We start from the raw sequence: 72,089 nt of genomic DNA, 5'->3' as shown, positions 1-72,089 counted from the left end.
TTGGGAAGATTAAACCGAACAGAGATTCCATCAAATTCAATGAAAACATCATCAACAACAATGTGAATGCAGCATCAGGTGTGCCTCCTATTTCTAAATTTTTCAGGAAAGAAAGAAAGTATACTCCTTTGAATGAATCATTGCATGATATTATGAATAAGTTATTGGGACAAAATGTGCTTACTCTTCCTCCTGTACGACAAATTGATCCTGCAAAGATTACTTCACCTTATTTTGATCACAAAGCTTTTTGTCATTTTCATCGTCATCCTGGTCATGATACTGAAAAATGTTTTTCTTTAAAGGGTAAAATTCAGGATTTGATTGATAATAATACTATTTCTGTTTCTGGAGTGAATGATAAAGGCAACACATCTGTAGCTCCTCCTAACCAAAATCTTCAGATTTTCACTGATCCATTGCCTTCTCATACCTCTAATGCAATTGAGGCTAATGATTCCTCTCTTTCATCTGATGGTCTTGTGTCTATGACTCCGAATGTGATTAACTTTGTAGAGCAGCAAGAAATCCCTAAAGAACCTTCCATCACATTTGATTCTAGTGAAACCATTAGAGCACCTGATGGTCCTTTATACATAGTTGCAAAAGTCAAAAATACACCTTGCCATGGAGTGCTTATTGATCCTTCGTGCATGATTAATGTTATTACTGAAGAATTTCTTTTTACTTTGCAATTGAATCAAGTGATCTATGACAAAACAGATGTGATTGTGAAACTATTTGATGCATTTTCTTCTCCTGCAATTGGTTCTATTACATTTCCTATGGAGGTCCATAATAAATCTCTTGATGTGAACTTTTCTATTATTCCTTCTTCCGAACAATTTCATGTGAAGCTTGGCTATCCTTGGCTATCTTCCATGAAGGCTATTGCTTCTCCTATACATAAGTGTTTGAAATTTCCCCATAATGGTGAAGTTGTTACTGTCAATCATAGTCTCTTTAAACCAGCTGAAAGAACCTCTAGTGTTCCTATTGATTACTTTTGGCCTAAACAATTCCAATCTCTTCCCCCGTGAAGTGATCATATTTTCAAATCTTATCAAAAGTGGAAAATAGATATGATCCTATCCTTAAGTGAACCTAGAACACCTAAACTTGACATTCCTATCATTCTTGAGAAGGAAATTCTTCCTTTGAAAGATAAAACTAATGTCTTTCCTCAAGAAGATTCCCAACCCGTCCCCATGGATGTGACTATGTCTATGCCTGATAAATCTTCTACGAGTAGATCTATACCTCCTCGTCATGATGGACTTGGTCTTCTCCCTAAACCAAAAATTCCTCCTTTATATGGAGCAGTTCCTCCTCCTGCCTTTTATAGAGAAAAGAGACCTTCTTCTTGTCCTATTATCCAGCCTAAGAGACCACAACCTAAACACCCAAGTGCTAAGGATGAGAACATTCCTCCTCCTCTATCTTCTACACTTCCTACTAAGACTAGACGTAATCGTTCTGCACGCGAACGCCGACGAAAACGTCGTCTTAGGGCTCAAGCAGCCGCTTCTCAAAATTTACAATCTCCAAAAACACCTTCAACAAGCATTATTCCATTTTCGCCTCAGCCGGATATTGAGCCTAAATCTCCTAAACATAAGATGCATGATGGTCTTGATCCTGTGCGAGTTAAAGATCCTATTTTTATAAATCTTGATGATGATATAGATGAAAATGTTATTCATGATGAAAATGTTACTCCTCTTGCTTCTGATAGTGAATATGAACTTGTTGATGTTGATAACCATTTATCTAATGAATTTTCTAAAGCACTTATCCTAGCTCCTAGACAAGAACAACGTGGCTTGGAACATGAACATAGCCCTTGTTTGGACCTTGTGATAGCTCCATCTGCTGTGTTCGATGTTCCTCCTCTAGCGTGTTCCCTGCCTTCCCGAAACATTGATCAGCAAGATCGGGGGGTAGATGACATGCTAGACTAGTTACATTAGCATGGCAGATTCTCTCCCCCTCCCTTTTGTTACTTCTTCTATATGTTATTCTCATTCTTCTATTTGTCATCCTTAGTGTTGTTTACTTGAGGATGATGCAAAGCATTGAGATCTCTTTGGTCTCTCTCATGTTGACTCAAAAGACACATGTGTTCCCTTCTTCTAGGTGACCTTCCTTGATTGGGGAATGAAGAACAATTATGCATACATACATATGATATATACATGACTTATCATACAGCATACTGACCCCGAGGAAAGTGAAGTCACCTCATGCTTTGTGTTTTGTGTCTATTATCCTTGGGTTTATCTCACACTTGGGGGCTAAATCCTTGCGATAACGCGCTCCTTTCCTTTCTCATTTCTTATGTGTATCACTACGTTAAAACAATCACCCCCGTTGAGGCGCGTGCGATCGCTTTAACGTAGGGGGGCATACACCCTGACTATCCCTTCACGATACTTGAAAATTTCTTGGAGAACTTAGCTTTGCCTTGAAAATTTCCGGTATTTCTCTTACATGACTCATAGTGAGGGAACCTTACTACTGACAGTCATGGTTCTCCCTCGTGATCTTCCCTTTTACTTTGTCAATCGAAGTCGTAAGATCCTTAGTCCACTGGGGGCTTGGTGTATCTTGCCTCCTTGACGTGGTGAAAATCTTTTAATGTTGTTTCCTTGTACTTTACCGGAAGTATGAGCATACATATTCCCGCTAAAGTGGGGGCTAAATGTAGCATCCTAAAATTGCGACACTTGCAATTTCGACTGCATTTCGGTCTTCACGATGGCGACGCAACACGCAACCTAAATGGAGACCCCAAAACTTGCTCACGACACCAAAAACTGCATTTTTCAAGCACCTTGGCCTGAACCTCCTTGCACCCCGCTGTCCCGAAGGTGGGACCAGAGCGCCCAGCGCCTTGGTCCCTCAGGACCAGAGCGCCCAGCGCCTTGGTCCCTCAGGACCAGAGCGCCCAGCGCCTTGGTCCCTCAGGACCAGAGCGCCCAGCGCCCTGGTCCCTGGGTCCTATTTTGGGCCCGGTTTCCTAAGTGATATCGGGTCTTTTTGATTGCAATTTGGAAATATACTTCCCTGGTCAGCCTAAGGTCGAGAAAATCAGTCTATCAGCCCTAATTGACAAGTATATAAACTACATTTTCCTCTCTCATTTGGGAAAGTAGATGGAAAAAAGGCAGGAAGCAAGATTCAAACATTCAAGCATTCAAGCATTCAAGCATTCAAGCATTCAAGCATTCCTTCTAAGTCTCCATTCAAGGCTAAGTGTTGCATTCAAGACAAGGATTCAACCATTGAAGAGGAGATCACTTACTACATGCTACATACAACATACTACATACTACAACATATAACATCTAAACCTTCGCACATAAGGATACCAACATCCTTAGAACAAGGTATTAGTACTTGTTTACATTACAGTCATTTACATTTACAGCTCTTTCTCATTTCTTGGTTAATTCCAAAACCGGGGTTTGACCTAAAGGCAAACCCCTAATCCCTAACCCCCCAATCGTCTTCGCTTTTCTGTGTGTAGGTTGCAGGTACACGGCTAAGATTGAAGATCTGGAATCCTTGTGCAGAGACGAACCGATCCCCCTTCGTTTGACGGATTTTTCGGAGGACCGTGGCGCCGGGCGCCATCGTCCCGACAACTTTTGTTCAAATTTGCAGGACAGTGCCGTATCGACATTTTACTGCTAATTCCAGGTCCGCAGCTTCATCCTATAACCTAAACTCAGTTTATAAGTGAATCTTTGTCACTTTCTATGCATGCTTAGCTTAATTCTTCTATGCACATTCTTTACAAAAGAGGGTAGCCTTGCTTTCCTAACCCTTGAAATTCATTTAGCATCCAATCTTACATTGTGTAGGATTGAATCTTATGAGTTTCAACCCCTCTTTTGAATGTAAAGTCTTCCCCCTAAGTGAAAACCCATCGAATCCTAGCGAACCTCCCTTCTCTCTCCTCGGAGTCAAAAGAGGGGAGAACAACTAGGGTTCGACCGCGATTTTCCGCTTTACAAAAATATGAATGTTGTGAAAACAAAAAGTGCTAATCAAACTAATTATGTGATTTTTAGCCTTACATTGTGATTTTTTAATGTTTTTAATTGATAAAAAAATAGAATAATACATAAAATAAGCATGAACTAAGAATAGGAAGAGGTGTTGATTGAGTTACATGTAGACATTGATCTGTGAATTTACAAGAAACGATCAGTGAGAAAATTTAAATTTTGAATGAACATGTCATTCTATCCCAACACAAATGCCAAAACCATCTATAGAGATGCCAAAGTGTAGCCTCAGGTGCTGATCTACTAACCTGCAAGAAAAATGCTTTAAAACACCAAAAAAGGATAGCTAAAAGGGATGTGGGTCCCACCGACTGTGACAAAATGGAGACAAGGAAAAGTGTTAAATGGTTCGAATACATGTAATTAGCATAAAAACACAAAATAATCAAATAAAGCATGCAAATGAAATGTTTATATCTTCTCTTCTCCTTCGGATGGAACCTTTGGTGAAGAAAGGAATGTGCCTCTTCCTTACTTGATTGAATTGGTTCTTAGGATTGGATGTGGATTGCTCTCCACTACACAACAATAAAGGATCTTGATGGGTTGATGGAATGATGGATGAAATTGGCTAGGTGTGGGACGATTTTGGTAGCATAAGGGTAATATTTATTATTTTTTAGGCCTATTTGGACAACATAAACTTGCATAAAGATAAGATTATTTGCAGAGGGAGAAGACTCCAATTTATAGATTGGAGAAGGTTTGAATGAAGGGACAAGATTGATTTGAAATGGAGGGCTAGGATTCAAAGAAAGTGGGAGAGGATTGAGAGGACAAGGTGTGGGGATCAAGAGATTTCTCATAAAGGCATTTTTTGTCTCCACATCCCACAAGGTACATGAGGAAGAGATCCCCAAGTACATTGGGAAGGGAAAAGGAATATAAAATTCTTTCGGGAATGAGGAGAGGAATTTAAAAGTCCAAGAATAAGGGATGTGTGGGAAGAAAAAAGGAATAAAGGAATTAAAAATTCTTTGGGAAGAGAGGGCATGGGGATGTGCAAAGGATTTGACATGACCAAAGTGGTTGCATTTAAGGTTTGGAAGTTAAGAGGGGAAAGCCATTTATGGAAAAGAGTTGACTTGCTCCTAATCTTGGGGATTAGGAATCTGCAAATGATTAAGAAAGGTGATTAGCTGGATTTATGAGGGATTAAAGTGCAAGTGGGAAAGTTAGGAGTGTTGGCAATTTGGAGGAATTAATTGTGTTGCATTGATGTTTTTTCATTGATGGCAACACCGGTTATTTTAGTTGTTTACTAGTTTCTGGTTGGTTTCGATAGAGTGGTTGGATTCTGATATTGATCTGTATAATCTGGTATGATTTGGTTTGTGGAATTGGTTTGTATCTGTCATTCATGCTATTTAGATATGTATCATGATTAGTTGGTTTGGGATTTGATGACTCAGGAGCTATCATTTGTTCTAGTAAGCCTTTTGGTCACCGGTAAGGGTTTTACTGGCAGAGCTTTGTTGAAGATATTTTGATGCATGTGATAATTGGTGTTGGTGCGGCTTCTAGATGGCTTTCGGGATTTTGTTGGTTATCTTGTTTGTGTTCCAGTTCATCGGTGTTGTTGGATTTGGTTTATGACGACCTATTTTGGGTCTGGTGTTATCTAGGTTATGGACCGATTTCTGTAACATGTTGGAGGATGTTCCTGATACGTTACCGATAGGATTTAAGGATTGGTTTACATTGTTTTTGACCTATACCAACTTGGTTGATCATTGGATTGTAGATTTATCTTATTAACTTATTGTATTATCTTTTTGGTGGTTGACCTAATTGTTTAGGTCTCGGGTTGGTATAAATATGTTGTAAGATCTCTTTGTAGATCATAGGTCAAGGTTATGGGATGATCTGTGTGTGAATAGTGTTGTAATCATATGCAGAATGTTTGGTCAATCATAGGTGATAAAATTGGGTTTGTAAGAGAGGTTTAAGGCCTCTAGTATTGAGCTTAACTGGAAGTGTACTTAGGCATAGGAGATGAAATAATTGCAGTTCACTCTTCTTTCCAAATTGTAGTCCAATGTTTATGTAGCTAGTGGGGCTCCTTTTTGTGATGAGCAGTGCACTCTAGGTTGTTGGCCTTCCTGCATGTGCAGAACCCTCATGTTGTAATCACATACTTACTACAGAAGTATTATCTGACTGTGGGTAGGCTTCCCACCATGGTTTTTCGCTTTACTAGGTTTTCCACGTATAAATCTTGGTGTCATGTGTTATGGATGGATGGTAACGGTTATGTGATTTATGATTATGCTTAATTACTATATCTATTATTTTGGTATTTATTTTATGCATTTTGATATTGAGTATATGTGTTTCGGTGATAAGGTTTTGAATGCTTAAAGTTTTGTAATCCAGTGACAACTGATTCACCCCCCCCCCCTCTCAGTTGTCCTTTGGTTATTTGAGTTGTCTAGGAATTGGTATCAGAGCTTGGTCCTCTCTACAAAATATTAATTTCTTGAGGAAGATCCTATGGCATCTAGCAGTTCAAGTTCATCAAATACATTTGCAACTGTTTTCTGGAGAGAAATTCCTAGGCTTGATGGAACAAATTACAGGGTATGGAAGATTCAGATGGAGACTCATCTGAGATGTCTTGGAAAGGAGGTTTGGGAGATCACTAAGAATGGTGTTACATCATTTAATAGGGCATCTGGCAATCCTCCTCTGACAGGTCTAGGGATAAAGATATTGAGAATGATTGTAGAGATAGAGAAGCCCTTTTGTGTGCACTTTCTAATCAACAAATAATGGGAGTAACTAACAAATCAACTGCAAAGGCTATATGGGACAAATTGGAGACTCTGAATGAAGGTGACCCTACTCTTAAAATTGCTAAACTTGATGGTTACTGGGTGAGGTATGAAAACCTGAATATGGAAGAAGGTGAAAGGATTACTACTTTTATGGAGAGAGTTAATGAGATTTTTTTGGGAATTCAAGTTGTGGTGGATCTTTGAGTGAAGATGAAATAATTTCTAAAGTAGTGAGATTTTTGCCATCAACTTATAAGATGAAGGCTACTACAATTAATGAGTTGAGAACTATGGAAAACACCTCTATTAATAGGGATACCTTGGTTGGGAAGTTATCTACTTTTGAGCCTGGGGAATTTGGACCTTCTGGTGGTGTGAAATATGAACCTTCTTTTCATGCATCTGCATCATCTATCAACAAGAGTGATTATAAAGCTTTATATGCGAAGGAAATAGAGGATATGGAGAAATAAGATGAAGAGTTTGAGCAACATGTAGCCTTATTTTCTAGAAGAGTACCTAAAGGACCGACAAGAAGTAAGTATGAAGAAAAATCACCTTTTAAATGCTTTGCATGTAATAAGATAGGTCATTTTGCATCTAGATGTTCTAAAAGGAATTCAAGATTTGAAGAAAGAGATAGAAGATCTTTTAAGCCTAACCATGATTACCAGAACAAGCATAAAAATAGGAAAAACAAAAACAAATCATGCTACTATGCAGATGAGGAAGGTGTGATTGATTTTGATGATGAACTGGCACAAAATTCAGCTATTGGATTCGCCAATGGAAAGGAATGGGTATTTTTGGCTATCAAGGAAGATGATCTGGTACCTAAAGACAAGGATGAATGGGTATTTGATAGTCACATCATATTACCAGAGATAAAAGGAAGTTCTTATCTATGCAAGAATTTGATGGTGGTCTGGTTAGATTTGGATATGGAAAAGCATGTATGGTCAAGGGAAGAGGAACAATATCATTGGATGGTAAGCATAATAGTGATATGTTTATTATGTTAAATGTTTAAGACATAATCTTTTGAGTGTAGGACAGTTGGTGGATAAGGGATTTTAGTTACAGTTCAAGAATAGAAAATGCAAGATTATCAATAGATCTGGATTGAAAATTACAACTGGTACACAAACTAAAGGTAATATATTTCATTTGAACTCCAGTGAGAAGACATGTTTGATTGCATAAATTTATGAGAGTTGGCTATGGCATAAGAGGTTGTGTCATGTGCATTTTTATTGCATTATGAAGATTAGTTCTACTAAGGCAGTTATAGATATACCTAAGATTGTAAAGCCCTATAATCTGGTATGTAAGGAATGTCAAATGGGAAACCAAGTCAGAAGTTCTTTTAAGATTATACAAGACAAATCTAATGATGTTCTTGATCTTATTCATACTAATTTGTGTGGTCTTGCTAGAATCAAAAGTTCTCAGGGTGATAGATATTTCATACTAATCATTGATGATTATTCTAGAATGATGTGGGTTACTTTTTTAAGGGAGAAGTCTGAAGCATTTGCAAAGTTTAAAATATTTAAAGCTAAAGTTGAGACAAAGAAAGGATTGAAGATTAAATTTTTAAGGTCAGATCAGGGTGGAGAATTCACATTCGGTTAATTTAACAACTATTGTGAGAAGAATGGGATAAGGAGATAGTTGTCTACACCCTGGACACCTCAGTAGAATGGAGCTGTAGAAAGGAATAACATAACTATCTTGCATGCAAGTAGAACTATGATTCAATGGAAGCTAATCTTCCTCATATCTATGGGAGAGAAGTTGTAAGCATGACAGTACACACATTCAACAGAACTCATATCAAAGGAGATACCGGTAAGACACCTTATGAGTTACGGTTTGGTCATACACCGATAGTTAAGTATTTCAGAATCTTTGGTAGTAAATTCTACATCAAAAGAGATGATTCCATTAGAAATTTTGATCCTAGATGTGATGAAGGAATATTTCTTGGTTATTCTAATGAAAGAAAAGCATATAGATGTTATAACAAAATATTGTAGAGAATTATGGAGAGCACAAATGTCAAAGTGGGTGAGCAGAACGGAAGTCAAAACATAACCTATCAAAGAGAACCAGCAATGGAAATTGTTGGATTTTGCCAAGATCAAGGGCACAATGAAAAGCATAAAAGAGACAATAGAATGACAAGAACAAACTGTATTCTCATCAATATAAAAATGATCAACTGGATTAACCAATACAATGAATAGAGGCCTGCTTATATAGGCAAGGCCATATGGATGTATGAGCACACAAATATGACAAGTGGCTCAATGAGAAACAAGGGTAGGTAGGAAATAGGTGTGGGTAGGTAGGAGAAATAATATAATATTCCACATGAGGTGGATCGCCCACCGAAGGTGGAATTATCACTCCACAATAAGTGGATATGATAGTGTAATAACAAGATCAACACCATAAGAGGTGGAATTTCTCCTACACACACTATCCCAATGAGGCACAAACACCCAAGTGTCTCATATCCAAACTACTATGTAATGCATTATCCTAAGTAAACTTAAGTAAGTGTAATAATATCCATGATGAATAATTATTTACACCAACACCCCCCCTTAAGTGCAACTTAGGGGAATGCACTTAAGTCAACAATGCAACTAAGCAAGATGGGTCCCGGCTACAAGGCCATGATAGGTACCCATGTACAACATGCAAATGCAAGCAAACCAATGCAATGCAATCTCTCACAACCGGAGAAAAGGAGAAAACCCAGTGGGAAAAAAACTCCCCCCCAAAAGAGAGATGAATGTACAAAAGAATCTCAAGGAGGAAGGACAAAACCTCAAAGAGGAAAAAGTCCCCCCCAGAAGATAGGAAGGAGAAGTCAGCTGACCCCCCCTAATGACACATCCCGCACCCCCAAGAGAGCTCGCAACTGCTGGAACTTACTCTCGGTGAAAGGTTTGGTGAATATGTCAGCAACCTGCTCTGCTGTAGAACAATACTGCAAATCAATGACCTGCTCCTGGATGAGCTCTCGGATATAGTGCATATGAATCTCGATGTGTTTGGTCCGCTGGTGCTGGACCAGGTTCTTCGAGATGGCAATGGCACTCTGATTGTCGCAATATAGGACTGTCGGCCGTGGAGTAGTGAACCCAAACTCTGTGAGAATCTGCTGGAGCCAAATGGTCTCAGTCGCTGCGTTAACAGCGCCTCGATACTCAGCCTCAGTCGAAGAGAGAGCAATAGCATGTTGCTTCTTGCTCTGCCAACAAATGGGGCCCGAACCAAGGTGAAAACTGTAACCAGAAGTAGACTTACGATCAACTAGATCGCCAGCCCAATCGGAGTCTGTGTAACCAACCAAGCGAAGTCCTGTGCCTGCTGCATAGTGAATCCCATAGTGATGTGTACCCTGGATGTAATGTAGAATGCGTTTGGCGGCTTTCCAATGAAGCTCATGTGGTTCCTGCATGAAGCGGGAAACCATGCCAACTGCAAATGAAATATCAGGGCGTGTATGAGTCAAGTAGATGAGACTACCCACAAGCTGACGATACAAAGTGGCATCAACTAGTGGAGAAGAACACTGAGCCTCAAGCTTGACTCCTGAAAGAAAGGGAGTCGGGGCAGGCTTACAATCAGCCATATGAAAGCGTGCAAGTAGATCAAGAGCATACTTGGGCTGCGATAGAGTAATCCCGGAAGATGACTGTGAAATCTCAATCCCGAGAAAGTAGTGCAAAAGACCCAAGTCAGTCATAGAAAATTTGTCATGCAAAGCAGATTTGACCCTGCTAATGATGGATGCAGTACTCCCTGTAATGATCAAGTCATCAACATAGAGTACTAGTATCAAGTGAGAGTCATCCTGTCGCAGAATGTAGACATTCGGATCGGAATGACACCTGGTGAAACCTGCAGAGAGTAGAAAGGAATCCATCTTGGCATACCAAGCCCTGGGGGCCTGCTTAAGGCCATAGATAGATTTCCTCAATCTGCAAACCAAAGAAGTATCCTGGATGAAACCCTGTGGCTGCTCCATATAAATCTCCTCATCTAGATCACCATGAAGAAAGGCACTCTTCACATCCATCTGATGTACAGCCCAACCATGAGCTGCAGCTATAGCAAGTGTCAAACGAATGGAGTTCATCTTAGCTACGGGTGCAAAGGTCTCAGTATAGTCAATACCTGCAACCTGCGAGAAACCTTTGGCAACAAGCCGAGCCTTATACTTATCCACACTACCATCCGCTGCAAACTTGGTCCGATAGATCCACTTACATCGAACCATCTTTCTCCCCTTAGGGAGATGTACTAGATCCCATGTGTTGTTCCTCATCAAGGAACTATACTCTTCCTCCATAGCTTGGTCCCACTCAGGAACCCCTGATGCTTCCCTGAATGTCTGTGGATCGGAAGCGGTAGCTATAAATGCATGTGGATGATCCTGATGTTGTGATCGTGTTCTCCGTGTATCCAAAGGATCCCCAACAAGAGAACCCGCGGACTCAAGTGTCTGTCGAGCCCAACGAGGTCTAGGTGGAGGTGGAGAATGAGGCACCTCAACTACAAATGGACCCTGCGGAGGTGTAACCCTGCGAGTCGGAGTTGAGGGAGTCTCATCATCTGAATCACTAACATCTCCATCCACAATGGAGGAAGGTGGAGGAGGTAGAGAGGCTAAGCTAGGAGAGCTTTCCTCAAAGTGAACACTCCTCTCAATGAATACCTCATGTGTCTCTGGATCCATCAATCTGTATGCCTTAACACCCTCAGGATATCCAACAAATATGCAAGGCCGACTCTGTGGTTCCAATGCCTTGCGTTTCTGTGGCGGAATGCGAGCCCATGCTGGACACCCAAAGACTCTGAAATGTCTCACAATCGGTTTCCTACCAACCCAAGCTTCAAAAGGAGTAATACCTTGTAAAGCTTTGTGAGGAACCCGATTCTGGATGTGTGTGGCACAACTGATAGCCTCTGCCCAAAAGGCGGGATCAAGAGAACGTGCATGGATCATACAGCTAGCCATTTCTTTGAGAGTTCGATTCTTGCGTTCTGCAACCCCATTCTGCTGTGGAGTGTATGCAACAGAATGCTGAAGATCAATCCCCTCAAATGTACAAAAGTCCTCAAGTCTCTTGTTCACATATTCCCTGCCATTATCTGTACGAAGAATCTTGATCACTTTCCCTGATTGCTTTTCCACACGAGCCTTGAAGTCCTGAAATCTGTCAAATACTTCACTCTTATGAATGAGAAAGTAGACCCAAGTGAAGCGGGAGTAGTCATCAATGAAGGTAAGAACATAGCGGGCCTTACTAAATGAAGGTGCTGGAAATGGGCCTGCTACATCACTGTGAACAAGTTGAAGAACTTCCAAAGCTCTCCAAGTTTTCTCTTTATCAAATTTCTCTTCGGGATGCTTGCCCATGGAACAACCTGAACATACACCCTCTGAAAAGCTGATTCGAGGAAGACCTGTGACCATGTCTTTAGTGCTGAGCTGCTGTAGATAGCGGTAGTTGAGGTGACCAAACCGCTCATGCCATAGCTTACTTTCTGAATTTGAATGAGTAAGCAAGGCCCTAGAAGGTGAACGTGGCACAAAGTGGGAAAATGAGTAAAGCCTTGAGTTGTCATTGACTTGTCCCACTGCTACCAAGGCATCATCATCAAGTTCTTTTACCACAACTGAATCTGGTGTAAACTCAACCTTTTTCCCATTCCCATAGTGAGTGATTTGGTAGATGGAGAGAAGGTTGGTAGACAAGTTAGGAACATAGAGAACATTCTCAAATGTTCCATCATCCATGTCAACTGAACCTTTCCCTTCAACCTCTACTTGTGTATCATCACCTATGTAAATGTGAGGTACCTTTGATGGCTCTAATGAAGAAAACTGCTCCTTTGTAGAACCCATGTGATAGGAGGCACCCGAGTCAAGTATCCATTGCTGTGAAGAACCTGTTTTAGCCACAAATGCTTGCCCTTTTCCTTTTGACTGAGAGGAGGAAGAAGATGAATCCTTCTTTGTGTAGGCGGATGGCAAGTTGATGTTGTTTTTCTTGAGAAGATTGGTTAACTCATCAACTTGCTTTGCGTGGCATCGATGCTCATCATGACCATACTTTTTGCAATATGCACAAGTTGGTTTATCCTTCTTAGGTGTTGTCCCCTTCTTGGAAGAGGATTGTTGATTGCCTTGTGATGGAGAGGATGATTGTCCCTTTTCTTGTTGTGGTTGAGACTTAGATTGCTTCTTCTTCTTGTTGGAATTTTTGCCTTGACTTCCTTGATTTGCTACCAAAGCTTTGGACTTTGAAGACTTGAGAAGCCCCATGTTCAACAACTTGGATTGTTCCAATATCAACATTTCTGTGAAAGCTTCAAAAGAAGGCATAACATAAGAACTCCCCACTGTCAAACGATGAGTTTGGAAGCTTGATACAAATGCTGCATACTCTGGTGCAAGCTTGTCCAACAAGTTGAATATCAATTGAGCATCCTTTTTGTCTATTCCACAATCCTTTAGCTTTGCTCTTAGCTCATTTGCTTTGGTTACATAATCTTGGATTGTATCAAAATTCTTGGGATCTAAGTTGGTGAGCTCATTATCAATCTGGTAGCCTCTGATTTCATCAACTTGTCCATACAATTTCTGAAACATATCCCAAGCCTCTTTAATTGTTTTACACTTCTCAATGTGGAAAATGAGGTCATCTGATACATACTTGCGTAAGGTTCCAAGAGCCATGCAATTCTTAGTGAGCCATTCTAAGTGAGCATTTGGATCAGCCTTAGGATCAGGTGGTGCTGTTATTGTTCCATCTATGTAGTGTGTGAGACCCTTTTCCATTAGTTTACTCCATACTTTAATTTTCCATGATGCATAATTATGTGGAGTTAATGGTGGAAACTTATTAGGACTCATTGCAACAAGAATGGAAAGAGCACAAAAGAGGCACAATCACCTAAGACACCCCCCCAAATTCACTCAATCAAAGAACCCCCCCAAATGTGATGATTTTGGCACTTTATAAGTAGTGCGTATACAATGGGCCACTTGCAAAAAATGGCAAAGTGGACTTCTGATTTACAATTTTACAACTGCCTCAAGAAGGCCAAAAGAGACTCAACTGAAAATGCAAGAGATCTAGCTAAGATCCAAGCAATTTACAAGTACCTAATAGGCCAAATAAGACCAATATCTGAAAGTACAATTTTCACTCAAAATCTCTGAAATCTGATCATAGATTCTGAAAGTAGACGAAAAAATAAGCACTTTCAAAAAAAACGGCACCTGAAAAGGAGGTCGTATGAGCTCAAACGAGGCCTTTGAAGTTGCAGAATTGAGGATTGGACAGGTACAGCTGAGAGAATCCGAAAATTCCGAAAAACCTGTGCATCAAAATCAGAAAATAACTACACCACTGCGAAGATCACGAAATTTTAGCCCATTTCAAAAAAAATTGCACCAAAAAAGGAGCAAAAATGAGCAAGATATGGCCTTCCAAAGTTGGACTGCAAAACTGAAAAGCCCAATGGAGAGGGGTTTAAAAATTTTCAAAAAATGCTTATGTGGCGCTGACATCAGCAAAACACTGTGTTAAATTTGACGGCCGTATGACCGTCACGAAAACTTCGCTGCCTGGCTGACTGGGCGTCCGTACTGTACGGACGGATGACTCGGCCTGCTGACTGTGCAGTCCGTACTGTACGGAAATGATGACTGTGCAAGCTGATGTGTGCGTCCGTACTGCTGACTGTGCGTACGGTTGCCTGCGTGTCCGGATGTGTTTATCCACGGGCCACTGGCCGCCTGCCACGTGGCGGGCGTGGTCCTCCGGTCTTTGGGACTGGTGTCCGCGTGGCTGCGCAGAGCAGGGGAGCGGCGTGAGGAATGAAGCCGAGGCCGGAGCGGACGCGGGCTCGGAGCGGCGCCGAAGGAAGACCCGGGAGGCGGGCTGGGGGCGCCGCTGGTGACGCCGGAGCAGAGGGTGGCGGAGCAACTGGACGAGCCGGGAGCTGCACGGGAGGCGGCGCCGTAGGCCGGGAGGGGGCGCCGAGGAGGCGCTGCAGCAGAGCCGGGACGGGAGGCAGCGCCGCAGGCCGGGAGGCGGTCGGTGGCGCAGGAGCCGGAGCGGCGGCCGAGGGCGGTAGCGCGTGCTGCGGGAGGTGTCTGGTACAGTCGGCCAGCGTCGCAGAACGGGCGGAGGGCACTGCCGGGAGGAGGGGACAGACGGCGCACGGCACGGTCGACGGCGTGTACGGGCGCTGTCAGGCACGGAGCACGGCGTCTGCGGCACAGGTACGGTTTCTGCGCACCTGCAGGGACACGCTGCACGGGGGGGGGGGTCTGCGGACCCCCCAAAATGTATTTTTTTTTTTGATTTTTTTTTGCTTTTCAATTTTTTGCTCGAATTTTTCAATTTTTCAATTTTTTTTTTTGATTTTTTTTTTTTTTGAAACAATTTTCAGAATAAAGAAATTTTTTTTGAAAAATATAATGAATATTCGAAAAATCCGTACGATAAGCAAAATTGGGGAAAAAATTTTTCCTCACCAAAATAGGTCGACTTTATAGTCAAAATTTATGGAAATGGCCTCCCGGATTCAACGGTGATGTCCAAATCGCTGTAAGATGCCTCCAAAAAATGAAGATCCCCAAATCCGAAAATAGAAGCCTTCCACGATGTCTCCAAAAACTGATCAACGAAGCCCCAATAGCTCTGATACCATGTTGGATTTTGCCAAGATCAAGGGCACAATGAAAAGCATAAAAGAGACAATAGAATGACAAGAACAAACTGTATTCTCATCAATATAAAAATGATCAACTGGATTAACCAATACAATGAATAGAGGCCTGCTTATATAGGCAAGGCCATATGGATGTATGAGCACACAAATATGACAAGTGGCTCAATGAGAAACAAGGGTAGGTAGGAAATAGGTGTGGGTAGGTAGGAGAAATAATATAATATTCCACATGAGGTGGATCGCCCACCGAAGGTGGAATTATCACTCCACAATAAGTGGATATGATAGTGTAATAACAAGATCAACACCATAAGAGGTGGAATTTCTCCTACACACACTATCCCAATGAGGCACAAACACCCAAGTGTCTCATATCCAAACTACTATGTAATGCATTATCCTAAGTAAACTTAAGTAAGTGTAATAATATCCATGATGAATAATTATTTACACCAACAGAAATGAACATAACTAAACTGGCAGCACCTACATCAGATAAAAATGTTGAACCAGTTACTCCAACAGTATCAAAAAATTCAACAGCGACTGAAGATCAGAACAGAGGAACAGAAAATCGGAAGAATCCTAGGTATGTAAGGTTTAATCATTATGAAGATCATATCATTGGAGACAAAAGCAAAGGAGTGATGGCAAGAAGAAGGTTGGCAACTAATGAGGTATGTTTTATTTCTCAAGTTAAACCGGCAACAATAATTAAAGCTTGTAAAGATGAAAGTTGGATGAAAGGTATGGAAGAAGAATTGGATCAGATAGAAAAGAGTAACACATGGACTTTCATTCCCCGACCTAAAAATAAGAATGTTATTGGAACTAAATGGGTTTTTTAGGAATAAATTGAATGAGGATGGAAAATTTGTGAGGAATAAATCTAGATTGGTTTCTAAAGGATATTCTCATAAGGAAGGAATTGATTATGGTGAAACCTTTGCACCGGTAGCTAGGATTGAAGCTATGAGATTATTTCTTGCTTATGTTGCACATAAGAACTACAAGGTTTATCAGATGGATGTTAAGTGTGCATTTCTGAATGGATATCTTGAAGAGGAAGTTTATATTCAGCAACCTGATGGAATTTCACTTTTAGATGACAAAAATATGGTTTGCAGGTTAAACAAGGCTTTATATGGATTGAAACAAGCCCCTAGAGCTTGGTATGCAAGATTGGATAAATATATTTTGAAGCTTGATTTCACTAAAGGTAATGCTTATAGTAATTTATATTATAAGATCATTGATGATGACATATTGATTATTGAGGTCTTTGTTGATGATACCATTTTTGGAGGTGAAGATAAGTTGTGTATGGAATTCTCTAACAATATGAAGAATGAATTTGAGATGTTTATGATTGGGGAGATGATATTTTTCTTAGTTATGTAGTTTACTCAAACTGATAAAGGTATTTTCATCTGTCAAACTAAGTATGCTAGAGATTTGTTGAAGAAATTTAGTATGGAAAATTTTAAACTGATTAGTACTTCAATGGTTACAAGTGATAAATTGACAAAGAAAGATGCATCTACACCGGTAAATCCTACTAGGTACAATTCTATGATTGGAGGTTTGTTATATCTGACTCAGACTAGACTGGATATAATGAATGCAGTTTGTATTATATCAAGACATCATAGTGATCCTACAGAAAATCATGAGAGTGCAGTGAAAGGGATTTTTAGGTATTTGTAGGGAACAACTAAGTATGGTTTGTGGTATCCTAAAAATGAGGACTTTACATTATGTGCATATATAGATGTAGATTGGGTTGGAGATGTTGATGACCGGAAGAGGACATCTAGTGGAGTTTTCTTTCTTGGAAAGAAACTTTTTTCATGTATCAATAAGAAGCAATCATGCACTTCTTTATCTACTGCTAAAGATGAGTATGTTGTTGCTACTACTAAATGTACACAAGTTCTATGGATGAAGAAAATGTTGAAGGATATAAAGGTCAATTGTAATGAACTGGTAGTTATTCACTATGATAACTCTACTGCTATTGATATATCAAAGAATCCAGTATTTCATTCTAAGACAAAGCACATATCTATCAAGCATAACTTTTTGAAGGAGAAGGTGGAAGCAAATGAAGTCAGGTTGGTTTATGTGAACACTAAAGAGAAGATTGCAGATATTTTCACTACACCTTTGCCTAAATAATCATGAGTACTTTAGAGATAGATTGGGGGTTTCTGCCCCTTCGATAGAGACCTGAGTGATGTTGATTGGCATCAGTTCAATATGCATTATCAGAGCTATTACTCATTATGGATTGATGTGGTGGTGCTAGTACTCAGGGGGAGTAGTCAGCTATAAGAATCAGAGGATTTATAACTTTTCTTTGATGTTTATGTCAGATTTATGGCATTGATGTCAAAGAGGGAGAGATATTTGTGAAAAATAGATCTTAACGGAATATCAGTCAAAGGGGAGTCTGATTCAGAGCTTCATTTCTATATCATTTTGTGGGAGATTCTTGGATGTCTTCTATTGGGGGAGACTATTTTGGCATTTCTTGGTACTTGGATATTTTTCACATCTAGTGTTTCCATCAATGCCAAAGGGGGAGATTGTTGGCAATTTGGAGGAATTGATTGCGTTGCATTGATGTTTTGTCATTAATGGCAACACTGGTTGTTTTGGTTGTTTTCCAATTTCTGGTTGGTTCTGGTAGAGTGGTTGGACTATGATATTGATCCAGTATGATCTGGTATTCTTTGGTTTATGGAATTGGTTTGGATCTATCATTCATACTATTTAGATGTGTATCATGATCAGTTGGTTCAGGATTTGATGACTCAGGAGCTATCATTTGTTCTAGTAAGACTTTTGGTCACTGGTAGGGGTTTTACCGACAGATTTTTCTTGAAGATCTTTTGATGCACATGATAAGTGGTGTCGGTGCGGCTTCTAGATGGCTTTTAGGATGTTGTTGGTGTGTCAACTTGAATTTCATCATCTGAATACTACCTACAACATGTAAGTTTCATAAAATACAAAGGAAATGCTATAGGAAATCCAAACTCAACCAATGAAACTACATGAAATTGATATTAAAATAAAAAATACTATTTTTATCTTCATGATTTAAGTCTCATTGTGTCCTAACTTCACTGTTCCTGGTTGCAGATGGTGTGATCTCAGACAAGCACTAGTAGCTTACAAGATGGCATATGGAGAATGGACTGGTAACTGATAGTTAACTGATACTATGATATGCAATACTAAATGATTATGCTAAATGATTATTCAAAATGAGAAATGCTAAATGAGAAATTCTAAATGATTATACTAAATTGCTTCAAGATTAAAACTCGCGGATGCATAAGTTTTCACAAATGATTAACTTGAAAACTCACTTGAAGACTAACTCTTTCTCAACTCAAACTCTTGATTTTATAGACTTTGAGAGGATAAGATGATGTGGCCTGGATCAACGATCATTATCATATCTACAAATTTAGATGGTTGTGAGCAAAGGTGAAGGTTGAGAGAAAGGGGGAAGGAGAAGACAAGTGTCACTCATCTCACCTTGACTGGGTTGCTGACTGAGGGAATCTAGGGATGGTTGGAGAAGATTTAGGCATGATAGGACAAGTGGACTCAAGTCCTTCCTAAGATGTAGGGATGTTGGAGAGAATATAGAAGAAGGTTCGGAAATATGTGTACATACACAATAGTTCATTGAATTTGGAGGTTGGAGATAAATGATGAATTAATATTTAAGAAATATTAATATCTTTAGCCACATGATTGATGAGTTGGAAAAGGGAAGATGAAATGGAGATAGAAGAATGAGTTGGAAAAGAGATTAAATAATTAAGAATTATTTAATATTTGAGACTATAGGATAGAAGAATAACCATTAGATATTAGATATTAAAATGATTGGAGGAAATAATTAAATATTAGATATTTAATTAACTTGATTAGAAGAATAATTAAATATTAGATATTTAATTAATTAGAGGAATAGGATACATGAATTAATTAATAAAATATTTCAATTAAATTCATTAATAGAAAGACACAAATGAATTAAATAAATTAATCTTTTCAAATTAACTATTTAATAGAAGAATAAACATTAAATAAATATAAAATATTTATTTAATCTATCATAGCCATTTTTATGTGTATACATTTTGCCCCTCTTTGAAATGATGTCAAGACAACATTGTTTCAAAGATTAAATCAAGTATCGATAATGCACCTGATGAAGATAAAAATCATGATTGTGTGCCCCAGATAGTGATTTTTGGATATTGATTTGATGATGATGCCCCCACGAGATATTGTTTGTGCATTAAAGGCCTGAATGATCTCTCGATAGAAGAATAATGTTATATGAAAGATAGATAAATGAATAGATTGCAAATTGATCAGATGAATTAGATTGATAAGATTGATTGGATTGAGATCAAGTCTAGTTTCAGGAAGGACACATCTCGTATAAGACAAAAGATGATCAAAATGTCTGGTTTTGAGAAAGATACATCCTGTATAAGACATGATAGATGATCAAAACATCCAGTTTCAGGGAAGATATTGTTGGCATATGTGCAGAGTATGTTGACATGATGATATTGTGTTGTCATTGATGTCAATATGTTGAAGAGTGAACCGGTTTATTGAAGTTAAGCAACTGGCAAAGTGAACCGGTATATGTGTAAAAGGTGAAGTGGTATGTTTGTCCAAGTGAACCGGTATATGGAATGTTTTCTATCAAGGTTTAATATGGTATGACTACTGGTTGGTAGTCCCAACCTCAGGGTTTTCAGTTGAAGTGTTTTGAGCCTATGTGATTCAACCAATGGCATTGTGTGATGAGTTAGCATTGTAATGGAGATCAAATCATGTTGCCATGTCATCCTCATGCGCGTGAATGATCTTGCATGAAGGGGATTGATCCTATCTACCTCGGGAATGTGTGAAGTCCCTACAAACGGTGAAGAACGTGTGATGGGTTATCACCTCCAAGAAGCGGTGAAGAACTAATGATGGAGAATATCTTGAGATTTGTTCAAGACCGTTGTATTCAAATGCAAAGTGTTCAATGGTCAGGATTGAACCAACTGAATTGCTCAACCTAAATGTTTAGGGTTTAGGGTTTATGCTATCGACCTATTTTTTTCCTATAAGGTCGATGTTGTGTTTCATGTTGAGGTTGTTGGCAAATGTTGTGTGTGTATCTAAGTACAAAGATACATGATTCTTGCCAGACAAAATAAGAGAATTGATACCTATAAAGTGTGTGTGCAGAAGGAAGGAACTAAAATGGATCTGCATTGGCATTGAGTGCTATTACCAGATCATTGTAATACCTGTTGATCTCTAATCACTTCAATAGTTGGAAAATCCCTTAACAGGGTAGCTTTAACCAGCTTGCTATAAATCCTTTAATAGGGTGACTCAAAGCCATTGAGTTCATAAAATCCTCTAATAGGGTAACCTTTAACAGGGTTTAACCCTTAACCAGGTATTCTAGCCATCCCTTAACCGAGTGATCCCTAACAAGATCGGTTCCTAATAGAACCTGTTGTAACAGTCTTTAACTGGACTGGGCTCCTAATAGAGCAAACTTCTAAAGAGTTCAAAAACAGCTTGTGGGTATTCATCCCCACTGTGGTTTTTCCCAGTTGGGTTTTCACATGAAAAATATGTGTGTCATGTGTGATGCCTCTTTCATGTGATGTTTTTTTATTTCCTGTTTAGTGGTGAATCATGTTGTTCTAGTAAATTATTGTAGCTCTGATGATAGATTATCTGTTTATGCATAAGGATAAAGTGGAAATGAGGGATTAGATTGTATGGAAAGCTAAGTGTTGCCGATCTATGTCTTTCACAATCTCATTATGTTTAACTGGTAGTAATCTAGTTTAGACTGGTATTAGTGTTTGTCTGTCAAGTGCATTGTTTGCAGTCAAACCAGTTCAAGAAAAGTTTTTGTGTTTGTACTTATTCACCCCCCCTCTCAGTACCGGTTTGGTACTCACTGTTCATCATTGAGTTATCAAATACATCCTGTATAAGACATGATAAATGATAGTTGAATTAATGATGAAGATATTAAAGTAAATAATTATTCCATTCGATGATGATGTTGGTGTAGGTGATCTAGGTGTTAGACCCATGGGCTCAAGAGGCAGTCATGATTCTTGACTTGATTTGTATTGATGGGACTTCGTAAAATATTGATTATTTTTGTGATATCATTGTATACTTGGACTTTTTATTATTTTATGATGATATATATGATGACATGGACTCTATATGATGATCTTTTATTATGCATGTTACTCTATTTTATGATGATGATTTATATGCATTGATTATATAGATGATGCGATGATATTTTCTCTTCATTATGATGATGCTTTATATGATGATGCAATGATAAATTCTTTTTATTTTTGATTTTTTTTAAATGCAAATGAGAATGATTACTAACTTAAATGATATGTTGATGAAATGATGCAAATGCAATGATCTATATGGGAATGCAAATGAATGAGTGATTTGATTTCTTTTTAATGTGTAGGATGATTTAAATGCAAATGATCTACATGATATGCTTTTGATTTTTATATGTAGTGCTTATAATGATTATGACTCTAAGTGCAAAGATGCAACTAAATGATCTTTAATGAACTTTAATGATAATGCAAATAATAATGATGATACACTACATGATTAATGAAATGCACTTAATTGAATGCAAACTAATGCAATGATTAAAATGAAACTAAATGAAATGGATGATGATTAAAAAATGAATGCACCTACAATGATCAAATGCAAATTGTTTTTGTTTGTCCAAGTATACTCAATCTTTATTCATGACCATTGATCTGTGAATGAAATGAAATGCTTATAATGTAACTGACAATGAATGCTTATAATGCAAATGAATAATGAGCTAATCTAAACTTTAAAAAAATGATCTAACTAAAAATGATACTACCATTCTTCATATGCTTGTCTTGTAACAGTGCTTGATTTCATCATTGAGATTTTAAAATGTTGTAAGAAAATACAAGCAACTTGACACAATGATTCAAGATGACCTGAGTATTTCTTACATGGATTTTGATATAGCAAGTTTATACAAGCAACTCAATATAATGAATCAAGTTGAACTGAGTATTTCTTGTAGAATAGACAAGGATTATCCCCTTTCATGCATGACTCGGAAATTCCTCCTTAATCTTTTGTCTATCATATCCTTAGAAAAGTACATACCTTAATAAGAGATAAACCACAGACAACAATCAAAGAAAATAATCATGCCCCGTCATAGCTTCTCTAATCATGGACATCCTTGAGTCACATAGAGTACATGATTAGCAATAAAATCAAGAAATAAACACTAAATCTTGTAGGTCATTTACATGTTCTTATGGTCATTAACTGATATAATCATCTTGATTAATAATCTTTGATAATCCTTTATTACTTGTTGGTTGATTCTTCATTCCTTGAGTTTCACAATTCAGTTGCTATAAAATGACTTGATCTTTGTTGCTTTGTTGCTCATTATCTGTTTCAAAATCCTAGATGTTTTTGGTTTTTCTAAGTTTTCTGAATGTTTTTGATTTTAAAAGATTCAAAAGATCACCTTAGCAAAAGGAATTAGGATTTTGCCCCCAGCAGAAACAAAAATTTATGTCAGATGTATGAATTCATCAAGATCCAGACCATGGAGGGATACAAATGCAGATTGATTGATTCTGAAAAAATCTAAGACAGTGACTATGACAAGTATGCCAAAGATTGATAACTATTGGTAAGTTGCATATTTTCTGCTAAATGGTTCAAAGAAATAGGTTCAAAAGATTAAATGGATAAGCTAGGATAGATGGAAGCGATATATGTGATAGGATGGAGTGGATAGGTGCTCAAAGCGATCTCATAGATGGAAGAACTCACTTTTTTAGATAGCGCTTGTTTACCAGGTTTTCACCATCTAAATTTATTGCATTTTTTTAATTTTTAATTTTTTTTAATGATTTTCCAAGACTTTAAATCTCAAGCATAGAATTTATTGAGATGAATAGAATTGATAGGTTCATCAAAATAATCACCATCAGGGGTAGATAACTTGTATGCTCTTGTGCCATATGTTTCTCGATCTTGTTGATTTCTTGGATTATCCCTTAGAACTATATCTCCAATCTAAAAATTGTGTGGCTTGACTCTGTGATTATAACTTCTTTTCATTCTCTGTTGATATACTTTCAAATGATCTATTGCATTTTGGTGACATTCCTGGATCAGCTCAAGTTCTTGAAGTCTAGAGACTTGTTGTTCTTCCTCTGATATAAGACCTTTCAAGGAAACTCATAGAGAAGGTATCTCTACTTCTATGGGTAATATGGCTTCTGTTCCATAGACTAGGAAATGTAGAGTTTCCCCCATTGGTGTGCGGATGTTGGTTCGGTATGCCTAAAGAGCAGGATTTAGCTGAATGTGCCAGTCTTTTCCAACTTCATTGACTATTTTCTTCAATATTTTTAAGAGTCTTGTTTGATGTCTCAGCTTGACCATTTCCTTGTGGATAATTTGTAGTAAAAAACCCATGTTGGATATGAAATTGCTCACATAGCTCCTTCACATCTTGATTCTTAAATGGTCTTCCATTGTCAGTGATCATGGTCATAGGAACTCCATAGCAAAAAATTATATAATTCAAGATGAATGATGATATTTGTTTTCCTATCACCTTTGTCAAAGGTACTGCTTCAATACATTTAGTGAAATATTTAGTAGCAGTCAGAATGAACTTATGTCCATTAGAGGATGAAGGATTTATATTTCCTACCAAATCAAGGCCCCATTGAGAAAATGACCAACAATTCTTGTGTTGGTGCATGAATGAGATTCCCATGGATCTGACATTGTTTGTATTTCTTGGCATATGTGAATGAATCTCTCTCCATAGTAGGCCAATAGTAACCCATACGAAGAATTTTCTTATCCAGTGTTAATCCACTTGAGTGTGATCCACAAATACCTGCGTGAACTTCGTTAAGAACTTTCTCAGATTCTTCTTGTTCAAGATATCTCAATAAAGTGCTATCTAGACCTCACCTATATAAGGTATCGCCAATAATAGTATAGCAAGATGACTGACGGATAAAATTTCTTCTTTGATTGCGGGATAGGCCAGGAGGAAGGATATTCTCTTTTAAGTACTGATAGGTATGGCCATATAAGGATTGACTAGTTCCTGATATATGGCAAATCATGTAGGTATACTAGGATTGAATGGTAGGGGTTAAGATATATTCCAAGAGGAATTCGTAACGTTGTTGATTCTCCTGATTATACAAGAGAGATGCTATTGTAGCCATTGCATTTGTTGCTTTGTTCTCATTTCTTAGTATTTGAGTGAATAATACTTCTTCAAAGTGTTCTTTAAACTCTTCTACTAGTTGTTTGTGGGGCATGAGCTTATCATCCTTAGTTTGATGATCATCGTTTATTTGGTTGATGATAAGCTGTGAATCACCATAGACATGTAATTCCTTGATATTCCATTCAATGGCCATTTTGAGCCTAATAGTCAATGCTTCATATTTTGTAGTATTGTTTGTACATGGAAATCCCAGTCTATATGATTTTGGAATTGTGTCTCCCTGAGGTGTGATGAACAAAATTCCTGCACCTAATCCATATTGCATATAAGAACCATCAAAGTACAATTCCCAAAATTTTGTACTTACTATTAGAATGTCTGCATCAAGAAATTCAATGTGCAATTGTATGTCATTTTGTAAAGGTGCTTCAACTAATTAATCAGCAATGACCTGTCCTTTGATAGCTTTTCAATCAACATACTCTATATCAAATTCACTTAGTATCATAACCCATTTGGCTAGTATGCCTATCAAAGTTGACTTGTTCAGCAAATACTTTAGTGGACCTATCTTTTCTATTAGTTTCACATAATGAGTCAGCATATAATGTCATAGCTTATGAGTTGCAAATACAACTGCTAGACATGTCTTCTCTATTGATGTATAATTCAGTTCATAGCCGACAAGTGTTCTACTGATGTAATATACTGCTCTTTCTTTTCCTTCTTCATTGTGTTGTGCTAGGAGAGTGCCTAATGATATGTTTGTCACTGAGATATAGAGTAACAATGGTTTCCCTTTGATTGTGATACTAGTATTAGAGAATTCATGAGATATTCTTTGATTTGCATAAAAGCCTCTTCACATTTCTGATCCCATTTGAATGGAACGTTCTTATGTAAAAGATGAATGAATGGATGACATCTATCTGCTAATTGAGAGACAAATCTTCTGATTGATTGCAATCTTCCTTGTAAAGATCGCAATTGACTTATGTTCCTAGGTGACTCCATTTCCATGATGGCTTTGACCTTTTCAGGATCTACTTCAATTCCACGAGCTGATAAAATGTACCCAAGAAGTTTTTCAGAGTTTACTCCAAAAGCACATTTCTTTGGATTTAATCTCAACTGATATCTTTCCAGCCTATCAAAGATCTTTCTTAAGATGTTTAAATGTTCGTGTCTTGTATGAGATTTTGCAATTATATCATCTACATAATCTTCCATAAATGTATGCATCATATCATGGAAAATTGTTGTCATAGCTCTTTGATAAATTGCTCCTACATTCTTAAGCCCAAATGACATAATATTCCAGCAATAAGTAGCCCATGCACAGGTGAATGTTGTCTTTTCTTGATCTTCAGGGGTGATTCTTATTTGATTGTATCCTAGTGTAAAGCAGAAAAATCGAACCCTAGTCGTTCTCCCCTCCCCAACTCCAAGGAGAGAGAAGGGAGAGTCACTAGGGTTGATGGTTTTCACTTAGGAGAGACTTTACATTCAAAAGAGGGGTTGAAACCCACAAGATCCAATCCCACGCAATGCAAGATTGGATTCTATATGAGTTTCAAGGGTTGTGATAGCAAGGATACCCTCTTTTGTAAAGAATGTAGATAGAAAGATTGAACTAGGAATGCATGTAAAGTGGGAAATATTCACTTATAAACAAAGATAGGGATATGATATGAAGCTGCGGACCTGGAATTAGCAGTAAAATGTCAAGATGGCACTGTCCTGCAAATTTGAGCAAAAGTTGACGGGATGATGGCGCCCGGCGTGCACACGGTCCTCCGAAAAATCCGCAAAACGAAGGGGGATCTGTTCATCTCTGCACAAGGATTCCAGATCTTCAATTTCAGCAGCGTACCTACAACCTACACACAAAAAAGCGAAGACGATTGAGGGGTTAGGGATTAGGGGTTTTCCCTTAGGTCAAACCCCAGTTTTGGAATTAACCAAGAAATGAGAAATGCTGTAAATGTAAATGACTGTAATGTAAAACAAGTACTAGTACCTTGTTGTAAGGATGTTTGTATCCTTATATGTGAAGGTATAGATGTTGTTGTTTGTTGTATGTTGTATGTTGTAGCATGTGATCTCCTCTTCAATGGTTGAATCCTTGTCTTGAATGCAACACCTAGCCTTGAATGGAGACTTAGAATGATCAATTGTTTGAAGGAATGTTTGAATGCTTGAATGCTTGAATGCTTGAATGTTTGAGTATCGTTTCCACCTTTTTCGCCTCCCTCCAAATGAGAGAGGAAAATGTAGTTTACATACTTTCCAATTAGGGTTGATAGACTAATTTTCCCGACCTTAGGCTGACCAAGAAATGTTATTTTCCAATTTGCAAACAAAAAGGCCCGAAGTCCCATAGGAGACCGGGCCCAAAATAGGGCCAGGGACCAGGGCGCTGGGCACCATGGTCCTGGGGGACCACGGCGCTGGGTACCCTAGTCCTGAAGGACCAGGGCGCTAGGCACTCTGGTCCCACCTCCCGGGACAGCAAGGTGCAAGGAGGATCAGACCAGGGTGCTGAAAAATGCAGTTTTTGATGTCATGAACAAGTTTCGGGGTCTCCATTCAGGTTCAGTGTTGCGTTGCCATCGTGAAGACCCAAATGCGGTCGAAATTGCAAGTGTCACAATTTTAGGACTCTACATTTAGCCCCCACTTTAGCGGGAGTATAAGCGTACGCTCATACTTCCGGTAAAGTACAAGGAAACAATATTGAAACACTTTCACCACGTCAAGGAGGCAAGATACACCAAGCCCCCAGTGGACTAAGGATCTTACGACTTCGATTGACAAAGTAAAAGGGAAGATCACGAGGGAGAACCATGATTGTCAGTAGTAAGGTTCCCTCACTATGAGTCATGCAAGAAAGATATCAAAAATTTTCAAGGCAAAGCTAAATTTGTCAAGAAATTTTCAAGTATCTTGAAAAGATATGGACGGGATGTATGCCCCCCTACGTTAAAGCGATCGCACATGCCTCACCGGGGGTGATTGCTTTAAGGTAGTGATACATATAAGAAATGAGAAAGGAGCACATTATCACAAGGATTTAGCCCCCAAGTGTGAGATAAGCCCAAGGATAATAAACACAAAACACAAAGCACAAGGTAACTTCGCTTTCCTCGGGGTCAGTATGTTGTATGATAATTCATGTATATCATATGTATGTATGCATAATTGTTCTTCATTCCCCAATCAAGGAAGGTCACCTAGACGAAGGGAACACATGTGTCTTTTGAGTCAACATGAGAGAGATCGAGAGATCTCAATGTTTTGCATCGTCCTCAAGTAGACAACACTAAGGACAACAAATAGAAGAATGAGAGTAACATATAGAAGAAGTAACAAAAGAAATAGAGGAGGAGAGAATCTGCTATGCTAATGAAACTAGTCTAGCATGTCATCTACCCCCCGATCTTGCTGATCAATGTTTCGGGAAGGTAGGAAACATGCTAGAGGAGGAACATCTAACACAGCAAATGGAGCTATCACAAGATCCAAACAAGGGCTATGTTCATGTTCCGAGCCACGTTGTTCTTGTCTAGGAGCTAGGATAAGTGTTTTAGAAAATTCATTAGATAGATAATTATCAACATCAACATGTTCATATTCACTATCAGAATGTAAAGAAGTAACATTTTCATCATGAATAACATTTTCATCTATATCATCATCAAGATTTATAAAAATAGGATCTTTAACTCGCACAGGATCAAGACCATCATGCATCTTATGTTTAGGAGATTTCGGCTCAATTTCCGACTGAGGAGAAAATGGAATAATACTAGTTGAAGGTGTTTTTGGGGATTGCAAAGTTTGAGCTCTAAGACGACGCTTTCGCCGGTGTTCATGTGCAGAACGATTTCGTCTAGTCTTAGTAGGAAGTTGCGAAGATTGAGGAGGAGGAATGTTCTCATCCTTATCACTTGGGTGTTTAGGTTGTGGTCTCTTAGGTTGAACAATAGGAGAAGAGGAAGGTCTCTTCTCTCCATAAGAGGAAGGAGGAGGAACTGCTCCATATAAGGGAGGAATATTTGGTTTTGGAAGGAGACCAAGTCCATGTTGATGAGGAGGGATAGGTCTACTTTTGGGAAGTTTATTAGATATAGGCATAGTCACATCCATAGGAATGGGTGAGGAATCTTCTTGAGGGAAGACATTAGTTTTATCTTTCAAAGGAAGAACTTCCTTCTCAAGAATGATAGGAATATCAAGTTTGGGTGTTCTAGGTTCACTTAGAGAAAGGATCATATCTTTTTTCCACTTTTGATAAGATTTGAAAAGATGATCACTTCGCAGAGGAAGAGATTGGAATTGTTTAGGCCAAAAGTAATCAATAGGAACGCTAGAAGTTCTTTCAGCTGGTTTAAAGAGACTATGATTGACAGTAACAACTTCACCATTATGGGGAAATTTCAAACACTTGTGAATAGGAGAAGCAATAGCTTTCATGGAAGATACCCAAGGATAGCCAAGCTTCACACGAAATTGTTCAGAAGATGGAATAATAGCAAAGTTCACATCAAGGGATTTGTTATGAACTTCAATAGGTAATGTAATAGAACCAATTGCAGGAGAAGAAAATGCATCAAATAATTTCACAACCACATCTGTTTCATCATAGATTACTTGATTCAATTGCAAAGTAAAAAGAAATTATTCAGTAATGATATTAACCATACAAGAAGGATCAATAAGCACTCCATGGCAAGGTCTATTTTTGACTTTTGCAACTATATATAAAGGACCATCAAGTGCCCTGATAGTTTCACTAGAATCAAAGGTGATGGAAAGTTCTTTAGGGATTTTTTGCTGCTCTACAAAGTTAATCACATTCGGAGTCATAGACACGAGATCATCAGGTGAGACAGAGGAATCAGTAGTATTAATCACATTAGAGGTATGAGAAGGCAATGGATCAGTGAAAATATGAAGATTTTGGTTAGGAGGAGCTACAGATGTATTGCCTTTATCATTCACTCCAGAAACAGAGATAGTATTATTATCAATCAAATCTTGAATTTTCCCCTTTAAAGCAAAACATTTTTCAGTATCATGCCTAGGATGACGATGAAATTGACAAAAAGATTTGTTATCGAAATAAGGTGAATTTATCTTTGCAGGATCAATTTGCCTTATAGGAGGAAGAGTAAGCACATTTTGTTTCAATAACTTATTCATAATACTATGCAATGATTCATTCAAAGGAGTAAACTTTCTTTCTTTCTTGAAAAACTTAGAAATAGGAGACACACCTGATGCTGCATTCACATTGTTGTTGATGATGTTTTCATTGAATTTAATGGACTCTCTGTTCTGTTTAAACTTCCCAAATGGTTGTTGACTACTATCACCCTTATCACTCGAAGCCATAGGATGTGATTGTTCCATTTGACTCACAGTCAGTTGATAATTGTGAAGAGTTGCGCACAACTGTTGGAAAGAATTAAACTCAGAAAACAGGAGTTTTTCTCTAATATCTTTTTGTAAATTAGAAATAAAGATTCTTTGAATATCATTGTCAGGCACTGGAAAGGAAATTTGAGCACACAAATGCTTATATCTACCAATGAAATCAGTCACTTTTTCTTTAACACCTTGTTTACAATGCATTAAATCAATCAAAGTAACTTTAGGACTTATATTGTTTTGAAATTGTTGAATAAAAGCATTTGCAACTTGTTCGAAAGAAGTAATAGAATAGGAAGGCAACAAGAAATACCATTGTAGGGCTTTGTCTCTTAATGTTCTAGTAAACAGTTTTGCAAGCAACCTTTGGTCATAAGCAAAATCAGTACATATTGTTTGAAAGGTCTTAACATGTGTCAGAGGATCACCCTTACCATTATAAAGCTCCAAATGTGGAATTTCAACATGTTTAGGGGGAATAGCTCGAACAATATCAAGAGAAAGTGGGCTCGCAACATCAAATGTGGGCACACTAAACTTAGATTGATTCATAGAGGCAATTTGTTGTTGTAAAGAAGAGACAGTTTGTGCAAGATTGTTAATGGTCGCTTCAGTCGAAGAGTTCATATTAGACGTGTTAGATTGTGATGGAGGTGTTATGTTATTGAAAGAAGGTAGAGAGTAAGGTGGTGGGGGACACTATGATAGTCAGTCATAGGAGATGATTGGACAGGAGGAACACTACAAGGAGGAATGGAAGGGTTAAATGAATTGCCCCCTTGCGTCATGTTCATTTGTGGAGATATAATAGGAACACTCATTGAAGGAATGAATGAAGAAGTTGGATTGAATGAAGGAAGAGGGTTGATTGAAGAAGAAGGATTGCCCCCATGATTAGTGATCATAGGAGGAATGTCTTGAATTGAAGTAGTCATTATGTTTGATGTAAAAGTAGGTATACTAGCAATAGGAGTCGTCAAAGGAATAGAATGATTAACTTGAATAGGAGGTTGTGTATAACCTAAGGTTTCGGCACAACTCTTCATAGGCATCACATTTGACTCCACAATGTGTGCAATACCACGCAAAATATCAATTCCATTCTTATCACTTTGAAGCATATGTTTTAGACCCTCAATTAAAGGAAGAGCTTGACTATCAGGATATTCTTGAGACATCCACTGTCGAAAATCGTCAAATTGGTTATCCAATTTTGAAAGTTGTTCTACAGAAACCTCATGGAGAGCTTCTTCATCATTAAGAGGATTAGAGGAATTACCCATGTCCTTGTTAAAAAGACCACTCAAATTAGGTTCCATCTCCTCAGTAATTAAACCTTGGAAAGACTTAATTCTAAGGCTTCGTCTAACGGGAATAGTGTAGGTAGGGCTTATTGTTGTAAAACTCATGCACTAAAGAAAGAGAGAAGATTTTGAATTTTAGAGGTAGCAAATTTCAGTAAAACCAGCCAATCTTCTAGATTTAAGCTGTTAAATACAATCAGGACAATTTCCCGAAATTTCAGAAAAAATGTCCAAGACCGTGGCGCTCGGGGTGCACACGGTCCTCGCAACTTTTTTCGAAATTTGCAGGGATGAAATTTATGATGATTTTACAGCTAACCTGAAAAAATTGAGTGATTTTACGATCTGTAGATAGGCCAAATTAAAGTTGCAATCTCAAAATTGAACCCTACCAAGATTGTCGAAAAATGCAAAATTTGAATTTTGAAAAAGAGAGGGAAACTGAAATTTTTAATTTTATGATTTTAGAGGGAATACCAAAAGCAATGCAAGTTTTGAAATTTGAAAGTTGACTCAATTTCACGCAAAATTCAATTTTGAAAGCGGAAATCAAAGTTGTTGTAATTAAGCACTTAATTTCAAAAGTCACAAATTGCAAAAATTTGAATAAATCACTGAAATTTCGAATGAATGATAACACACTTTTCAGATTTAGGACTGTAAGAAACACAATTTTGACACAAATTTCAATTTCAACAATTTTTGAATGATTAGAAGCCTCAATCCAAGCAATCGCTAGACCAACTTTGACCGTAATTTTGAAAGTGTTAAAATTGATAAAATCAGCCAAAATTCTGGATTTTAGCAGAAAAATACAGTAAGATCTAGCTCCCGAAATTTCGGAAAAAATGTCGGGGACGATGGCGCTCGGGGTGCACATGGTCCTCGCAACTTTTTTCCAAATTTTCAGGGATGAAAGATATTGTGATTTTATTGTGGAATCCAAAGTTACAGCTGATTTGGAGATGTTTTGATCAGTGAAATTGTCGGACAAAGGTTGAATCAAGAGGTTTTCAAAAATCAAGGTTTTGACACTTAACCACTTAATTTTCAGAATTAAAGCACAAATATGAATTGACAATTTGTAATAGAAGGGTAGATCTGAAACAAGCATTAACAATTAAACATTTCACAAGTTTAATTACTTAAAAAGAAAATTTAGGGTTTTTATGCAATTAACCTCTAAAATTTTGCAAAAGATCAAACATGGAAATGTAATCAAGGAATCCAATTTTCAGATCTAACTATGAATAATCAGAAAGGATGTTCACGTCGGGTTCACCAAAATGTAAAGCAGAAAAATCGAACCCTAGTCGTTCTCCCCTCCCCAACTCCAAGGAGAGAGAAGGGAGAGTCACTAGGGTTGATGGTTTTCACTTAGGAGAGACTTTACATTCAAAAGAGGGGTTGAAACCCACAAGATCCAATCCCACACAATGCAAGATTGGATTCTATATGAGTTTCAAGGGTTGTGATAGCAAGGATACCCTCTTTTGTAAAGAATGTAGATAGAAAGATTGAACTAGGAATGCATGTAAAGTGGGAAATATTCGCTTATAAACAAAGATAGGGATATGATATGAAGCTGCGGACCTGGAATTAGCAGTAAAATGTCGAGACGGTGCTGTCCTACAAATTTGAGCAAAAGTTGACGGGACGATGGCGCCCGGCGTGCACACGGTCCTCCGAAAAATCCGCGAAACAAAGGGGGATCTGTTCGTCTCTGCACAAGGATTCCAGATCTTCAATTTCAGCCGCGTACCTGCAACCTACACACAGAAAAGCGAAGACGATTGAGGGGTTAGGGATTAGGGGTTTGCCCTTAGGTCAAACCCCAGTTTTGGAATTAACCAAGAAATGAGAAATGCTGTAAATGTAAATGACTGTAATGTAAAACAAGTACTAGTACCTTGTTGTAAGGATGTTTGTATCCTTATATGCGAAGGTATAGATGTTGTTGTTTGTTGTATGTTGTATGTTGTAGCATGTGATCTCCTCTTCAATGGTTGAATCCTTGTCTTGAATGCAACACCTAGCCTTGAATGGAGACTTAGAATGATCAATTGTTTGAAGGAATGTTTGAATGCTTGAATGCTTGAATGTTTGAGTATCGTTTCCACCTTTTTCGCCTCCCTCCAAATGAGAGAGGAAAATGTAGTTTATATACTTGCCAATTAGGGTTGATAGACTGATTTTCCCGACCTTAGGCCGACCAGGAAATGTTATTTTCCAATTTGCAAACAAAAAGGCCCGAAGTCCCATAGGAGACCGGGCCCAAAATAGGGCCAGGGACCAGGGCGCTGGGTGCCATGGTCCTGGGGGACCAGGGTGCTGGACGCCCTAGTCTTGAAGGACCAGGGCGCTGGGCGCTCTGGTCCCACCTCCCGAGACAGCAGGGTGCAAGGAGGATCAGGCCAGGGTGCTGAAAAATGCAGTTTTTGATGTCATGAACAAGTTTCGGGGTCTCCATTCAGGTTCAGTGTTGCATCGCCATCGTGAAGACCCAAATGCGGTCGAAATTGCAAGTGTCGCAATTTTAGGACGCTACACCTAGAATCCATCCATTAATTAAAACATCTCATGCCCTACTGATAAGTCCACAATTATATCAATTTTGGGTAGTGGGAAATCATCTTTGGGACATGCTTTGTTCAAATCTCTAAAATTGGTGCAAACTCTTATGCTTTTATCTGGCTTTGACACCGGCACAATGCTTGAAACCCATTCTGGATAGGCAACAGGTCTTATGAAACCCAGATCTAATAGTTTCCTTAGCTCGGCTTTTACAAGAAGAGCAATGTGTGGATGCATCTTCCTTAGCTTTTTTTTAATGGGTTTTTCTTTTAAATCCACATTGAGATGATGCATTATAAGATATGGATTAATTCATGTCATGTTTGCATAGGACCCAGCAAAATTTATTTGTCTTTGTCTACAAAATTCTATGTATTCTTTCCTCTCTTTATCTGATAATGAGGCAGCAGAATGAAGTATCTTGGGATCATTTGATGTGCCAATGTTTATTGCTTCTATTGGTTCTATTAGAATAGCAGACCCCTCTTGAAAATATGCAGGGAGGATGTCAAAATTTCCATATTCTAGCGCCTCAAAGAGGTTTTCACCGTTAGATATGTCCTTTATTTTTCCTCTTGATTGATCTAGTGTTGCCATGAAATGGTTTTCAATTGTAGGTCTCTTTCCTTATTTTATTTTAATTATGCGACTGGAAATTTTGGCATTCTCTTGACTACAAGAAACGTTACTTGATTCCACAATGGAAGATAACTTAGGTGTTATGGGTTCGATAGCATTAAGATACATAGCTAAGTCATGATCATTGGAAAAGACATCTAATTCAGGGTTTTCTAGATTATCCCAATCAATTAGTTCTGGATGAAGAAGGGGTAAGTCATAATCATCGTCATTGTTAGGTGCTTCAAAGTTCATGACATAATGATCATAATTTGGTGTAGAGTAGTTAATGGCATAGATAGAATGATCTTGAGGATAGTCTCTCCCAATTATTCTCCAATTAGTTCTAACAAAATCAGTATTAGTATTTTGTAATTCACACTCAAATGGTTCTTCATCTGACATTTGTCCCTTAAACGAATGGATTATATCAACACACGTCTTTAGTACTGCAAGTTCCTTCGTGATTACTTTCAGTAAATTCATTTGTATTTTGAAGTTGACATACTTGTGTACATGATATAGAGAATTATTTTGCTAGCTTTTGTCTTCTTTCAAACTCAGCTTCTTCTGGACTAATAGTCAATCCTACTTGATTATGTCTTAGTTATTCTATGGTTTTGTCATACATTGGTACATCTAGCTCCTTATTTGATAGGAATCTGATATTTCCATATGCTTGATCCATATCTATTTGTGCTTCTTGTGGCATTACTTCTTTGCCTTTTTCATCCCCTTTCTTTTGTTGTCTTGTATATGCCTCTTTTCTCTAGATTCTGAGTTCTTCTTGTCTTCTTTCTAACTCCATCTTTTGTTTTGTAATAGACAAGTCTTCCTTTGTGAGAATTGTTTTCTCTTCATTTTTTTCTTCACTTGATATACTAGATGAGACATCTGGACTCCATTCATATTCATTTGAATCTGTCTCTAAACCATTGTCTAGGAATACCCCACTATACCAATAGGAATGTTGTATGGTGCAAAAAGTTCCCTAATTTTTGCCATCTCTATTTTCACTGCTTCTGGAATATCTTGTTCAGATTTTTCATTTGCTCATATTCCTTGAACTTTTTGACAAGATTCTTATTTTCTTTTGATTGCAATCTCGTCTTCTTGTTTCTCATGTTCTTCTTGTTTCTGCTTATTGGCTACTATTTATGGTGCTTGATGTAGCTTTTCTTGCCATTTTTCTTCTTTAGAGACTAATTTCTTTCTCCACTTTGGTTGTTGATAATTATGGTGCTTTTGATTTGATTTTAGATATCCAAGTCCTAATTTATCTTCTTTAGATTGCGAGTGAGGACAAATAGGTTCTTAAATACCTTGATGTCACTTACCAATTGGTCCTTTTCCTTCATATCCCATTTTTTGCATGACCTTATAACCATTACCATATTGTTCTATGGAAATATTAACTTCTATAGTTGTTTCTATAGTTTCATTTTCATCTTTGTACAACCAACCAAGAATGTCCTTGTCTTCAGTTTCTTCTTCAAGTGTTCCAGCTCTAACAAATGCTCCATTAAACATGTCTTTTGATTTCTCTGAGGTCCGTGATTGGATATTTGTAGGCTTTCCATATGATTTAGGTGAAAATGGAAAATTATGCAAAGAATATATTCCCATTCCTTCATCATTTAATTTGAGTTTTTTCTCAAAGGTTTCCCATAACTTTTCTTGAATTTCTTTGGTAGGATATACTGATTCTCTATTATGTGGAACTTTGTATCTTGTGTTGGCTTCAGATTATTGCAATATTGTCTAGAGTCTGCAATTATAGTGACCTCTTGTCCTTCATGAGGAAATTTTATGCATTGATGATATGTAGAAAGAACTACTTGCATGTTGTGAATCCACAGCCTTCTTAGAAGAATGTTATAAGAGAGTTTCAAATCTAAAACGTGACATAATGTATTCCTTTCCATGGGTCCTATTTTGATTAGTAACATCACAGTTCCTTTAGAAGAATGGTCTGCTTCATCATAAGCCTTAATAATTATTTTCTTCTTTGGATCTACTGCATTTTTTTAATATCCCAAAGCCTTTATCAAACTTAATGCACAAATATTTAAGCCTGCTCCACCATCTATGAGTATGCATTTGACATGAGTTTTATTAATGGTGACTTCAACATGTAAGGGAGAATTGTGAGGATGTTGCAAGGACGCATCGTCATTTCAGAAAATGATAAGAAATGAGGGGCTATAAGGTGTCCCACCATGTTTTGGAACTGATCCACATCCAAGTCTTTTGAAATTGTTCTTTCTACTAAAGCTTTTTCCAAAATTTCCTTATGCATAGGTGAAACTTTGAGAAGTTCCAAAACTGATATTTGAGTGGGTATTCTTTGTAATTGCTCTACTAAATTGTATTCTTGTGAAGTGGATGTTAAGTCTTTTGTTATACCCGGAAAGGTGACCTTCGCTTTGCTTCTCATAATGACATTGATTGGATCTGAAGCTATGTTATTTTTAACAATGATAACATTTACCACATCATCATATGAATAAGTGTAGTTCACTTTGACTTTTCCTTTGTCATCTTTTAATTGGGATTGTTCACCTTTTTCATAATTCGGAAGCAGAGTTTTGAAGGCTAGTTGTGATTCATCTGTCTTATGGCTATCCACTGTGATAGTTTTATTATCGATTAGATCTTGGATAAGGTGTTTCAATCTCTGACAATCATTAGTTTGGTGTCCTTTGTTCCGATGGTAATTACAAAAATGATTGTCATTCCACCAATTAGGCTTGACTTGTGGTTCATAACTTCTTCCTTCTGGTAAAACAATCAGTTTGTTTGCAAGAAGAGTTTTTAAAGCTGATTCCAAGGGTTCTCCAATGTTTGTGAATTTCCTGTGAGGATTGGAGAAGAAAGACTTGGATTTAATGCTTTATTGATTGTTATTGTTTGGGATTTGACTTGATAGATTAAAGATTGGTTGCTATTTTGTAGCATTATTGTCGTTGTTTTCTCCATTGATGACATTCCTATTCTTTGAGCAGAACTTGGGTTTGTCATTGTTGTTATTGTTGTTGTTGTTGTTGTTGTTGTTGTTGTTGTTGTTGTTGTTGTTGTTGTTGTTGTTGTTGTAGTTGTTGTAAGAATTATTGTAAAGTTTTAGCTCTCCTTTCTTTACCATCACATCTTCTATTTTCAGACCATTCTCAATCATCTTGGTGAAAGAGGGAGGACATTGCATTTTTAGTCGATAACTCATTTCACTAATAAGATTATCAATGAATATGTCCATATTTTCTTGATCAGGTACATCTCTTGGATACCTATTAAAAATTTGTTTCTATCACTGTAAGAAGATCATAAAATATTCACCATTCTTTTGTTTAACATTGCATAAATCCAGCATTGTTATCTCATTCCTTACATTGTAGGAGTATTGTGAAATAAATCTATTCACGAGTTCTTCAAAAGATTTTATTCCAAATGGTAATCTTGAAAACCATTCCATTGATTGTCCATTAAAACTCTTAGGGAAAAGACACATCAGGTATGTTTTGTCATGCGCAAATTTCATACTCATAGTACAAAACTCCCTAATGTGATCCTGAGGATCAGATTTTCCATCATATTTGTCATATTTAGGGATCTCGCAATGTTGTGGAAATGGTATCATATTCAAATTTTTATCAAAAGGATATGGGAAGATATCTTCCAATGAATACTTCTTGGAGCTTGTTTCATTTTTTATATATCTTGTATCTGTTGTTGTAGAGTTTGCATTTGTTGAGTGAGATTTAACAATGGACTATACATACGGTTTTTCCTTATTTCTTCATAAGTTCTTTTATCACTATGCTCTCTTCTTGTTTCATCGTGTTCTTTTCTTGTCTCTTCGTGAATTTCTTTATTTACATCTTCATTATTTGGATCATCTGTGTTTTGGGTGTTACTTGCCTCCGCATCTTGTTTCAAGATTTCTATGTTAATGTCTTGTGGCAATTTAGCTCCTGATTTTGCCAACATCAAAAGATATTTCTCTTTTTGCTTTGCCAATAATTTTTCCATTAGTCTATCAAATTTGAAATCTTGCTCAAGGTCTCTAATGGTGTTATTGACCGCTTCTTCATCAACAGCCATATACCCAAAAGTTTGGAACATAGGATTGTCTTCTTCCTCCATTTGTTTTTGTTGTTTTCTAAGCTGTTTGTATTGAGCTCTAGTCCAAACTGGCATGTGATTGTTTCAAAAAAAATTAAGTTTCCAAAAGACAACTCAATAGGTGATTATTGGTTTAGGAAGATATGCTTTGTTGATTTTACCACTATTATTTGTTTGTTGTGATAAAGCATCTCTTTGTTGAAAAGCACATCTTTGCAAAATTTCTTCGTTGAATTCTATCCCACAACCACGTAAATAATGATGAAAATAGTGTAGGGATGTCCTATGTTTTAATAATATCTTGAGATTGATATACAAGAATCTTATTCTTTTCTAAGTAGCTTTATAACTAGGTTTTCTTTTCTTAGGGTGATACTTAAAAGTCATATAAGCATCTGATAGTTTACAAGTTTGTTTGATTCCAAAGTTGGTACAATTCTGATTTTGATATGACCTAGGTTCAAAATAGGAAAGATATATCCAAACACAAGATGAATTGATCAACTTTCATGATAGGGGATTTGATATATCCTGATGAGAAACTTGACAATGATGTTGATCTTTGCACTTAAAATGTTTGAATCAATAGCTTGTTGAATGTATTCTTATGGAAACCTTTCGGAAATAGCCTGTTGGATTAGTGACCCGGTTATTGAACTAGTTTGAAAATGTGTGATAGTTTAGAGACAAATCTACTCAAGAAGTATTTTGATACTGATGCTGAAATTTTGGTTTGATATTTTTTTTAGATTTGAAAAAGCCTTTGTGCTAACTCTTGTGGTAAAGAGTGTTAACTTAAGGGATAAAAGTGCTATTTTGTTGCTTGAAAGTGCTATTCTGACTATGTTTGAAGGATTCTTTTCAAAATTTTCAGCAAGTTGTTGGATTTTTGTTCATTTTTAGATGATGATTTTCTTCAATTATTTACCATTTTGAACATGTCATAGACATACAAGACACAATGTTTTGAAAAGCAAAATGCATAAGCAAGTACAAATCCTATGGCAGGCTAAGACAATAATTGTTGAATCTCACATGGGGTTTCCCTCGAGGCTATGCTATTCAAAGTGGATATTTAGATGCTTGACCCCACTGGCTCCACCATCGGCACTCACTTCTCTGGGGCAGCCAAGCACCAGTTTCCATGAAAACTCCCCATAGCAAACTTTATATCTCTACTAAGAACTGTATGTGTGTGAGCCACTTCATAGGTTCGACCTCCTGTGCCAACAATTATAAGGATTTTGGTAACTAGTACAAATGGTTTTTAGTAAAGGCTTATGGTCATGTGGCCATACATGCAGCACTTTCAGCTCTATAAATATAGAAGGTTCCCATCCTAAAGAGGTTACGCTCCATAGGGTTTATGGGGAAACATAGTGTCGGTATGAACTTATCAGCACATGTTGCTTGTGACTTTCGACACAAACATGATTTATTTAGAGTGGATTAGAAGGACTCGGTATTAGCCCGTTTCCACTTTAGGTCATTCCCTTCTCACTGGCCCCCTCAAAGAAGCTCAGGAAGGCAGACCCTCTAAAGGTTATACATAAAATAAAGTAGGTCTGGTTTTCTGATCACCGTATGAGGGTGAGAGCATACTTACCTACTACATCATCAAGCATGGAAAACACAAGTTTATTTTAGCCATCTAAAATCTATGTGCAACTACTTTAAAGAAGTCACTCAAAATGCAAGTTGCATGCTATCAATTTATCCCCTTAGTTAAGCTAAACGAGCAAGATATGATGTTGTACTTTCCAAAATAGAGCTCTTAATTAACTAGGTGAGGAAAAGCATGAAATTTACTTAAAAAGAATCTTGTGCATAGACATGTCAATAGTTTGAAAATTTTAGTTCTTGGACATTCGAGCCTGTAAGAAAATTTTGTCAGTTGCAAATAAAAGCACTATCCTAACAAATGCATTGTCTTTCACCTCTAAAGCGCTAACCTAAAGGACAAAAGTTCTTACCTAAAATATAAAAGCACTGCTCTCGCAGAATTCACTGACAAAAGCTTTAACCAAATTGACAAATGTGTTAACCTGAAGGACAAAAGCGATGTTCTGAAGATTACATGCGTTGATTTACAGACAAAAACACTAACCTAAATGACAAATGCACTAACCTGCAAGACAAAAGCGCTAACCTATCAAATAAAGGCGTTGTCAGAACTCACACAGGCGTGAATCTGTATTACAAATGCATTAAATTTGCTTTAGCGAGAATTAGACAAGATATTAGAAAGAATATGTGAGGCTCTGAGCCCCATGGTGGGTGCCAAAATGTGTCGACTTGAATTTCATCATCCGAATACTACCTACAACATGTTAGTTTCACAAAATACAAAGGAAATGCTACACGAAATCCAAACTCAACCAATGAAACTACATAAAATTGATATTAAAATAAAAAATACTATTTTTACCTTCATGATTTAAGTCTCATTGTGTCCTAACTCCACTATTCCTAGTTTCAAATGGTGTGCTCTCATACAAGCACTGATAGCTTCCAAGATGTCATATGAAGAATGGATTGATAACTGATAGTTAACTAATACTATGATATACAATACTAAATGATTATGCTAAATGAGAAATGCTAAATGATTATTCTAAATTGCTTCAAGATTAAAACTCACGGATGCATAAGTTTTCATAAATAATTAACTTGAAAACTCACTTGAAGAGTAACTCTTTCTCAACTCAAACTCTTGATTTTATAGACTTTGAGAAGATAAGAGGATGTGGCCTGGATCAACGATCATGATCAAATCTGCAAATTTAGATGGTTGTGAGCAAAGGTGAAGGTTGAGAGAAAGGGGGAAGGAGAAGACAAGTGTCACTCATCTCACCTTGACTGGGTTGCTAACTGAGGGAATCTAGGGATGGTTGGAGAAGATTTAGGCATGAGAGGACAAGTGGACTCAAGTCCTTCCTACGATATAGGGATGTTGGAGAGAGTATAGAAGAAGGTTAGGAAATATGTGTACACACAATATTTCATTAAATTTAGAGGTTGGAGATAAATGATGAATTAATATTTAAGATATATTAATATCTTTAGCCACATGATTGATGAGTTGGCAAAGGGAAGATGAAGTGGGGATAGAAGAATGAGTTGGAAAAGAGATTAAATAATTAAGAATTATTTAATATTTGAGACTATAGGATAGAAGAAAAATCATTAGATATTAGATATTAAAATGATTGGAGGAAATAATTAAATATTAGATATTTAATTAATTAGAGGAATAGGATAGATGAATTAATTAATTAAATATTTTAATTAAATTAATTAATAGAAAGACACAAAATAAATTAAATAAATTAATCTTTTCAAATTTACTATTTAATAGAAGAATAAGCATTAAATAAATATAAAATATTTATTAAATCACTCATAGCCATTTTTATGTGTATACAGTTGGTTATCTTGTTTGTGTTCCAGTTCATCGGTGGTATTGGATTTGGTTTATGGTGACCTATTTTGGGTCCGATGTTATCTAGGTTATGGACCAATTTTTGTAACATGTTGGAGGATGTTCCTGATGCATTACCGACAGGATTTAAGGATTGGTTTACATTGTTTTTGGCTTATGTCGACTTGGTTGATAATTGGATTATGGATTTATGTTATGAACTTATTGTATTATCTTTTTGGTGGCTGACCTAATTTTTTAGGTCCCGGGTTGGTATAAATATGATGTAAGATAATTTTGTAGATCATAGGTCAAGGTTATGGGATGATTTGTGTGTGAATAATGTTGTAATCATATGCAGAAGGTTTGGTCGATCATAGGTGATCGAATTGGGTTTTTAAAAGAGGTTTAAGGCCTCTGGTATTGATCTTAACTAAAACTGTACTCAGGCAAAGGAGATCCTATACTTGCAGTTCACTCTTCTATCTAGATTGTAGTTTGATGTTTATGTAGTCAGAGAGGCTTCTTTTTGTGATGAGCAGTGCACTCTATGTTGTTGACCTTCCTGCATGTGTAGGCCCCTTATATTGTAATCACATACTTACTGCAAAAGTATTATCTGATTGTGGGTAGGCTTCCCACCGTGGTTTTTCCCTTTATCGGGTTTTCCACGTACAAATCTTGGTTGCATGTGTAATGGATGGATGGTAACTATTCTATGATTTATTCTTATGTTTAATTGCTATATTTGTTATTGCGGTAATGGGTTTATGCATTCCAGTATTGAGTCTATGTGTTCTGGTAATAAGGTTTTGAATGCTTAAAGTTTTGTAATCTGATGACAACAGATTCACCCCCCCCCCCCCCCCCCCCCCCTCAGTTGTTCTCTGGTTATTTGAGTTGTCTAACAAGAAGGGATAACTTTAAGAAACCCCCTCTCAAAAATTGTATAAAATTCCGGCAAATATTTAATTTAATTTTTTTAAAATAATAATTTTTACTAGAGAATCTTTTCTTTTTTTTTTAAATATTAATTTTATTAGTGAATTTTTTTATATCAATTTTTTTGTAAAAAATATTGGCGAATATTGGAAAATAATGAGAGTATGCAATAACTACTATTGCAAAATTCCTTTCATTTAAAAAAAAAAAATTTATATAAAAGTAAAGGCCTGAAGGTGGAAACCATTAATGAGTTTAAGGGGTAGGCTCTACTTTATTTAGTTTCTACCATTAATTTAAAATAATCTAATAGCCCTCTTTGTATTTTGTGAGAAAAAATGTACCAACAATTTTTAATACTCATGGTGCGAAAAATTGCATTTAGACCATCAATTTTCATTGAGGTCAACAATTCAAAATCAATTTCAACCCCCACGAGCAATACAACTTCTAGGTATAATTTACCTCATGGAATACAATGAAGGTCATTACATTATATTTTAATTCAATGGTGGCAACTAGAGATTATTGATATAACCCTAAAGTAAATAATAATTATTATATTATTGGTGAATTAATTTTGATTTCTACAATAAATTATAAAATGTTGGTGAATCTGATCCATTCATGTATCGAATATTGTGGCGAATCTTCAAGTTAAAATAATTAATAAAATAAATTCTCTAGTGATTTAAATAACACTGAAATAAAAATTTAGAAAAATGTGGCGATTCAGGTCACCTTAAAAGATGAATTTATTAGCCAAATTTTGATTCCCAAATTTCAAAAAATAGCCATTGGCGAATATTAGCCACTAAAAAAATCACTGTTAACAAGGAGGATGTGACATGAGGAGAGAGAATGAATGGAGGAATATAAAATTGAAGAATAATGCTAAGCATGATTATAGAGTAATTAATTAGGTTAAATGGAGATTAGAGAAAGTGATTTGTAGGAATCATTTTTGGTTAAGTTAATTAATTTGAATTAATTAGGTGGGACTTGGAATAATGATTGGAAGGACTTTAGAAGAATAAGGAAATAATTAATTTATTGATAAATTAACTATTAGACTATAGTGATAAAATTAATTAAATTTGATTAATTAATCTTAAGAAAAATAAGAGTAAACATAATTTAATTAATTAATTATGTAGTAGGAAGGCTCAAATTAATTAAATATTTAATTTAATTAATTTTAGACATCTACAATATATATTCTTCTTCAGGGGTGGGTATAACTTGTGCCCAAATTGGAAAATTTGTACATTCAACAATGTAGACTATTTGCAAGCGCCAAATTTGGCACTCACCAAATGCAGAAAAAATTATATTTCACATTTCGCAGGTGCCAAATTTGGTGTTCACCAAATGTAAAATGTGAATTTTTTACATTTGGCGAGTGCTAAATTTGGATCTCACCAAATGGTCTACATTATTGAATTGAAGGTTTTGTGAATGTCCAAATTTTCCAATTTGGTATAACTTTTGCCCGAATTAGAAAATTTGGGCATTCACAAAACCTTCAATTCAATAATGTATATCATTTGATGAGCACCAAATGAAAAAAAATTATACTTTAAATTTGGTGAGTGCCAAATTTGGCATTCGCCAAATGCGAAATGTGATTTTTTTGCATTTGGCAAGCGCCATATTTGGTGCTTGCTAAATGGTTTGCATTGGAAAACACCAACCCTTTGGGTTTGATTATACTTGGGCGTCCAACCCAAAGGGTTGGACGGCCATTTTAGGCCTAAGATGTGTTTTTATTAGAAGATTAAAAAAATTCACAAATTTTTGGTCGTGCTCTCCATCAGGGTTGCACATGTTTCAATGCAACTAAAAAAAACCATAATATCGTTAAGCTCTCTCTTAGATATCTAACCATGTAATTTGTTTCACATTTTGATTTTGTTAAGGCTTTCATCTTTATTTCATTAGTTAGTGTGTCCATTTTTGGTCAAAAACCAACATGTGCTATTTTAGGCATAATTTTTTACAAGTTCATCGAAATTCAAAACAACTTACATTTTTATAAACTAGAATCCATTGTACACAACTTTTAAAAAAACTATTTTTTATTAATTTTCAATGATTTTAGGGGGGAGCACACTGAAATTTCTATTTTTTGAGATGTGTCCACTTCGAAAATTAGTAAAAATATATATACTCATTAAAAATTAGTTGAAAAATCTGGCATAAACTACAACTGTTGGCTAATTTCTCACCAAAACAATTTTAAAATTGTATTTAAAAAGTTAACATTTTAGGGGGACCACAACAAACACTATGTTATGTTTTTTGCATAAAAATAGGACCACTTTTTCTGGCCCCCCTGTTTAAAGCCCTTAATCTCCACCAATTTCAAAACAAATTGGTATTTTAGAAAGTATACTTGAAGCACTCTAAATCTTGTTCTTGTTGTATCTTCAAATTTGGAGTGTAACTATGTTCAATTTGTCGTTGAAGTTCAAACTTTGCTGATTTCAAAAAAAAAGTTGCATCTTAAGACCCCATCTTGGTACCACAATTTGGTTCACATACCCTATGTCCATCTTGTACCTTCTACTTCTCTCTATCTCTCATCTTCCTCTTGTTGGAATTTCATGACCCCTTTTGTTCCATCATTGATAACTAATTTGAGCAATCCTAAATTGATCAAATTGCATAAGTTGTGCTTCTATTCTTTTCTTTTACCCTCCTATTTTGTCTTAGTAAAAAATCCTAGTTAAAGTACTCAAAATTATTAATTTTACCTTATTTCTTTATCACTTTCAACCCATTCACATTCAAAAACCCTCTCAAGCACCCCAAGTATTGATCCCTAAAATTTCCAAGGTTGATCATACTAGCTTCAAGCCTTTGACCTTCTTCTTATTCACTTATTGCTAAGTGATAATCATTCCTTTTGACCCTTACCTTTCATAAACTTATAAGGCACTAAGGGGGAAGGGGGGGTAAATTAGTGCAAGTAAAAACTTAATAAATCTGATAACAACTTTCACCAACTTGAAAATCAATAAGCATGCAAGAAATATAACCACATAAGAAAACATCCAACAAAGCATGCAAACCACAACACAATGATTTTTGACGTGGAAACCCAACTAGGAAAAACCACAGTGGAAATTAGTACCCACAAGGATCTTCTAACTGCAATATAGAGATCTGGTCGGTTAAGGTCATACAACCACCCAGTTAGGGGCATACCCGGTTAAGAGTGTTTTAGCCCTGTTAAGAGCTATAAAATAAGGCCTGTTAGGACCCATCCCTGTTAGGAGCTACCCATGTTACTAGGATTTACAAACACAAGCTAATATGTCACCTAGTTAGAGGATTTCACCTTTGGACCTACTAGGATCCTGTCGCACCTTGTTAGGAGTGACCTTGTTAGAGGATTTTCTTGCTGCAACTGTTAGGAAGGCAACAAGTTCAACTGATATAAAGTTAGCACATATGTGTCTGATTAAATCTACTTATGCTCAACTTCTATCACCAACTAGACATCAATACCTAACTTCTCCTTCAACCACACGATCAAATTCTCACTCTTGATACATGAAATCATACAACTTACATCTCCTTATAAAGAACTCGGTTAGGTCGGTTAAGAACCTTGGAACAATTCCCTAGGTTTATTGAATCTAGTCACCTTTTATATTTTCCAACTCATTACACTTTCTCTTATCTGAAAAACAATTCATAACTTAAAAACATAACAATAATTCTATCGGTACCGATCAAACTAAGTCTTCTTTATTGGTTCTATGTTCTTCCCGACTGTGACTAGCGAATCCATCATAACTCGCTCAATACACTAAATCTGCTAATGCAGTTTGAAACATAGGTGCGTGTTCGTATCTGTAACACTCCTGTAAAACCGCAATGTCCAACTCTTTACCAATCATCTATACCAGTTGCTTGATCATCGCTTTGTTCCTGTTTACCGGTTGACAACAACTTAGCAGTTTTGTTGTCTAACTGATTCCACTACCGGTTAGGCTATACCAGTTGGTCTAGATGACCTAGATGACTAAACAAACATGGCTTCCATCAATGACAACACAAACAAATTCATCAAATGACCTATGACAACTATATCATCATCATCAACCCAACAATCTCCCCCTTTGGCATTGATGGCAACACTTAGGAAAAAATTTGTCTAAGTGTCACATTACAACAATCATGACTCAACTCAAATACATAATGCAAAACTCCCCCTTAGAAATTACATGCTATTACAAAATTTTAACTGGCTTATACTACTCCCCCTTTCACAGCAATGACAAAGGTAAGCAAATACATTTGAAACAAATAAATACAACACACCAAAAATTTGCATTACCAAATGTGTAAGAGTTGAAAAGTTTACAATTACATTTTGAGAAAAACATCAACAAAATTAGTCTTCAAGACCTTCAAATCATTCTCCCATGTCTCCAAAAGAGTATATGTAATCTCAATGTGTGTTCAGACATGGTATGAAAGCTCTTCGATAGCATCAAGTGTGCTCATTTCAGGTGTAGTCAAAATTGCCTCTGTCTCTTTGTATCCTCTCTGCAAAATTTCTAATCTGGGGAATAGATGAGTCTGTAACTCCTACAATGATGTAGTCCTCTTAATTTGTTTTGCCTCATATTCCTTAAGCTTATGTTGTATCAGTATGATAGATCTACCAAAAATTGTTGCTAAATCATTTAATGAGTCCAATGATTCACTCAAACTCTTTAGCTCTCGTTGAGCTTCCTTTCTCTTCTTATCAAGATCATCAAAGAACAATGAAAAGTTGCAAATTGTAGAAAGAATTTTACCTCCATTATTCAAGGCTTCTTTGATTTGGTTCATATTCACAGTAAGACTTTATGTTGGTATTTTGGATATGTTGATATGGTTTTGTCATTGATGTCAACACCTATTAACACTTATCAACTATGGTACTTTGGAGAATTGGCAATGTTCACCGGCAAGAAAGTGACTTTATGCACAGTCATCGATATATGGTTCACCGATAAGATATAATGTTCATCGACACTTGGAATGACATGGAAAATACTTGGTTATGTTGAAGACATCATTTGGACACTTTGTCTTGGAGATTTGTTGATTGGTATATTCATGTTTGCATATTTGTTGTTACCAGCAAATAGGTCCAGAATAAGCACCAGCAGGCTTATCTATTCCACATCAGCACGGTACACTTTGGAGATGATTTATTATTGTTGTAAATGCATTAAGCCGACATGTTCAATTGATTATTGCATCGATTATCAATTTACTTGTAAATTGTTTTTATTGTAATATCTTTTAGAGCCGACCTACTAAAATTGCTCTTAGGTTATGGTATATATGTAAGATCTTATTTGTAAGATCAAAATGCGAATGTGAAGGAAGGGATAATTCGGTATATGCGAGAATAAGTAGAGCTATACACATAGACATCATTTGAAGGTTGAAGGAAGGTTTTTGTAAAGGCAATCAAAACTACATCGGTACTGAATCCAGCATATGAAGATGCTATTTTGAGTAGTACATCTTTATTGGATCTAACCATCCAATTGTAGTCAGTGTGACTCCCATTTGTGTTTGAGTAGTGAGCTCTAGGCGCTTGGCCTTTCTACATGTGCAGACCCCATTTGTATACACATACTATCTGCAGTAGTATCATCTGATTGTGGGTAAGGTTTCCCACCGTGGTTTTTCTCCTTACAGGGTTTCCACGTACAAATATTGGAGTTATGTGTTGTGGATGTTATTGTCTTTTTGTTTCATGCATTAATCTTTATTGGTACTGCAATTAACTGATAAACTATCTACCGATATAAAGTTTGGTTTACCGGTATTAAGCATTAAGGTTGGTTATGTTGTTTTTGGTTTGAATTTATTTGACAACTGATCCCCCCCCCCTCTCAGTTGTCTCTGGGACCTAACACCTTCTCTTTCTTTCTCAATTGCCTTGACCAATGTCTCAATTCTTTTCTTTTCATATTCTTTCTCTACAGTATGTAGAGCAGCCTCTCCAAGACTTTTCATTTGTTCCCTTGCTAGTGTGACCAAGTGGTCCAGTTTTTCAATGGGAGTTGTGAGACTATCAGTATCAGACTCCGGTAACAGACTGGAAAATATGTCAACTGCAGTCTATATAGTTTGAGCTTATTTCCTCTAAGCTCTTATTATATTCATCTTGGCCTTGGATTGCATTGCAAATTCAATCTCCATCAGTTATGTTTGACTCAACATATCCATATTTATTGTCCCTTGGATGGTCATTGTATCATCATCCTCATCATCATCAATGATTTTCTTTGAAGTAAGTGACCGGTGGCTCACTTTCTTCTCTTGTGCTTCTTCTTTCTGCTTCTCTTCTGCCTTCTCCAGTGGCTCTATAGTTTGCACAACATCTATTTGTACACTCTCTTGTGTATCTTTCTACATCTCTTCTTCTTTACTGGTTGGAATAACTTTCAGTATCACTGGTTGTTCTTTTGTGACAGTGGGAATTGAGATGGCACCACCTTCTAGTTCTTTCTTTGTTTGAGTAACATTCAGTATCTTATCAATTTCAATCACATCCTGGTAGTTCACCTTCAATTACCAGTGCTTCAGAGAGATATTCTTCCTCAGAAGAATCTATCTTATTCGGTTTCTCTTTTTCAAGTCCTAAAAACTTTTTCAAAATTTCCTCAGTCTCAGCTTTCACAGATTGGGACTCACCAACAAGAAATCTTGTTAACCTCTTTTTGGTACAAAATAATGATTTTGAATTTGAAATAATTTCATGTACTTCCTCCTTGGAGGTCTCCAGTTGTAAATGCATAAGTACATACTCTATTATTTCTTTATCCTTCTTAATTTCAGTCTACCATCTAGCTTCCAATTTTCTATACAAAGAATCAGGTATATATCCTTGTAATTAAATCAATGCTTTACTATAGTGATTCATAAACCAAACAGCTAAATCCTCAATTTGTTTCTTCTCTTCCTTACCAAAATTATTATAGTGCTTATGTACACCAATCCATATACCATACTTTCTTATATTCCTCAACAAGTTCTCAAGAGAACTAAGTTTAGTTACCCATGGCTTAACTGATTTGACAGTGGGTGAAACAACTACTTTAGACTTCTTTCCACTTACCCTCAATTCTTTCTTACCACCTTTTGATTTGGTTTCCTCTACCTCTTCCTCTGCTACAACCTTAAAAACTCTTTGTGCTTGTTCTTTCTTTCTTTTTCCTATAGCTTCTGAGACTTTAGATGCTTGAGGCTTATCTTCCTTTTCTTTTCTCATCATTTGTATCTTTGGAGGAGGAGGGGGCTTCTCCTTCTTGAAATTTTCTCTCCTATTTTGTCTATCAATGGAGACACTAGAGGTTCTTGCCTTCCTTGATTCAAATCTAGTTCTTGCTTCATCAAACATCTCCTTTATAAAGCCTTGTGCAGCAACAAATTCCTCAACCTCTTTCCTAATCTTTTTGGCCACTACCGGTTTGACCAATTCAAAATATACCTTTATTGATTTCTCTTTGAATGTGCCAAACCTAGTTACACTTGGATCTACCAGTTTAATTAGGAGGTTTTCAGCATGAATAATCAAGATATCTTCTTCTACCTCGTACCCCATAGGCATGACCCATAAAGTCCTTGGATATGTAGCTTCCATCTGATAAGTATCGGTATCAACCATAAAACAAATGAAGTCTTCATACCTTTTCACCACATGCTCTAATATCCTCTCTCTAGCATGTGTTTTCGTCTAGAATTCCTTGAAATATCCTGAGATAGTATTAGTGAACTCATTACCAAGCATCTTAATATTGTTCTTGATTTTCAAGGTTGTCGGTGAATCCACAAACCATTGGATATCACCTATACCAGGAAAGTAGTTCTAGAAATAGAAAATCAATCCAATAATCAACTGACCAAACTTGAACTTTTGTTGCTTGTCCTTCTTGATTGATTCAAGATTCAATACCATTTGGGCTCTCAAGGCCTCTGCTAGGTCATAATCAGCGTTATCTTTTAACATCTGATATGTTGTGTGGATAGCAGCTTCAGGAATACTATTCATCCGACTTGAATGGTATACTTTGTAGTCGATGACCGTGGATGCAAACTTCACTTCTGGATCTTCTATATCATTCACAATCAAGGCACGACTGTCTCACTTCAACTTTGTCAGTCGGATAACCTCATCCTTTGGGATTGTTCTCAAAACAGGGACTTCACTAGTGGCCCATAATCTGGCGACATCATGGATGGCCTCTTTTGTGATCTTGTACGGTCTATCCAACCACATAAACTGATCATGGATCCTTCTCAAAACATATCTCATGTGCTCTTCCTCAAAATCATCTAGAAATTTTACAGCATGGTGAAAACCCTTATCGGATAAACTTCTGAATTCATCCTTTATCAATCCTTGTCATCACGCAATGTTAAGTATTGATCAAAGATGACAAATGTGCCCAAATCCTATAGTTTGCAATGGATGTTTGATCGAATGTCCTCAACATGCGAAACCCCATAGGGCATGCTGGATAGGGCTCCAACTGGATCTATCTCCATGGGCTTATGAGGATGTCTCTTAAATTCCAGTCAAGGTACTTAAGTAATATCAACAATATGTGGTATAGCCATTGTAAAAATTCAAACACATATTCAAATTCATAGAGAAATACCTTTAGACTTCTTCGCAACTAGGGTTTCTCGTCTGAATGCTCTTCCACTTATTCACTTTTCCACAAATCTTCACAATCCGCTATCAACTTCACCAAAGTAGCAATCAAATTCTCTTCTATGTTCTTGGCACTCTCCAAATGTGCTCTTGAAAATTCCAAGTGAAAAATGAGACTATTAAACACCTTTTTATTTGCCTTTTACCAACTGCATTTAATGCTAAACTGGTTGAACATACCCTAATCACCATTCAACCCTAGAACTTGTTACCAGTTAACATATCATACCCAATTTACCGGTTACATCTCGAAATCACTTCATAACACTATATTGCATCAAAATATGAAAATTTGACTTACCACACATCATTTAGGGAGTCTGGAAATGGATCTGACAATATGCTCCCCCTAAGCTTCATACATAGCTTAGTTTTTCGATGAGGGATTCTCCACATCAAGTGAAGAATTGGAGTCCCCTGATGGTTTCTCCTCTTTTCTTCCTACATATCTTATTCATCTCACTTCTAGTTTCTTCCACATCTACCTTCTTCTTTCCTTTTTGGTCAACAGACTGATTAGTCAGTTGGTTCAATCTAGCTCTACAAAACCTTGCAATGTGTCTTGGTTTGCGATAGTGGAAACATGCCATTCCATATGCTCTCTAGGGTCCAGCATTGCCTCTATCAATTCTTCTCCAACAATTCATAGCCACATGACCTTAGTTGTGACAAATTAAATATGTCACATTCCATCTATTCTTCATTTCATATGGACTAGACCAATTCACATAAGGTATTTGCCAAGTAGGGTTTCTCCGGTCATTGTAAGATCTCTACCATTCACCATTAGACCTCTAATCCATGTAAGATCTATTGGAAAATGCACACTCCAATGAGACATTGTAGGTGATTGAAGGTTTTGTCATTGATAGAAAACTTACAATCCTATGACACCGGCAAGGCAATCCACCGGCACTACCAAGATCAAATTCTACACCGGCACCGGCAGTAAAAGGAAGCATACCGGCATAGGAAGCCGATAGGAATTTTATTAATAATATATTTTGTTTATTATTGTAAAAACATTGTAAGCCAACTTGGCATGATGTAAAATGACTCCTATATAAGAGAGATCATTATAGAACATTGTAAGTGATGTAACTATTATGATGGATGAATGTAATTAGGCGAAATAAGGCAAACCTATTATGTGAATTATAGGTTAAATGTTTATGTAAGAAGTAGAGCTATAAACCGGTACTGGATCTGGCATAATAGATGCTATTTTGAAGCAGTACAAGACATTGGATTTATATAATCCATTTTTGTAAGTCACTGAAACTTCCATTTTGAGTAGTGAGCTCTAGGCACTTGGCCTTCCTGCATGTGCAGGCCCCTCTTGTAGCAATAATATTCTCTTATTGGCCAGTAAGTGAATATTGTGGGTCACAAATTCCACCGAGGTTTTTCCCACACTAGGTTTCCTCATTAAAATATTGTGTTATGGTGTGTTTTTCATGTGGTTGTTTCTATCTCTGTTTATTGCATTATTTTCTGCTTATCGGTACACAGTTTTAATTTGCTCTACATGTTTTAAGTTAAGAGATTCTAATTACCGGTCAGATATTGATTCACCCCCCCCCCCCCCTCTCAGTATCTGTGGGAATCCTAACAATTGGTATCAGAGCTTGGTCCTCTATTTTTAGAAGCCTAACAGCTTGAGGAAGATCTTGACACCAGTAGAGATGGAAATTTTGATGAAACAATTGGAAGTAGCTCTCTCAGATTTTGATATAGAAAAGTTAAAGAATATCAAACTTGAAGATGATCTGAAGGCAGCTCGGGAAATTATTCAAGAACTTCAAGAAAATATTACCATTGCAAGAAACAAGAGAAGAGAACTCTGTGAAAAGATGCAAAATGAGGATGATGAAAAAGAAACTCTTAATGAGCAGATATGCAAGCTAAAACAAGAAAACATGACAACAAGGAATGAGATGCAGGATATGACTATGAGATTTTGTAAAGAAATTGAAGATAGAAAGAAGAATGAAGAAGATTTGACCAGAAGACTAAGTGATGCAGCAAATGAGAACACCAAACTTAGCTATGAAAATGATTTGTTGAAGATAGATCTGATGCATTCACATAATGACTCCAATGAACTGATGAGGCAAAAGGAAATTTTAGAAAGAGAACTAGATACTACAAATCAGCACAAAGAAAAATTTAGGAAAAGCTCAGAAGAACTTGGTGACTTACTGAAGAAACAGAAACCTAAAGGTGACACTTGTGGAATTGGCTTTGAAGTTGGAGAAAGCTCTAGTACTGCAAACACACAGGATCATAGCAAATCGGTAAGACAACCAATTGCTTATAAATTCAATGGAAAATGCTTTAACTGTAATAAGTATGGTCATAGAGAAAATCAATGTAGATCTAGAAGTTATCAGAATACCAATACACCCACCGGTCAATGTTCAAAATGCAATAAAATTGGTCATAACTCTGAAAATTGCATAATGAATGTTAGATGTTATGTTTGTGGAAGATTTGGACACTTATCTAATCAATGCAGAACACAAACCGACATAGGTTATGGAAAGGCTATTCAGAAAAATAATGTGACTTGTTATGCATGTAACAAAATTGGGCATATTGCTAAATTTTGTAGAAGCAAGTCCTCACCAGCAAACAACAAAGGTCCTAGCTTCAAAGGAAAAGAAAAATTTGAAGAAGTTAAGCATGAATTTTCAAAACAAAGGATCAAGAAATCAGAATTGAATGTGGATAGGAATACTCCTCCACCAGCAGAACAGAGTAACACTCCACCGGCAGGAGTCTCTTCATCTAATTGAAGAAAATTCACTTGAGGGTTTGGCAATCAATGTGAAATATGCTATTATTTCCTCGGTTGATGATAAAAGGTAGAAATTATTTCTATACCAGCAAATAAAGTTAAGTGATTACCTAACCGGCATGCATTAAATATGGTAGTTGGCGAATTAACATTATAAATTAGTGGTCTTGGCTCCATTTTACTTCACCGAACATTCAAAGAGCATGAAATCTCCAGAGCTAAGGTATTTCAAGCAAGGAAGCAAAGCATTTCAACATTCAATCTTTTCAAAGGCAGAAAAAGGTATTTATAATCATGGCATCCTCCTCTGTACCTGAATTCATAGAAAACCCTACTGTTGAGGAAGTGATCAAGCACCCTAGGCCTATATTTCAGCTAGTTCCTAAGATAGCAAAGAAAGATGATAATGTAGGTGCTTTTTCCAAAATTCCCAAAGGAGTTGTTTATGCAGAAGACCCTAGAATTTATATCCATTGCCATATAGAATAATTAGGAGATGAAGAAATCAAAAACATGTACAAAACTGTTATATGTGATGATTCCAGAAATATGAAACCTGAGCATAAAATTATTGAAACCCTAGGATTCACTAAAATCCTCAGCATTCCAGATTCCCCAAAGAAGTTATAAGGATAGTGTTGAGTAGAGTACATGGTGCATTCTTTTGGCTTGATTTGGTTCATAAAATTACCAAGGAAGCTGTGAAAGTTGTAATAGGGTTACCCTCCACCGGTAACAGACCAGACAAAACAAAGAAGGTTTCAAATGATCTAGTATCAAACCTAACAGGTGCAACATCTGACAAAAGATCTTTAAGGGTTAATGATGTGACTAACATAAATGTGAGATTTATTAGCATGATTTTAGGTTACAAAACAACTCATGCAAACAGACTGAACTCAGTTTCCAGCTTATGCATAAAAAGTGCACATGACATGGTTAAGGATAATGTGAAGATTGATGTATATGAATGGTTAAAAGATGAATTGATTGATAATCTAGGAAAAATCAAGAAGGATAAGAAAGGAACATTTAGGTTTGGCAATTTAGTTGTATGTCTGATGCTACATATAACCAAATAGGTTCCCAATATAGGCAACAAAAACCTTGGATTTGACATACCGGTAGGAAAACAGTTAGCTGACTTATTAAACAATATGGGTGAAAACAAGGAGAAGAATATCAATGAATATTTTCTAGCACTAAAGGCCAGAATGAACACCAAAGTCAAACTATCACAGAAAATTGTGGATAAATACAAGGATGACATATGTTTTGTTATCAAAAAGGATGAGATCTGGATGGAAGCAGTAATCTCAGGAACAATTTGGGTTACTGAAATGGGCTATGAGACCAATGACCACATCATTGAGACATATGCAAAAGCCCTTCTGGAAGCACCCAAGGAACCTAAGGAAAAAGCATTTGGCAGTGCAGAAAATGATTGAAAGTCAAATTCAATCCAAGAAAAGAGTGAAGAAAGTAGAAGCAAATGTGAGGAGAGGATCAAGATAGGCAAAGGCTATCAAATAAGATGTACTAAAACAAATCGGTATCACTAAAGATGAGTTGGAGGAACTACAACCTAAAACTCACCTCTCATCGGTAGCTACCTCTTCAGAAAGTGATATGCCTACAACATTCAAAAGAGTTGTAAGTAAAAGAGAACCTTCACCGATATCCACTCCTTCACCAAGAAGAACCAGGCAAAAACAATAGGCAGTGAGGTCCCCGGTCAAGAAGACAACCCCTAAGAAGAATAAATTGACACCAAAGAAAAAGACTCAACAGAAAATTGCTCCGATTGACAGACTGTTAGATGAGATCACAGAAGAAGGAAAACTTAAAAACATCAATAAATTGTATGACTCACTATCAACAGATGATAAAGAAAAGGTTGAAAACAGTGTTATTTTACACTTGGATATCTATAAGAAGTTCTTAATGCAAGTTGTAGATGAACTATCAAATGAATTATTCAAGAGACTGGAAGCAAGAAGACAAGTTGTGGTAGAGCTTGACAAGAAAATCAAAATTGAAAAATTACTTGTTGTCTACCCAGTTAACTCTCCAAAAGAAATAGATGATCTAATTGTAGAGGCCAACTAGTCAATATTCTCTACTGCACACCAGCATATTGCACTAATGGTTGGAAGAGTAAATGAGGTTGTAGAGGAAACTGCAAACGGATGGGATATATTCCTTGTGGAGAAGGAAAAACAGGAAGAGTATAGGAACCCCAAGCCTATCAAAGTTTACCAAAAGGACAAAGATAAGGGTAAAGGCAAGGTTGGTGGTCCCCCAAGCTTAAAGATAACTGAAAATTTACCCCCACCACCTCAAGATACTCCACCGGTACAAACAACTAAAGACCAACCAGCAAATGATAGTATGGATGTATCACAAGAGGATACTGATCCTAATTCAGAGGTACTATACACTGTGGATGTTGATACCCAAAAGGTCAACATTGTGGTAGATAAAGACACAACCGGTAAAACAGATATGGCTAGTGAGCCACCGGCAACTGATGGAACGGATAACACACAAGAAAAACTAGCAGATGATAACACAGGGCAACAAACAGATCAACAAACAGACACACAAATAGATCAACAGGCAGAGACACAAATAGAGCAACAAATAGAACAACAAGCTGAGCAACAGGCTCTAGAACAACAACATGTAAATGCAGAATCAGTGCCACCGGCATCTAGTGAACAAGGTAAACCACTGGTTAAGGAAATGGAAACACAGACTGACCTACCAGAGGTCACTACATGCAAGGATAGTGCTCCCACCGACGGAATTCAGTATGTTGGTTCCTCTTCTACAAAATTAAAATCAACCAATGTAACTGAAGTTCTTTTAGATTCTTTGAAGAAAATAACAAATTGTAGTTCACAAGCTTATAAAGCTATAGATGACACAATCCCAATTTTGAAGATGATAGCTCCAAAATGCAACATAGATAATAAGGATTCTTTGATTCAACTTGACACTTTATCGAAGTATATTACTGACAACACAGTGACAGTTGAGCAAATAAAGGAAGATGCATTCAAAGAGAAGTTAGAAAAAGAAAAACAGAAATTCTTTGAGGATCAAAAAAAGAAGTGTACAAGGGAGTTTGACACACTTCTATCGGAACTGTGTAGCACACTTAAGGAATTCAAAACCTTGTATAGAGACACGTGCAAGACAAACTTTCTGACAGTCGACATTGACAAGAAAATGAGCAAAATACAAGAGGAAATTAATAACCTGGCTGACAATTTTGTAAATTTAGCTAATTCATTATCCATTTTTTAGCAAAAGATAACAAGTTTTGAGGAAGAGTTACTAAAGTTAGAAAGAGAAGGAGAAAATAAAAGGCAAGGCTAAAGAACTGAAATGGAGATTAAGTCCAAAATTGGACTACTTACCATGTTTAAGGAAAGAAATATTTGAAGCATTAGTACAAGGATAGAAAACATCGGCAAAGCAAATGCAACACCTCACCGGTATAGTTCAAAGAACAGAGGCAGCAATAAAAGACAGTAAAAAGTTTCTTGAAAGCTTAAATTTAATATTGCCGAATCTTTTTCAAATTGCAACCACCCGGTTACAAGGTTGAGATAGGAAACAATACTCTATTGACACCTTGACAACCTTTGTCATTGATGCCAAAGGGGGAGTAGTGGTATGAGAAAATAATCAGGTAAAGACTCACCTGCTCAGGGGGAGTTCACACATTTTTGGTAACATATTTTTGGACTTCAATTTTTGGACACACTTTTTGAATTTTCTCATGAGTGTTGCCATCAATGCCAAAGGGGGAGATTGTTGGCAAATGCACACTCCAATGAGACATTAAAGGTGATTGAAGGTTTTGTCATTGATGGAAAACTTACAATCCTATGACACCGGCAAGGCAATCCACTAGCACTACCAAGATCAGATTCTACACCGGCACTCAGACTACTGGCATCGGCAATAAAAGGAAGCATATCGGCACAGGAAGCTGACAGGAGTTTTATTAATAATATATTTTGTTTATTATTGTAAAAACATTGTAAGCCAACTTGGCATGATGTAAAATGACTCCTATATAAGAGAGATCATTATTGAACATTGTAAGTGATGTAAGGATTATTATGGATGAATGTAATTAGGCGAAATAAGGCAGACCTATTATACGAATTATAGGTTAAGGGTTTATGTAAGAAGCAGAGCTATAAACCGGTACTATATCTAGCATAGTAGATGCTATTTTGAAATAGTACAAGACATTGGATTTATATAATCCATTTTTGTAAGTCAGTGAGACTTCCATTTTGAGTAGTGAGCTCTAGGCACTTGGCCTTCTTGCATGTGCAGGCCCCTCTTGTAGCAGTAATATTCTCTTATTGTCCAATAAGTGAATATTTTGGGTTACAAATCCCACTGAGGTTTTTCCCACACTAGGTTTCCTCATTAAAATATTGTGTTATGGTGTGTTTTTCATGTGGTTGTTTCTATCTCTATTTATTGCATTATTTTCTACTAACCAGTACATAGTTTTAATTTGCTCTACATGTTTTAAGTTAAGAAATTCTAATTACCGGTCAGATACTGATTCACCTGCCCCCCCCCCCCCTCTCAGTATCTGTGGGAATCCTAACAAGATCTCCGGTTGTTTACTCTTGACCTGTACTCAACAACTCTACGCCCATACTTGTTGCAATTGAAGCAATATCTATCAAAATTACTAGGCTTATATCCTTCATATGCATTAGGTCTATATCCATCAAAAGTATTGGATCTACTTCTACAAACATTTTTAGTATGACCTACCTTATGATAGTTAAAACATACTAGTTTGTAGGTTCTCTTATCGATGTTCTTCTTGGTCTTTGATGCAGATTTGGCTTCATGCATGGTGTCCTTGGTACTAGATGACTCTCCTTGTTCAAAGGTTGTGTATCCCAAGCCATGTGTATCTCCTTTTTGCCTTTGTGTCTAAATTTGTTGATCAAGAATAGTAGTTCTCTTGTTGAATTTAGCTAATAACTCATTTGCATCATCCAACTCCTTGGTAAGCTCCTCATTCTTCTTTGTGAGACTTTCTCTAAGAGACATGGCCATGTCTATATAAGCTTGTATTTCCTCTTTTTCCTCTTTGGTCTCATGAAGATGTACATGCAGGGAACCAATCTCATGGTTCATCTAAAAGATCTCATGCTCCTTATTTCTTATTTTATCTTCAATTGTTCTCCTGGCTTCCAACTCTTGGCTCATCCTGATGGTAAGGGCCTCCAACTCTCTCCTTAGATTTGTCTTTCCATCATTCACCTTTTCCACCTCATTAGACAAGGCATCAATGGTTGATTCTTTAGATGAACTATTTTCACTAAGTTCCATCAATTGCTTAGCCATCTTTCTTCTCCTAAACAATGAAGCTTTGTACTTGACCTTTAGTTCATTAAGGGCTTCTTCAGATTTGGCAAGCCTATTTCAAAACTCTGTGTAACTCATTGAACCTTCCCCCATGTTATCCTTAGAGATATTTCCCAAGTGGTTAAGCCTTAATGGAATTAGGCTCTGATACCAATTGATAACCTTATAAGGCACTGAGAGGGGGGGGGGTGAATCAATTGATAAACTTGGAATGATTCCCTAAGGTCATTGAATTGAGTCACCTTTTACATTTTCCCTCTCATTACACTTTTCTCTTGTCGGAAAACCAATTCTAAACTTAAAAACATAACAATGTCTATCGGTTACCGATCAAACAAACTCTGCTATACCGGTTCTCTATTCTTCCTGACTGTGACTGGAAAATCCATCATAACTCGCTCGATACACTCAATCTACTGATGCGGTTTGGAACATAGGTGCATGTTCCTATCTCCAACACTCCTATAGAACTACAATGTCTAACTCTTCATCAATCGTATGTACCAATCACTTGATCATCTCTTTGTTCTTGTTTACCAGTTGACAACAAATTAGTAGTTTTGTTATCTAACTGATTCCACTACCGGTTAGGCTATACCGGTTGGTCTAGGTGACCTAGATGACTAAAAAAACATGGTTTCCATCAATGACAACACAAATAAAGTCATCAAACAACCTATTACAACTATATCATCATCATCAAGCCAATAACCTTCTGATACTTCAAGCTTGGTTATTGGAATTTGTCCTCCCCATTTTGATAAGCATTAAGCATTCTTCTCAACATTTGATTCCTTTGAGATTTTGATAATCGGTGTTCTCCTATTCCTTTCCCTTAACAATTATTCTATGTATCTTTTTTAAGCTTTGAATCATCAACCTTTTCTCTAGTGTTTATGTCTTTGATAATGTGTTAAGTATACTTCCTGATTTTGAATCCTAACTTATCCCTTTGATGATGATGGTTAACAAATTTGTCTTCTCAAATATTTAATTAATATGACTCTATTAGGCCAAACAATGAAGAAAAATTATAAGTAAAAAATAGTTGGGTAAATTATTGATTAAATTCCCTTTGAATTTTATAAATGTATACTATTAGGGTTCCCACAGATACTGAGAGGGGGGGGTGAATCAGTATTTGACTAGTGAGTGGTATTTCTTAAATTAAAACATGTAGAACATAAAATACCAATATACCAGTATACAAGAATTAATGTAATAAATAGAATCAGAAACATCCACATGAAAAGAACACCATAACACAAGATGTTTAATGAGGAAACCCGGTGTGGGAAAAACCTCGGTGGGATTTGTGACCCACAATATTCACTTACTGGCCAATAAGAGAATATTACTTACAATAGGGGCCTGCACATGCAGGAAGGCCAACTGCCTAGAGCTCACTGCTCAATGAGGAGTCACACTGACTTACAATGAGGATTATACTAATCCAAAGACTTGTACTGCTTTACAATAGCATCTCCAATGCCAGATTCAATACCGGTTCTAACTCTGTTCTTTACATATACCCTTGACCTATAATTCGCACATTAGGTCTGCCTAATAATTTTCTTTATGCTCGCTTCCTTACCCTTACAAATGTCTACAATGATCTCTTTTATATACAAGAGTCATTTTACAATTTTCCAAGTCGGCTTACAATAATAATCAAAATATTACATATCAAAAATCATGTCGGCCTCTGTGCCGGTGCCGGTGTCGGTGTAGAGTGATCTTGTTGATGCCGGTGCATTGTCTTGCTTGTGTAATGCTTTACCGGTATGATGTCTTGCCGATGCCATAGGATTGCAAGGTTGCCATCAGTGACAAAACCTTCAATCACACACAATGTCTCATTGGAGTGTCCATATGCCAACATATACAAATCCCTTTTGTGATTGGATTCTATTTTTTAAAATTTTTAAAATGGGGTATAGTTTTAACCAGAAAGTAGTAAAAGAAAACTAACATTTGTCCATAGCCATGATACAAATGCAATCAATGGATTCATTGTACATAAAATATTTCAAACTATCTAGCCAACACACAAGTTGTGAAATTGAAAGACTCTTAAAGAAAAGAAACATCATTATGTACCTACACACAAAGATTGGAACACTAGAGAGATATATAACAATTGAACGGAAATTTCACTATAGAATTGAAAGAAATGAATATTAGGCAATTGGATACCATATTTACAATGAAATTAAATATCCATATATTTATTCAAAGCTCACAAACTTAAAATTTATATCAAAGCATGAAATTTAACTTCATATGCACATAGCCAAAATGAATTCCTTAAGGAATGAACAAATATTTTATTGATCATCATTTAATTATCTCTGACTCTTGCACTACAATGCAACACGAATAAAAACTTAGGAAACTCCCATCATCATTTAATTGCATATTTATAGTTTTATAAAGTGCAATTGCTAAGGAGTTTTAAAATTGATTCTTTTAAAAAATTATTTAGAATAATTTTTTAATACAATTAAACTTTATAAGCATTAAAAATTTTAAAGACAAGTGTCTATTATTGAGGTAACTAATTTTGTGGGCCCATTTTGTCTTATATAGTGCAACTTGTTGTGCAGCTATCACACATGCCTTGCAATCCTTTAGTTCTTATGGTACTAGTAGAATTTTTGCATGTTGTGGAATACTTACATTCTAAGTTCTAAGTTTCCAAAGAGCCTTATTTGCACAAATGATATTCATATTGGTAGTTAATCTTTTTGGATGATTGTTGTAAGTCAATCTTTTGGCTTTAGTGAGAAATGGTTGAAGCAAATAAAATCTTGCATTTTTGGAGCTCGATTTATAATTCTTGTTAATGGTGGTCCTTGTGGTTTTTTCTCAACCTCCTAAGAGATTAGGCAAGTTGATCCTTATCCCATTTTTTTTAATTCTTAAGGTGGAGGACTTGAAAAAAATATTAAGGCAATCCACTCTTCCTCTTTACAGAAAGGGGTAAAGCTTTCTTCATATCCTAAAGTATCCATCCATTGTTTATTTGTTCATGATGCTTTTTTATTTGGGAAAGCATCTTTGGAGGAGTCACAAGTTTTTTAAAAGGTAATTGTAGGTTACTTATCTACCTCAAGTCAATGCATTAACAAGGAGAAGTCTAAATTCTTCTTTATGTATACCCTTTCTTTGATTCAATGAAGTCTTACCAAGCTATAGGGCTTCATAGTTGATTCTTCTCTATGCAAATATATTGGTATGCACTTCTTTACTAGTAAGGAAAAACATTCTTTATGGGATAAGATCATTTCCACTATCTCAAGTAGAATTTTCACTTAGAAATTTAAATGGCTCTCTTTTGTTGGTAAAATTATGATGATCAAATTAGTTTTAACTGCGATTCCTATTTCTCTTATGTTTTTCATAAATATGTCTAACCATTCCTCATTGGAATTGAATAAAGTCTTGAGATATTCTTTTGGGCGGATAATATGCACGAGAAAGATTAATTATTCCTTGTATCTTGGGATAAGGTTTGTACTTTCAAAGTAGTTGGTCGTACTGGTATCAAAAATATGGAATTGTAAAGCAAGGTTCTTGGGGCTAAGCTTTGGAGAATGTATGAAAATCCAAACACTCATTAGTGAGAACTTTTAAGGTTTAAATATTTGGACAAGGATAGGCAAAGGATTTTCACTACGAGGAACTTACTTTCAAGGTCCAAATGTGGAATTTCACGAATTTTTGTAGGGATGCCATTTTGTCACATATTTCTTGGGTCATTCATAATAGGGGAAGACCTTGTTTTGGGAAGACTCATGAAACAAACATAAACCCTTGAACTATTCTAGGTAGTGGATTATTATTCAATGGATCTTAAAACTTCCATGGGGGAATAAGGTGAAGGACTACAGTCAAGTAACTACTTCTTGATAGCTCTGATACCAATTGATAGTTCTGATACCAAGCTAATAAGATGAGAGGGGGGCGGGGTGAATCATACAAACTTAATCTTCCATAAAAACAACAGATTCAACCTTGGTAACATATTCTTCAGTAATATATCCAAAACTACTAAACATGCAAACTCAAAAGCATATAAACATCATAACACTCATAACACTAGATTTAACGTGGAAACACAAATAGGGAAAAACCACTGTGGGATTTCGGACCCACTAAGAAATATACTCTTCTAGAGTATGCTCGGTTAAAAGAAAATCCTGTTAAAGATTACAAACACATTGCTAGATGTGACCCAGTTAAGGGATTTCCCTCAGATTTGTTAGGATCTTCACCTTGTTAGAAGTGACCTTGTTAAAGGATTTCAAACACTCAATCAAAATGTCACCTTGCTAGAGGGTTTTACAAATAGACTGTTAAGTCCACTCGGTTAAGAGATTTTCTGTCACTTTACAAAATAACAGTAATAAAAATCTATCTGCAACTTCACATCTAAAATGCTAAAGCAGATTCTTATTTGCTCAATACAATATAGACATAGAACTAATCTTGTCCTTTTGTTGGGCTCTATACTCTGTTATTCAAAACAGGTCTTCAAGCTTCAGTGCTCGGTGTAGACACTTAAAAATAATTATTTTAATTATTTTTAATGCCTCACACAATTAATTAATTAATTATGTTAATTCAAATTCTCCTTAATATTAATTAAATATAATTAATATTGTCACTATAGCATGTGATTGATTTATTTAATAAATAAATCCCTTTCTTTAATCTTCTAAAAAATCAAATCCTCACAAATCTTCCTCTTAGCTAATTAATTTCAATTAATTAGTTAACCTACATGATTCCTACAAATCATCTTCTTAATTCATCATTAACCTAATAAATTCTTCTAGAAACTCCCTAAACTCACTTAACATTGTTTTTCTAATTTTTTATTCCCTCCACTCATTCTCTCTCCTAGTCTAATCCTAATCCCACCTAACATTTCCTCTAATCCCCCTCTTAATGAATCGTTAATGGCTAATCGTCATGATTAGCCACAAAGTCAACTCCTTGCTTTTAAATAATCTTTTCCTAGGTGAATGTAAGATTTTCCTAGAGGTATCCCCTCTCTCAAGGAATTTTTAATTCTTTTTTTATTCCTCCAATCCCCATAATATCCTTTTTGGGAGAAATTTTTAATTCCTCCAATGCACCTTGTGGAGTGTGGAGATACGAAATGCCTTTAAGGCATATTTCTTGGTCTCCACACCCTCTCTTGGAGCTTGTGTGAGCTCACAAGTAAATCTTAGCCCTTCATCTCGAATCCATCCTAGCCATCCATTTTTCTCTCCTCTTCCTATAAATAAAAGGGCTCCATCCCTTCATTTGAACATCTCAAAATCCAGTAAGCTTATGCTGCCCTTTTGAGCCCAGGAAATCATCTTGGCAGCTTCATCATTTTCATCCTTATCATCCTCCTAAAATCCATTTCATATTGTGCACATCATTGGAGAGCCATCCACATCCAACAATCAAAGGAGCACATCAAGTGGAGCATTATCAAGAGGCGCCTTCACTTCATCAAGCTCAATCTGAAGGAGAAGGTAAAATAGCAAGGTAAAATGGTCTTTTCATGCTATTTTAACATTTTGCAAGTTTATTTTGTTATGTTTTGATCATTTAACCTTCTAATCTATTTTCCCCTCTTCATTTTGGCACGCCCGATGGGACCCACGTCCCTAAGAACTAATATTTTTTTTTTTTAAGTTTTTGTGAGTTGTGAGACGTAGGTTTCAGAATAGCGCGACTGCAAAAAAAAAATTATCTTTTTCACAAGTTCCAGAATAGCGGCTCTGCATTTCTGCGCGACAACTCCTCCTTATTCTTTTACTTTTCTATTTCTGTTTCAGCACGACAGCTCTGTTATTTGTTCTGTTTATTGATAATATATGTGAAAGTAGGAGAGTGTGCTCTTGTCTATATAGACAATCAGAAATCCGGACCTTTGGCACTTTTCTATTCTGTTTAGCGTGACTGTATGCTCTGACCGCAAGAAAGTGTGAAAATAGGAGAGTATGCTCTTGTCTATCTAGACAATCAGAAATCCAGATTGTTGGCACTTTTATATCTATTTAGTGCGACTGTCTGCTCTGTTAATATGTCTGAAATTTGTTAGGCTCTAACAGTAGTCTACATTTTCTTTCATTTCATGTTATCTGTTATGTTTAATCATAATTTGTCTGACCACAGGAAAGTGTGAAAGTAGGAGAGTATACTCTTCTCTATCTAGACAATCAGAAATCCAGACCTTTGGCTTTTTTTTTTATTATTCTGTTTAAGTGAGGCTATCTGCTTTGTTAAATCTAGGATTTCTGTTTGCTCTGTTAAATCTAGGGTTTCTATCTGCTCTGTTAAATCTAGGGTTTTTGTTTGCTCTGCTAAATCTAGGGTTTAAAAAAAAAAAAAATCTATTTTTTCGCCATATCTTTTTTATCTTGACTCCATTTTCCTTTAAACTTCACCAGATTCTCCGCATTGCCATTTTCACATTTTCTTCCTTGGGGACCTTATCCCAAAAATCCACTTTTTGAAGCCTAAATCCCATATTTCTCTATTTTTAGGGTCTACCATAACTTCTTCCCCTTTTATCCAATCACCTCCAAATTTTTTCCATATTATCCACCTCCAAATTTTTTGCTTGCTTGTCCCTTGGAAAGTGGCAAAAAACCTAGTCAAACCCCATTTACCCATCAAAGTTTCCTTCAAATCCACATTTGCCAGTAGTAAAAAAAGATTTATTTATGTTTTTCTACTTATTCCCAAAAAATCAAAAAAATTAATATTTTGTCATTTTGTTGTCTTTTGCAGGATGCTTGTTGAAGACTCCATTTTTCAAACTACTAATCAAATTGTTTTGCAGGATGCTTGTTGAAAACTCCATTTTTTTTCAAAACTACTAATCAAGTTGTTTTGCAGGACGCTTGTTGAAGACTCCATTTTTCAAAACTACTAATCAAGTTGTTTTGCAGGTTGCCTAGCTGATTCAACCAAATCTTGTGCATTTATTTAAACTAGGCACCTAGATATTAATTAAAATGGAATGAACCATTGTCTTATGTGTCTTTAAGAAAAGTGTAAAGGTAGGAAAGTATGCTCTCGTCTTACTAGACGATCAGAAATCTAGACCCTCCAACCTTTTCTTGTTTCATTGTGTGTTTACCTCTAGCGGGTCTGCCCTCCCAACTTGCTCTTTGAGAAGGTAAGAGGGGAATGACCCAAGTGAGTACACCCAGACCTGGGGTTCCCAACTCACTATAATAAATAGGCCATTGACTACAAAAGGGTTAATGGTTGGGGCTATATAAGAGTTCACTCTCACATTGGATGCTTAGTAGGATCCTAAAGATCTCAATCATGCTTGCGTGACTACTAAGTTCTTGGTGCTTCATTGGGCTATAGGCCTCAATTGTGCTTGTGCAACTTTGAAGGATAGCTCCTAACGGGAAGACTTACTAAACACCTTGTTCATAGTGGCCAAAAACCTTCTAGTCATTGATGCAGGAGGTCGGACCTCTGAAGCTGCCCATATTTTTATGGCCATTAGTAGAGACACAAAGTTTGCCATGAGGAGTTTTCATGGGAATTGATGCTTGGCTGCCCCAAAAAGTGAGTGTCATGGAGGGGAGCCAGTGGGGTCAAGCATCTAAGTGTCCGCTCTGGGTAAGCGTAGCTTGGAAACCAATTGGGATCCAATGACTATTGTCCTTGCCAGCCTTAAGAATGTTGTATATGAGCATGAGTGTCTTTGAGATAATATGCATTTGACCATTGTGTTTTCTTTGTTTGATACATAATTGCTAAGAGAAGACTAAAAACACATCACTATCCCCAAACACTTTGCAAAAACACTTGTCAAGACACAAACAATTGTCCAAGTCATTACCCACACCAAGTCCAAAATTGCGTCAAAGCTTTGTCCATCCCATATTTCATAAGCCTAAGAGAGAAGCTAAGAGTTCGTCCTCTCCATCAACATTCAAGTTTGTCCTTTGAAACACCAACTATCGTCCAAATCAGGGTGGTCATATCCCTTCATACAACTTGCCATTTGAATCGATCCTTCATGTTCATACCAAAGACAACCTATTCATCAAGTTTCTTCTAAAACCATACCTCCTCCATCAATCATCCTCAAATTTTATAAGTCCTTTCATCACAAATTTCTTAAGTCCTTTCATCACAAATATCATGTATGGTCGCAACTTGATCCCAAAAGAAAAAGATGGCTGAACAACAATATGGCATGCCAGACATTGGTGTCCTATATGAAGATCCCACGCAAGATCATACACAAAGTGGGCAACCTAGCAATCAAGATCAAAGCCAAAATCCTGACATGGTTAGCCAAGATGAACTTTGTCCGGAAGTGCAAACTTTCCTAGCAGGTTCTTACAACCAAGAGATGATAGACAAGTTTATTAAACACAATCCTACTACACTTCTGAAAGCTCTTCTTGAAAATGGAGCTCAAGTTCCACTTGATTTTAATAGATCTGCTCTCACCCAACAACCACAAGGAGACCTCGCTCCCACACAAAGTGTTGCACCTACTATTCAAACTCAATTAATTGCAGCCCCATCAATCATCCAAGCTCAATCAATGCCACCCGCAGTACCTCCCACCGTGGTCTCCATCCCACCTTCTTCCTCCTTACCATCTATACCACTATCAAATCCGATCTCATCTATTCTCCAAAAAACTTCTATACCACCTCTTTCTATTCAATCACATATTTCTATTCCACAAACTTCCCTTCCTCCCAAAAATGTCGCAAATTTTATCCGAGCTGTATTCAATCTCGTCACAACCGTTTGCGGACCACAACCAACTATCACACAAACCCCAGCGACATCAGTCATCACATCCCACATTCCCACCTCCTCATCATATCAATATATTGGTGGTGGTGCACCTTCTTTGGCTCATCCAATTCATCATTATCAAAGCCCACAACAAGACCTCATCAAGGAAATTCAAGACATGAAAAATATCATCAAGGACATGAAACAAAGGACTAATAAAAGGAAAACTTACTCGTTCGAAGAGTTTTTCCCTTGTCCTTATGATCCATCTATATCAGTTGCACTATATCCCCTGGGATTTGAGATTCCTAAATTCACCAAGTATGAAGGCAAAGGAGACCCCCGCGATCATGTTTGAGAATTCCACATCTTATGCCAGGAAGTCTCCTATAGTGACCTTTATCTTCGCAGACACTTTCCCAAGAGTCTCACGGGAGACGCCCTAGCATGGTTCTCATCTTTACCACGAGGTTTCATTATCTCTTTTCCAGACTTGGCAGAAAAATTTGTGGCCCACTATGCATACAACATGGGTAATGATGTTTCTATGATGGACCTATGTAATACAAAACAAAGGCCCGAAGAAACCTTCGCCAATTTCCTACAAAGATGGTGACATCTTATCAAGAAATTCCAGTGGGACATGCTAGAACAACATCAAATTGAACTATTCCAAAAGAACTTGGTGTCTGATCTTTCAAGACCCTTAATATCCCAATGCATCAAATCCTTCCAAAAATTGACCAATAAGGGCCACACCCTTGAACATGTTGTTTTGGAAGAAGGAACCTTGAAACATTACCAGAAGTCGACACAAAGTTCTTCCTCTTATCATAATGACAAGCCAAAATTTTGGTCCAAGAACAAAAACGTGGTCAATGATGGTGTAACTGATGCAAAGTGGGTCCAAACCATGGCCGCTCCCCCAAAATCCACCACCAATAATCATCAATTCAAATATCAAAATAATCATAATCAATCCCAAAAACCTCACAACAATGTCTCAATCCAGGGACGACCACCCCGATCGAATAACAGGACTCCAAGAGATTTCACTCCTTTGGCTAAGCCTATTGAAATGGTGTTTCAAAAACTTCTCCAAGCAAGTGCAGTGGTTTTTCCAATCACTCGCCCGTTTGACCCCAATCAACCTAAACCAAGATGGTATAATGAAAATAAGTATTGTGAATACCATCGTATCAAGGGACATGATACATGCAAGTGTATGAAACTGAAGATCTACATACAAGATCTCATTGATAGAGGTGAGATTGAAGTAGAAAATGCAAAACCTGGTAATAACAATAACAAACTCAAAATGTACCAGGAAACCTTCCCGAATCATGATAAAGGACAAGGCTCGTCATCTAACGCAATGGGTTATGACTACGCTAATCACATAACCGGCTTTAATTTTTTAGTAGGTCGCATTGAACCTGCAGACAATCATGTCAATGTCATAACCATCCAAGGAGTCAATCCTCCTTCTTCCCAAAGCAGACCAAATCCTGCTAGGATAGTCATTCAAGGCACCACACCTTCCACCTCCCATTTCCAAAATGACTGTAATGCAACTACACGCCGAGATAAAGTCACCATCCAAGGAGTCCCTCCCCCACCAAACCCCCCACCCATGTCTTCCACCCATTGATATGACCTCGCCTTGATCAACTTGGGAAGACACCTACGCAGATCTCGATTTTGGAACTTCTCAAGACTTCCTCTGTCCATAAAGAAATTTTGGAACAAGCCCTTCTCCAATCACGCGTTCTTGATAACATCAACGCCACCCAATTCCAAGCCCTCATTGGAAACCTTGTTGCCCATCAACACATTGTATTTAACTCCAAAGATGCTCCCACAGATGAAGACCATAACAAACCTTTGCACATTGAAGCTCTCATCCACAAGCACAAGGTCAAACGTATCCTGATAGACGGTGGATCCAGGCTTAATCTATGCAGATACAAATTAATAAAACAATTGGAACTTTCTGAGGATCTGATAGACACATCAGGAAGGACCACAATAAAGGCATATGATGATGCAAAAAAAAATTCAAAGGGCATGATCACCTTACCTCTTCAAGTGGGCCCCATTACAATTGAAACCCCTTGCCAAGTACTAGATCTTGATCTCCCTACAACATTCTCCTCGGGAGCCCATGGATTCATTCCTTGTAGGCCGTACCCTCCACCTATCACCAATGCATCAAATTCCCCTATAATAGAAGAGTGATCACTATCAAAGGTGATCCCCAACCTTTTCAATAGTGAAAACTATTAGAGGGGAAGCATTTGTATCATTGCCCACTAAATAGACCCTCGCCAATGCCTCCATCTAACACATCAAATGTTGCCTCCACATCATCCCAACCAAATAATTAAATCAAGATCTTGGACAATGGCTGTGGAGAATAAAAATTGGAGGACGTCTTATTGATAGGCAACCTCCCTCTCTCTCCTAAGTCATTTGGCAAACCAAAAGAGCTCAAAAAGGACCCAAAACTAGTCATGCAATGCCAAAACACCACCTTCCAACAATGGGGACCACTTGATAATGAGAGCCTCGAAGAAGATATCTCTTCATGGCTGTACACAGAAGAGGATGAAGATCCAGCAAGAATATCCAAAAAAATGTACCCAAAAGCATTTGCCATAGTTGAAAAAATGGGTTACAAAGGACACTGTCTGGGACCAGAGGAGAAAGGAAGAAAAGCACCCATAAATCCTATCTCCTACAGATACTACAGAGGCTTGGGGTACATCCCAGTGCCTAAGATTACTATTGTTGGTGCCCCTTCTAGTCCTTCTTTGGATATCGAAAGCGCTGATGAAGAGGAATTCCTCGAAATGCCTTATGAATATGAGAAAGATATCTTCTTGGATGCTTACATCAATACCATCACCCCCATAACCCTTCCCACTTCACATGA

At 36.8% G+C, this 72,089-nt stretch overlaps 1 protein-coding gene across 1 annotated transcript; it reads left to right on the top strand.

Annotated features, from left to right (window-relative positions):
* The first annotated feature begins 14,759 nt into the window (after nt 1-14,759).
* On the top strand, nt 14,760-49,910 carry LOC131059687 (uncharacterized). The gene is made up of 3 exons (XM_059211867.1): nt 14,760-15,213; nt 16,079-16,208; nt 49,901-49,910. Exons 1-3 carry the CDS (start codon nt 14,760-14,762, stop codon nt 49,908-49,910), a joined length of 594 nt encoding a protein of 197 aa, XP_059067850.1.
* Nucleotides 49,911-72,089: the final 22,179 nt, after the last annotated feature.

The sequence above is a fragment of the Cryptomeria japonica genome, chromosome 9 (assembly GCF_030272615.1).
Source record: "Cryptomeria japonica chromosome 9, Sugi_1.0, whole genome shotgun sequence".
In the NCBI taxonomy this organism is placed as follows: Eukaryota; Viridiplantae; Streptophyta; class Pinopsida; order Cupressales; family Cupressaceae; genus Cryptomeria; species Cryptomeria japonica.
This window is presented reverse-complemented; position numbering and strand designations above follow the sequence as displayed.

Bases quoted from the DNA above. Each gene is read 5' to 3' on its own strand.
- LOC131059687 (XM_059211867.1), top strand. From the start codon at position 14,760: ATGAAGCCGAGGCCGGAGCGGACGCGGGCTCGGAGCGGCGCCGAAGGA. The intron at 15,214-16,078 runs GTCTGCGGACCC...TTACACCAACAG, and splicing joins CACGCTGCACGGGGGGGGGG to AAATGAACATAACTAAACTG.